General features: G+C 28.6%; 4 protein-coding genes across 7 annotated transcripts in view; 2 read left to right on the forward strand and 2 right to left on the reverse strand.

Annotated features, from left to right (window-relative positions):
- The first annotated feature begins 11,460 nt into the window (after positions 1 to 11,460).
- LOC129988575 (uncharacterized) lies at positions 11,461 to 14,268 on the forward strand. Its single transcript, XM_056096825.1, has one exon. It carries the CDS (start codon positions 11,600 to 11,602, stop codon positions 13,337 to 13,339), a length of 1,740 nt encoding a protein of 579 aa, XP_055952800.1. The 5' UTR covers positions 11,461 to 11,599; the 3' UTR covers positions 13,340 to 14,268.
- Positions 14,269 to 21,027: 6,759 nt separating this feature from the next.
- On the reverse strand, positions 21,028 to 39,602 carry LOC129988364 (SPRY domain-containing protein 3-like). Of its 2 annotated transcripts, XM_056096572.1 has the most exons (11): positions 39,366 to 39,599; positions 37,303 to 37,332; positions 36,809 to 36,930; positions 33,773 to 33,976; positions 32,517 to 32,667; positions 30,742 to 30,927; positions 29,986 to 30,135; positions 28,262 to 28,319; positions 26,708 to 26,770; positions 25,302 to 25,492; positions 21,031 to 22,403 (listed from the first exon to the last, which is right to left on the reverse strand). In XM_056096572.1, the coding sequence occupies exons 3-11, from the start codon at positions 36,928 to 36,930 to the stop codon at positions 22,269 to 22,271; spliced, it is 1,260 nt and encodes a 419-aa protein (XP_055952547.1). In that variant the 5' UTR covers positions 37,303 to 37,332; positions 39,366 to 39,599; the 3' UTR covers positions 21,031 to 22,268. The 2 variants fall into 2 exon arrangements, with proteins under 2 accessions (XP_055952548.1, XP_055952547.1); XM_056096573.1 differs by lacking the exon at positions 29,986 to 30,135 and having other exon boundaries at positions 21,028 to 22,403; positions 39,366 to 39,602.
- A 466-nt stretch (positions 39,603 to 40,068) lies between these two features.
- Positions 40,069 to 48,262, forward strand: LOC129987427 (uncharacterized). The gene is made up of 5 exons (XM_056095405.1): positions 40,069 to 40,319; positions 41,984 to 42,181; positions 42,280 to 42,413; positions 44,305 to 44,571; positions 45,364 to 48,262. The coding sequence occupies exons 1-5, from the start codon at positions 40,203 to 40,205 to the stop codon at positions 47,528 to 47,530; spliced, it is 2,883 nt and encodes a 960-aa protein (XP_055951380.1). The 5' UTR covers positions 40,069 to 40,202; the 3' UTR covers positions 47,531 to 48,262.
- Positions 48,263 to 52,585: 4,323 nt separating this feature from the next.
- Positions 52,586 to 72,089, reverse strand: part of LOC129988868 (uncharacterized) — a 23,424-nt gene continuing 3,920 nt past the window's right edge. The window contains exons 2-3 of one of the 3 annotated variants that reach the window (XM_056097143.1): positions 59,064 to 59,101; positions 52,586 to 55,191 (exon numbers count right to left, since the gene is read on the reverse strand). In XM_056097143.1, the coding sequence (XP_055953118.1) occupies positions 53,666 to 55,114 (1,449 nt within the window). In that variant the 5' untranslated portion in view covers positions 55,115 to 55,191; positions 59,064 to 59,101 and the 3' untranslated portion in view covers positions 52,586 to 53,665. Of the gene's footprint in view, positions 55,192 to 59,058; positions 59,102 to 72,089 lie in introns of all 3 variants that reach the window. The other 2 variants (XM_056097144.1, XM_056097145.1) reach the window with 2 other exon arrangements.

The raw sequence follows: 72,089 nt of genomic DNA on the forward strand, positions 1-72,089 counted from the left end.
AGATTCCCATCTTAATTAGACTATGACGCTATATTCGGGGACCCCACATGTTATACATCAAAATATTCACTTTGACGTGTTCTATCCGAATCTGTAAATATTAGATGTTGCATACCTTGTGGGACACCCTGTATATTACAATGGTTGAGATGATCTCTCTAAAAGAAGGCCGTACCAGAAGACCCATTGATGATTCATAATGTAAGAAGACCTATTACACCTTAGACTGTCGTCACGAGCAAACGTTTTTAGACTTGAATGGCGTGGTAATGCGAAGAGTGGTCATGGTTCAAAATCGTAAGATTCATATTACAATACCCGTAAAGCGGCGGTCCAACGACCTGCCACCTCACGGATTTGGTCATAAATCTGACATCCAACCCACTGGGGAACAACACTCCCCCGTCGCCCGTGGTACGGTCTGTAGCTTCCCGCAAAATGTCGGTAGATGGATAAACATCAAAGAACCGGAAAATTTGTTTGGGCTATGGGGTGGGGGGAAGGGAGTCAAAGAAACTGAGGGTTTTGAGCGGTCGAAAGGGGAACGCGTGCCGTCTGAAGATTTCTCTGGTCGTGGGTCCGCTACCACAGGTGGGGGTGGAACCACGAAGGAAGGGTGACAGTTTTATGACCACATCTGTGAAGATCATCCGGCCGTTGGACCGCGTCTTAACAGGGCGAAGAAGCGTCTAGAAAAAACTTCTTAAAATATTCTGGGTAATTCATTTTTATCGACGAAACCGCCAAACTCGTCGCCAAGGCCGAAAGAACATTCGCTCAGAAGCGGATAGCGAGAGAACGATCATATAATGTCATCGAAGTTAGCAAAAAATTTTAGGGCAAAACATATACCGGGCCGCTCAAGTCGATGACTTCTTTGTGATCACTTTGGTTGATATAGAAGAAAGTATTAAGGACAGGATCATTGTTTATTCTAACCCTAACTAGAATGCTTATTTATAGCCCTAATCCTAACTAAAATGCTTATTTCCATTTTCCATTTCTTACTACAGAACAAGATGGATATTACTCGTTTTCTCCAGTTAAATGTGAGCATGCGCAAGAAAACTCATTCTAGACCAGATATTTTTTAAGTCATGCAATGTTAAGTTCGTTAATGTGTTAATGCAACGTTTAGTTTGTTAACATTGCATGATCGTTCTATCGCTATCCTCTTCTGAATGAGTTTTCTTGCGCATGCTCACATTTAACTGGAGAAAACGAGCAATATTCATCCTGTTGTGTAGTAAGAAATGGAAAATATAAATAAGCATTTTTGTAAGGGTATAGGGCAGGGGTGGCGAACTTTTATGGATCAAATTGCCCTTTTTTCTAAAGAAATGTTTAATGAGATACAGACGTGTCGTCAAATAATTTTGACTTGTCATTATTGAGAAAATAATAAAACTAAATACTAGCAACTTAAAACTCTTTATTTACGACGAAAAAATACATTTTACACTGTATAGTAGTAAAAGTTTTAGTTATACGTGTAATTCAAATTAAAGTAACATTAGTGTGACCTCTTTTGTTGCAAATTAGATGACAAATAACTTATATTAGGATTGCAAGTTGTTACTTTTGGCAGAATGCATGCTGAATTGGAGTCATCTGCCAAGCGGTTTCTAAGAGAGTCTTTAATGTTATTCATCTCTGAAAGTAATGACTCACAGGCATAGGTAAATGAAAATATGGTTAAAATAGCATGGATCAGATTCCCCAAACAGTTAAATGTGTTTTTAATCGAATTCCATATTTCCAAAATTTCGTTACTGGCATTTTTACGTATATTGCTTGTTAATTTTTCTGTTTCAATCAATTCCAACTTTTTCCTTATTTCAATAAATTTTTGAATACATATTGAAAGAGACTGGAAATCAATCAAATGCATTTCAAATTCTCCAATTTAAAATTAATCGAATTGGGACAAGTTTAGTTTATGAAATGAAATCCCATCAGAGTACATAATAAACTTGAGCGTTTCCGATAATTCTTTGAACTGAGACAAACTGGCTGAAAATTCCTTGATCGACGAATCAATTATGGAAATAAATTCTCCAATAACTTTTTCTTCGTCTGGTTTCTCATGTACATATAAATCATTGATATATATATATATATATATTTCAAATTTAGGAAATACTTGTAGTTTTTTTTAATAATATCATTCCTAAAACATGTAATCCAGCGTTAAAAGCACGAATGAGATTCATCATGATGATAATTGCGTTATTTGTGTCTTCAAGCTTTACGTTCAATTCATTGAAATGTTGACACATGTCTTAAAAAAACATCAATTTTGGGAGTCACATAACATCCAACAACTTTGGATATTGCTCCTTCCCCCCCCACACACACACATTTTGCAGAAATAGTCTGATTTCTTCCAAGCAATCAATAAATTTTTAAAGTACGTTCCCGCGGCTCAACCAGCGAACATTATTATACACTAGCCACCTTTGGCGACCAGCCGGCTCACCAATCTTAATTCTCGTTAAAATTTTAATAATTAAATATTTTATGTAACGCCTATTTTAATAGCTTCTTCATCAAAATATTTTAAAGCTACAAATTTTAATCGTCATATAATTCATACATAATATTATAAATGCCTTCAGCTATAACGTTATATGTATCTCTCTAATTTTCTGTTAGCTCCCGTAAAATTTATGCTTTAAACTAAAGTGGAAATGGTTAAATTGCAATTAATATAAGAACATTTTTTACTGAAACAAAGCTTTTTTTTTTTTTAGTAATATGATTACTGATAATAGAGTCACTGAGCGTTTAAACTTTATGGGCACTAAAGAATATCTTTCTTAATTTATGTAATATCTCAAGAATTTGTCAACAAAATTTTCTCATATTCATCATGAACAGATCAATTAATTAACGATGTTTAGTTTTAAATACATGAAACTCTAAGACAATAAACAGAATCGTTTGAAAAAATCGGTCGGAAACATGTTAAGCCTTCAAAACCAAGTCCGTATCCGTTGAAAATAGAGTTGTCAACAATCAAAACACAATGCGCATGCGTGAATTTTCAACGCCAATTATGGTAATGCAAATGAAATAATCGGCCGAAAGTATGTTAAGCCTATCCCCTTTCACGGGGGGAGGGGGACTGAAGCCTTACTCATTTGGCAGTGGGAAAATGAAAAGATTTTTTTTGGCGGGAAAATTAGTTTTTAATTAATAATTAAAATTCTAATTAAAAATTCAAAAAAAGGGACCCCAGGTGCACATTCCCGACCTCCAAGGTATGCATGTGCCAAATTTGGTAGCTTAGGTCCGACGATCTGGCTTATAGAGTGCCAACAGACCAAACACACACATTGAGCTTTATGTAAGTATAGATTAGTAAGCCATACACCGAGTTGACTTCTATCAACAAAGCCTCAAACTTTCGCTTATTTAAAGCCTGCAACGATATGAGGTTGAATATTTTTGTGACTAACGCCATTACATTATCAAGAGATAATGTAATGGACAACTTAACAGAAAATCATAAATAAAATCAATAAATACAAAAAAAAAGGGACTAAATCCATAAAATTTGGCATGCAGTTTTAACTTTTAAAGTGGAAATTCGTAGCAAATTTGTAAACAAATTCGCCAAGGGATTGACAATTTGTTAATGCATAATTTCACTTGCATGTGAACGCAATAATCATGCATGTGAACAAAACAGTTTAGATAAATAAAATTTGGTACGCACTTTTAAGATACAAAGTATCTTATATGTATCTAATATGAAAGTTTGAAGTATCTCTTAAAGTATCTAGGTATGAAAGTTTGAATAAAATCCACTAAATGGTTGAGCGTCTGTATGTACATTCGCATGCTCATAAACGCGATGCGTGAAAAACGCAAAGACTATGTGATCTTGAAACTAATATTATCATATAATAAATAATGAATATAGTATAGTATACAATATAATATATACTGAAAATAAAAATCTGAGCACTTAAAGTATCTGGGTATGAAAGTTTGAATAAGACCCACTAAATGGTTGAGCGTCTGTATGTACATTCGCATGCTCATAAACGCGATGCGTGAAAAACGCAAAGACTATGTGATCTTGAAACTAATATTTTCATATAATAAATAATGAATATAGTATAGTATACAATATAATATATACTGAAAATAAAAATCTGAGCACTTAAAGTATCTGGGTATGAAAGTTTGAATAAGACCCACTAAATGGTTGAGCGTCTGTATGTACATTCGCATGCTCATAAACGCGATGCGTGAAAAACGCAAATACTATGTGATCTTGAAACTAATATTATCATATAATAAATAATGAATATAGTATAGTATACAATATAATATATACTGAAAATAAAAATCTGAGCACTTAAAGTATCTGGGTATGAAAGTTTGAATAAGACCCACTAAATGGTTGAGCGTCTGTATGTACATTCGCATGCTCATAAACGCGATGCGTGAAAAACGCAAAGACTATGTGATCTAGAAACTAATATTATCATATAATAAATAATGAATATAGTATAGTATACAATATAATATATACTGAAAATAAAAATCTGAGCACTTAAAGTATCTGGGTATGAAAGTTTGAATAAGACCCACTAAATGGTTGAGCGTCTGTATGTACATTCGCATGCTCATAAACGCGATGCGTGAAAAACGCAAAGACTATGTGATCTTGAAACTAATATTATCATATAATAAATAATGAATATAGTATAGTATACAATATAATATATACTGAAAATAAAAATCTGAGCACTTAAAGTATCTGGGTATGAAAGTTTGAATAAGACCCACTAAATGGTTGAGCGTCTGTATGTACATTCGCATGCTCATAAACGCGATGCGTGAAAAACGCAAATACTATGTGATCTTGAAACTAATATTATCATATAATAAATAATGAATATAGTATAGTATACAATATAATATATACTGAAAATAAAAATCTGAGCACTTAAAGTATCTGGGTATGAAAGTTTGAATAAGACCCACTAAATGGTTGAGCGTCTGTATGTACATTCGCATGCTCATAAACACGATGCATGAAAAAAGCAAAGACTATGTGATCTTGAAACTAATATTATCATATAATAAATAATGAATATAGTATGGTATACAATATAATATATATTGAAAATAAAAATCTGAGCACTCATAACGTTCATAACCTTGCCCAAGATTCACACTTTTATCCAGGCATGGGAGAATAATAGTTTTATTACAAATTATGCCAAAAAATTTCAGGTGACCCGTTAATTTACAACTCATAACATAGTACGGAAACTTCTTTTTATATTCGAATAGCGCGATAAAAGATATATCTGCTGATGTTAAATGCATAACATTGTAATAAAAAATAGTATACACTAAATCCACCGGATAAATACTACTTAATGCAACAGTTTACATTTATATAAAAGAATAAATCATATTCCCCTACAGCAGTCAGAGAGTCATCTTTATCTCAGGGAGATATCTCTACGTTTAAAAGATACTCATCTATATTTAAAAAAAACAAAAAGAAGCATTAGCATTTCCCTCTTTCTTAAATGTTAGCTGAAGCGGCCGAGAATTATTTTCTCATTTTGAAGAACAATGCAGACACATTTTGAACACCATTCTTTATCGCATGTTTTGAAAACTCTTTTCTCTTCTACTAACTGCTCTATCTGTATATTATGTATATTGGTCATGGATGAAGGAACACAACAGACAAGGAGCATGCACACGCACGAACAGAAAGGGAAAAAAAGAAAGAAAAAGAATGAGGCGGAGTCAATCTATGAAAAGGAAGGAGGTGAGGGGGGGGAGAGTATATCTTTCATTTGTGGTGTTCTTAGTTCACAAATGCAAAATAAGTTTCACTCATGATAATGAAAATTAATGCATACTTATTTATCTATTCATCCATTTAATGTAGTAAAAACTGAAAGGTATGTTTTTGAACTAGTCGCTTTTGACGACCAGTTAGTTCAATGGGAGTATTGGTTGTGTTTAATCTTCAATTAAATTAATTTTGTTTAATTTCAGTAAAATTTAATGTTCATGATTCTCTCAACAAATTATTTTTAAATGCCAAATTGAGACAGATATTAATGCCGTGTTATTTTAATAGTATACTTGTTTAGTTTATTCTATACAAGAATCTTTCTTAATGGAGTGAAGTCCCATGACATCATAGTGCAATTAAAAAGTAACCAAGCTGCTCATCTATTCTCAAATTACATGATTTATCTTTCGTAATAATGTAATTTCACTTCCTAATTCCTCATGTAAACTGTGCGTATAATAAACAGAATTTTCCTTTCTTAGCTTTTAACAATGGAAAGAAATCACTCACTTTAATACTTGAAGAAACATTGGTTTGAATTTCAAATACAATAATGCACTGTTGTGAAAACGTATCAGAGAAAGTTTATAAAGAAATTTCTGAAAAAATTTGCATGATAATTAAAATGCCATTATTAAATGCTAAGACAATTTAAAAGACAATTTTTCAAAATAGTGTATAAATGATTTATGTGAAATAATATTTTCGGGAGTTATTGTGGCAATGATCAAAATCTTATTTAATATTTAAGTCATAAAATTTCAAAAAAAAAAAAAAAAAAAAAATCAAATAATAAAATTTCAAAAAAATTAAATATTTCTGGCTTCCAAAATTTACCAATGCCGAATTTAGCTCTAAGTCAAATATCTGTTCTATAGAACGTGTAGTGAATAGCTTATAAGCCAGTTAACAACTACGTTGCACGAGCAATTGCTTTTGTAGTGTGGTCATGTTACTGGGCTGCGAACCACAAGATCCCAGGTTCTGTCCTCGCGCATCACAATCCACCACAAACGAAAATATACATACAGATACACAATCTCCTTTATTATTAGTAGAGATTAAACATAAAGATTTATTAAATTGAATTACTTATTACGCATTTTTATTTAGTTTGACTTATTTAATATTTACTAAAATAGAAATTTGGGTTCAATTTTTCACTTATTTCTATAATATTCAAGAATATGGGTATGAAAAACACGGCCCATAACAAGTATCCTAGAAGACCGACAAACAAAACAATATGCTGCAAAGATATTAATATAATTTATGTAATTTAATTATTAGAAATGCCTACTTATACAAAAATGTTTTGTTATTAATTCTGTTAAAATTCTTATATTAATAAAAATTATATATCAACGCTGTGACTTTAATCACTCAATTAATAATACGGGACAGAATTTTGCCATTTCCCGCCAAATCAGATAAAAATAAAATTCGCCAAATACGAACAAAGGCACATAGTTAAGTTATCGTATTTGACGATTTATAGCTTTTAAAAATTACAGTTTGGGCTTATGCCGCATTCTTTACTGGTAAGGTGATACTATATAATTTGTTTCACTTTGATTTTCATTTTAGAAAACATAATATTTTAACAGATTACAGAATTTTCAAATTTGTGATTTAGGTAGTGACTTCTATATACTGTATAAGAGCCGCGAATCTGTAAAATAATGAAAATTCTATGGATTATAAAATCGTTGTTGTTGTTTCTTATGGCATTCGCCACGGACAAGCCCGCTGTTACGAAGACAGCGATTTAAGCCGGAGGGGGAGCGTCTCTTCTTTTAATGGTAGCGCCAACTAGTACCAAGAGTACAACTTTGCTACTCACGCATCACTCATTCGCTTGCAGAACCCCTTTTTACAGGAGGGCACATTCACACACCTAACAGATAGAATAACGGAAGAACAACCATGCCCAAACCGGACTCGAACCCGGGCCGCCCAGATCACGGGGAAGACCCGCTACCCCTATGCCAGAACGCCGGCTTGGATTATAAAATACTAAGTTATAAACACTTGCATTAAAAATTTTTAATGAAAACATTGTTATAAAGAAACTAATTTTTGAAATAAATTTTAGCAATTTAAAAAAATCTTACCTTTTATAAGATGAAATTGTGGGATCACTAGTTTTTCATATAATGCTTCATTAGTCCTGAAGAAATAATTTTTTAGACATACCAAAGAAAGTTTGATAAATATTACAGCGATCTTAATTCACAAATTCACCTTACTCATTTCCAAGAATTCTTTACAACGTATACGAAACCTATTCACCTATCAGATTTGATTAGTGGTGTTCTTACAGTGTGTATGCAGTTCTAGGGATCATTTCTAGGGATAGTGATATTAATCCATAAAATGTATCCATTTGATAATAAATCATTTCGATTCCCGCCACACTTAAGAATGCGAGAAATATTGTTTATTTATGCATTTTCCACGAGCATTATTTTCGCGCCATATGCAACGATTGATTGATGTGGTGTTAATGCGTTTGAGATGTGGTTATGAATTTGATTCTCAACTTGAGGGTTACGAAAAAAAGAAAAAGAAACAAAATCCCGCCGAAATTTTTTTTAGCTAAAACCGAAAGTTCTACCCTGATTTGCTGATCATTTTTCCGAAGACTACTTCTAAATATTTGCAATGAGAGATTTCAGATTTGACAGCTTCCTATGGCCACTGCGCTGTCAAGAATGTTAGCACTGTCTGTCTGATGTTACAGAAAGAAATACTTGAAGTGTACAGAAAGAAAATAGCCGAAATAATTTTTTAAAATTTTTAATTTTTTACAATTTTGATATTATCACTTTCAATGCACTCATCTGCATCTAGATTTACGAATGAATCTATTAGAGTCGATCTTTGGCGATTTTTTTATTTGGCGATAAATAGACATGGGCAATGGCAAAAGACATGTTGACAACAAATGGGTTAGCTGGATCGAATCCTCAATCCATGATCATGTTTCGATGAAATATCTATATTATGGATAAAAGGGATTTAGATCTGCACCTTTTATAAATTTTGACTCACGTGAAAAGCATAGCCTTTTAGATTTAGAAATTGGTATTGAAGATACCGTAGATAGATTTGATAATCTTTGGAAATCCACACATGTCAAGATAGAATAATTGCTAATCGTGTATCGTTTATTTACTTGACAACCTTAGGGTGTTGCTAATTAATTTTAATCACTGTCGCACCACACTTGCGGAAGAACGCGATGCAGATATTATTTTAATTCAATATTCTTATAAACAATCGGTTGTTTTATCTACGAATTACAAAAATTGGCTCTTCCAACTCTTAAAAGTTTCTTGAGGATATTTTGTAGACAACCGTAAAAGCATTGTAGCTATTTCGAGTATCTGTGGCATTTAAGATTCAAAGAACAGACAATGTTTTTATTTATCTCTATTTCTACTAATAATATAGATGAAAGTGCGTATAGCATGCGTGGTACTCTACAGGCCAGACTGTTTAACATGCAGCTAACAAATATTGCACATACATCTTGTAGTGTGGGAATGTGCACTTCATATAGATTCTTTGAAAATTTAATTAAAAGTTCAATTAATTAAGCCGTTTTTTGTCGTTTTTCGCTATAATATCCGAAAATATTATTAAAAGAAAATAAATTTTACACCGTTGTATTTTTAATTACACCAATTTAACAGTCGTGTAAAATTTTCCAGAATTTCGTAATTTTTATAAAAATATGTTTTTTTTTTTGTATAATTCGCAACAGTAGATTTTACTGTTGCTCTGAAAATCAAACCGTTTTCATCGTTTCATTACATATGTTATCGCATAATTTTCTTCCATTATTGAAAGCTAAAGAAGAAAGATTCTGTTTTAAAATCTGTGTAATCTGTTAAAAGACGATTAAAAAAAGTGAAGTTATAATATTGTTACGAATCTGTGATGCTGCTTCCCAGCATAGTTAGTTCCATAATCAGAAAGACTGTTTTACAATGAGGTATGTATTGGACAGAGTCCGGGTATCGCGTTGGAGGTCCCAGAGCTTGGCGACTTGGCGACGAATTTGGAGACTTTGACGCCAAAATAGATTATACCCGAAACGTCGAGAATTTTCCCGATCCGTCCATTAGGAACTGAGATACGCCTCGAAAGTTCCTGATTGGCTGAGAGGCTTCTAGCCCCGCCTCCTGAGACCTATAAAAGGAGACAGTCTGCAGCTGCCGGGGATAGTCGGAATCGACGGTGAAGAACGAGCCTTCCAGAGATTAGCAGAGCAGCGACGGAGTCAAGCTAGTGCTGAACTAAGCTGTGCGCTACTGTCTTTAGTAGAGTCTTGTTGTGTGCACGTCTCGGCTGAAGATAATTGTCTTCTCTATGCTGTATATAGTTGTCGTCTTTGTGCTGTCCTGTCCTGTCTTCGTGTAAATAAACGTCGTTGTTTTATTTTCTACTGCCGCCTGCTGATTGAGCGTTCTCCACACCATATAACTCCCACTATCCAAACGAACCCGGAAAATTTCGTAACAATATCATGAAATTCAGATGATAGATGATCTGTACATTTATGTTTCTATTAGTAATATGATGTTATGAAACTGGTTTCCACAAAAAAAGTTTATACACAAAAACGAACACAGTATGTCCAATTAAAATAACACGGTTTCAATATCTGACATTTTGACAAAATCTTGAATATGAAGCTATATTTAAACGATTTAACTTAAATACAATCAGTATCCTCTGCAAAGTAGTTGGTCACCAAAGGCGGTTAGTAGGAATTTAATTAGTATGGTAATAAAATCATTTTATCATTGGGGACTTTAAGGACAAATCACCGATTCAGAGCTGTGACCAAGATTATTAAGGAAAATAACTTTTAAATTTCATCACACAACACAATTTAATTGTATGTAACAATGTAGATGTGAGAACTACTTTCGATTCTGTAGATAATTCAAAACTTAATATCTTGATTTAATATTAATTTCATATTCATTTTTTTTTTCAATACACTAGCAAGATTGAGCCATTGCAGATACTGATTTCCCGACAGTCCATGAATATGAATCTTTGCAACTCGACCGAGTCATTTTTGTTCCTCTAAAATTAAATACTGTGAGTAAAAATGTTTTTAAAAATATACGAAAAATCCCGCAATTTCACATACTCTAATAATTATGAAATTTACAAACTGGCCATTTTATCGCTTTCGTTATTGAAATTCTACAATCCTTTTTTCCTCTTTTGTTGATTCATTTTATTCTAAGGAATTATACAAAATAATTAAACAAAAAGGAAAATGGTTACAGTTAAAATATTACGTTGCAATTTGATATCGTTTTAATATTATAAAAAAACTGGCATCTATCCGACTCTGATGCATATTTTAAAATATTGTCTTTCATTCTTAATTTTGATTAAATTTGCTTTGATATACAATTATAAATATTTTTTGACTCGCAACCAATACAGTTAAAATGAATTCAAAACTTAAACCATGTATCTTCAGTAGTCAAAATTTTTCCTTACGTTGCTACTTCAGTTTTTGCTAACTGCTGATTCATTATCGTCTGGAAGTATTCCAAAATTACTGTTATCTATCAGATATGAGAAAGAAACATAAATAAGAATTGTTATCTTGTGTTTATATTGCATCTTCTGTTTATCCAGTAAAAAAGAATCGCAAAAGAATCATTTTACCATTAGGAAGTGATGAAGGTAGTTAAGAATAAAGGACTGTTTCCCCAGAATTAAAGAATGACGTCATGCATATCAAAACGACATGAAAAGAATGTTTTCACGATCACATGGAAAATCGAGAATTTTAGCTTCTATGATGTAAAAGAAGGGAGTGTGCTTCGAACTCCAGAATTTTCAGTGGATATTTTACAGGAAACTAAATGGGAACTATGGTTATTTCCAGTATCTACCGCATTTAAGGATCACATGGCATGTTATCTCAGATGGGATGGACTTGCAGTTCTGGATTTCGAAGGTGAGCTTTCGTTTATAGATAATAATGGATCTTGCATTAAATCTGAGATATTTTCTGGATGTGTTTTCAAAAAAGGAAAGTGCAGTCATCCTCCTCTCACTGCAAAGCGAGATGAAGTTTTTACGCGCAAAAAAGACGAGTTTTTATCGCAAGACATTCTAACTGTACGATTCGTCATTCGCAGTGATAAAAAATTTTGGTATAAAATAAAAGAATGCTTTATTAGGACCCGGATACGAGTCGAATGCACAGCTTTCATAGGAGTTGTGGAGAAATTCAACGATCCCTTTGTTAGGAAAGCTGTTTGCATAAAACCCTTATCAACTAAAGATTTACCCATTTCTGTTTGCATGCACATAACTGAAAACGAAATAATTTACATTGAATTGATACTATTAGAATATATGAACCTAAAAGTCTGTAAATGCAAATTATTTTTATTAGATGCCTTTGGAAAAGAGGTCGCTTTCGGGCAAAATGAATTTTCATATTTTAATAGAAATCCACAAATAGGTTGGAAAATTCCTTTCCCACTTTCCAAAATGAACTTAATAAATCTCAGAGAAAAATATTTACCTAATAACACATTAACATTTCAGTGCCATATTGCTTTCTCTACAGGCATAGAATACAATAAAATAGAGGAAACTCGATTTTTCTCTGGAAATGACCAGGGTGCGGTTTCAAACGAGCTTGTTGAAACTGATAAGTGTAGATCAGATGTTTGTTTTCTTTGGAAGGATAACTTGAATTCCTTGCAAAACGATGGCATATTACATGGAGTGTCAGTTTCATCGAATACTAAAGAATATATGGAACACACGCAAATAGATACATCTAAATATATTATAAATTTATCGAAAACTTCCCAAGGTGCAATGATTCAAAACACCATCAACTCTAGTCCTGGTAATAAGTTATCCGACTGCTCACTTTCTTGGAAGAATGATCTGATGTCGTTATACAAAAATCAGATTTTATGTGACGTGGAACTTCTGACTAAGACTAAAGCAATTCCTGCACACAGTTTGATTTTAAGCATAAGATCTCCAGTTTTTAGCGACATAATTGCTACAATTGTAAGGATGAATGGGAATAATTGCGCAAGTTCAACACCTCTAAAGATCAATCTTCAAGACTTGGACGAAGACACTGTGGAACAAATGCTCATGTTTTTATATACAGATAGCATTGATGGTATGGGATGGAGAAGAGTAAAGAAATTATACTTGGCAGCTGACAAATATGAAATTGTTGCAATGAAAGAAAAGTGCTCATTTCTCTTATTGCAGAATATCCAGCCAATTAACTGCTGCGAGATATTGCTGCTAGCAGATAAGCATCAAGATAAACACATGAAGAAAGAAGTGCAGCTTTATATTGCTCAACACAACGAAGAAATCGTTGATGGCGACCAGTGGAGAAACTTAGAAAAAACTAATCCTTTTCTAGCTCTAGAAACCTTGCACACTATAATCTTGCATTACCGGAAAGCATCATGATTTTTCGCTTAAAAAACTTACTGTATCATGTAGGTTGTAGCGTAGAGAAGGTAAGTGGGCCGGGACAGAATATTATAATTTAGTCCCCAGTGATAAAAGAAAACTAAATGGTGACCATTAGTTTTTTTTCCCAATCATCGCATTTGATTTTAAAAACTGGAACAAACATGTTGTTTTTTCTTCAGTGAACCACCAAGATTGTCTCTGGAAACTTTTATAACTCTCTGACCTCTCCTAGTTCTTGACCAAGTTCATTCTGACAGAATGAGAACAAAATGAATGAAGAGATGTAAATGTAAATTCGCTGAAGGCTCAGCATTACGAAGTACGCATAATACATTTTGAGATCTGCTCGATTTGAGCTCTTGTATGAGAAAATGCCACTGCCTTTGTCCCATTCTTTACGCTACTGCATGCAGCTGTTAGAAAGTGGCTAGATTTTTCTAACACTATAGAAACCGTCTGTCTCGTGTAGCCAGTGTATGGGGAAGGGAAATGATGATTGAGACATAATGTAATTATTTCGCTTAAAGTGATTTAGCAAATGTCAATGATGCTCGGGTCATGGTATCAGCTTTTTGTATTCTTATCGTATCTTACTATACAAACTAGCATACACACAAAGACATTGAAATCCGTCTAGTCATCCAACCGCTACATCACTGCATGAATCCGCACTGTCAGAAAACTAAGATTTTTTAAATAGAAATTTACCGCTTCATTTACCTATACGATAAAAGGAAAATTTGATTATGGTTTTATTTTGTGAGACATAATATTTAACTTTCAGATAAGGAAGTCTGAATACGGCGATAGGATGAAAAAAAAATTGGAAAAATAGCTACCCACTTAATCTGTTCCAAATATTTTTGATAATGTTTAATTTTAACCAACCATTGTTGATCATGCAATTTTAGTAACATTTTTTAAATGTTTCATTTCGCATGTGTTTTGTTAAAAAATTGATACTAAAGTGTCATGATTCCTTATGTCTTTCTTCATTTAAAAATTGTTATGGAGTTTTTGCACTGCATCTAAGAAAAGACATATTTTTAAGCGATCAGTACAAAATATGTGATTAGTTAAATTTCTAATTTTAAATAACATGATAGAAAAAATAGAGTTCTAACTGAGGAATATAAAATATCCAGCATCCCTGTCTCTTTCTTATTCTATTTGATTGAACCAAGTTATCAAAAAATAATAACAAAAGTAATGAATTAAAAAATTGATTCAGATATCAAATAATAAAAGCATACATTTCTAAAAAGTATTTAGAAAAAAAGAAATTTTTCTTCATACATAATCTGTATTTCAAACATTCATACTGATTACGTCCGATTTACAATCTCTAATGCATACAAATAACCCTATTCAAAACACTTCTTGTGCACAGCCGAAGCAGTAACAACGATCCCCACCCCATTCAGAACACGGTTAGGAAAAAAAACTTTAATGCTCAGTGGAATGCATTTCACACACAACGGAGGAAAAGATGGCGATAGAGAAAAAGTTCCCAAAGCGAATTTTAGGGGGAAATTGGCAAGCAATAGTGATTAATACAAACTTAACTCCTTCACAGTCGAAATGTATATTAATTAAAAGTAATATATTAATAATTGTAGGTTGTAAAAAATAATGTCCCCAAAACCTCAATATTAAATAAATTAATGCACAGAACGATCATTATTATAAAATGCTTTTTATTTAAAAAGGTTCATATTTTAGAAGCTTACAAAAGTTCTTTGTTTAATCCATGATCAAACAGTATCGCAGCAGCACACGTTGCAAAACTAGAAAGAAAGGGCGGGAGAAGGAAGTTGTGAAAAACCATTTAGAATTTATATAGCTTCAAACGAGGATTATCCTTCAATCCAGATGAGTAAACATTTATTTTAGGAGAGTGTGTTTCACGATACTGCAGCTTATTTATTTATGAGACAGAAGTAAACTGTGAGAATCAAAGAAATGAAAAGTTACATATTTGAATTCAAGAAGTTAGCAAATAACTTCAGGCATGTAATAAACTGAATTGATTATATGTGGGTGGCACTTAATCAATACCTGAACCTGATAACCAATTTCGAACCTGAAACCCTCCGGTCCCATAGCCAAGACCCTACCACCAGGCCACCGTAGCCCTCAATATATCATTCAGAATTGTGAAAGTATTAAATAACAAATATGCATTAACTATGTAAGTTAAAATTATGGGGCAGTATTGCATCAAAGCTGGTAAATCGTAACTTACAGGCAGATAATTTTGCTTATTTGCAAAATAATTTGTTCTGATAATTAAATTATACTCTTGCTTAAAACCTAATATAAGTGAAATAATGAAGTTCTTATTTATGTGAATTAGAACTGCAATATGATACACCAGTAAAAAAATTCCAAAGCATTGTATCTGAAAAACAGATCAAAGACAATATATGTATATATAATATAACATAATATATATATGTTTTATAATTATAATATCATTACAAATTTATAGACTTATTATTACTATTATTGTGATTTTTCTCTAAACTTATGGCTAATTTGTTTAATTTGACACTTGATGAAAGTAAATTTTTATAACTACATTTGTAAACAGTGACTATTCCAGTTTATAATACAAGAAAGACAGTATGTTGTTTCATTATGCCCAGTTAAATACCCTTTATATATTTAAAAATAATAAAAATATATTTGAGCAGAATTCTATTTTACCCATTAATAACCAATATTTGTGTTGAACTTTATATTTAAAATTAAAAATGTTTAATTTCAAAGAGCTATGTCTATAGTTTTCAAACATGCAGAAATACTCAAGACATATGCTCACACAGTTACTTATAGCATTTTTCATACTGTTCACTTAATTGCTTATAATTTAGATGACAGCATTGAAAAAAAAAAAAAAAAACCATGATGAGAATTCCATATTGTTCAGATCTTTGCTAACTATAAATTACTTCAAAAAAATTGAGACACAAAACTCTGCAAACAATATATTTATTTATCAATCATTTTCAATTCAAAGAATGTTTACTGATAAGACAATATATCACAATAAAGAAATCAAAAATTAAAGAATGAGTAATAAATTGACAACAAATGAATAACTTTCAAATTAATAGAAAGTATCTGAAGATTTGCAGAAGGGAAGGGAGGGAAAAAAATAATAAGACTGAATTAATCAAAAAAGATAAAATTTAAAAATTATGTTTTACGAAAATCGCTGAAAACCTGAGAAAAAAATATGTTGCACAGAATGCCCATTAACTTAAATGCTTAACTAAGCCAAGAGGTATCCCAAACTATCGATCATGACCCACTGATAGTTCTTGAGTCAATTTTTGGTGAGCTGCAACAAAATTTCAAATGTACAGGTATCCTTCTACAAAAAATGTAATTAGGCTTGAACTGTTTATCAAGTCATACACTAGAAATATTTTTTTAAAAAAGAATTTAATAATTCTTTTCTTTACAAAAGTTTTTTAAAGAACATATATTGTTTGGCTCTGAAAAAACTTCATGTGCCAAGAATGAAATAAGTTGCATGAATCAGTTTCTAATAAGCAGGTCACAATGTTTAAAAGTTCAGGAACACCCCCTGACTATGTATCATGTGTTAAATTAAAAAACAGATTTCACTCAAAGAATTAATTTTTTTAGAAGAAACTTTGTCAATAGTTATATTTAATGTAGAAAATATATGACAGTGTAGAAGTGAAATGTAATAAATTCATCTTTTAAAATTTTTTTAGAAAATATTTTCAGCATGTAAAAACATATTTTTATCATAAAAATTAGGATGATTAATAGAATGTTATTCAAATATTAAATTTACACTTAAAAAGAATTTAGCATGTAATATTTTTTTTCAGAAATTATAAACAGAATATTACATAAAATATATAATTAAGATTTTCTTTATATAAATAAGTAATAACTATCTGTATTTTAAAATTCATATACAAGAATTTAAAATATATTTTGAAGATGGACTTCAAATTTTTTGAATCTTACTCTCTGGTGAGTAAAGAATAGAATGAAATGATAAAATGAATTTTTAAATTTTGTATTTACGCAAAAAAAAGCTCTTAACGATGAAGTTGTAATAGTCATCTAATAAAACATCTTATGCAAAGTTTCTTTTAAAAAAACACAAAAATTTATTTCATCCAAAATTTTAAAATATCAGAAGTCTAGCAAAATCATATTGGATAAATTCCCGACATAGTATACATTTTTATTTCTTAGAACAAAAGAATATTTTTCTCTAAAAGTGACAAAAGTCACTTAATATTAACGTTTAGTATGACAGAAAACCAAAGTAAATATTATTCATAAATTTTAAAGTTTTGAAAATGTACATATTAATATTATGTCATATACAGCTGAGATCAAAGGCATAACTTTACAATAAAATATCTACTTCCTAAAAATAATTTTAAAATAGTTCTTGACAAATAAAAATATGTTACTGACCATTAAGAGAATATCACAGGGTATTTTATTGCTTTTCATTTCTTAAATTGTCTGTTATCAAAAATTAATCGATAAATTAGGATTTAAAAACAAATGAAGATTATTATTTGCTTTACAAAATGGCGAAACCACAATAAGAACTTACTGTATAGCATGATCTTATTGCAAAGGATTATAAAAAAAACTAATAACTGTTTTAAGGGGGGAAAAAAAAACCTCAAGAGAAATATTTTAAAAATATATAACTGGGGAGAATGGTATTCCACTATGATTGTACCAAGGCATTTGTAGCAAATCCTTCACACAAAAATATAAATCAAAGAAAAGTACATACATCCAATTAACACAGGCATAATTTCAAGATCAAAAAACAATTATTTTCTTTCATTAATTTTCTAAAAACTCTCATTAAGTTATATAATTGTATATATTTAAATATAAAGCAGCTAAGATTTTAATAAAAAAAATATTAGGTATTAAAAATAAGGAAGAACTATTCTTCATTTCATAACATAACAAATTGAAATTTTTCAAATGAGTTTTTTTAAAACTTCAATTTTGTTTTTCACTTTTTATTAACAACCTTTTTACAAAATTTAATTTTAAAAAACTGTAATCTATTAAATTTTGATGAAATGTATCCATATACATACACAAAAAACCTTTTAGTTTTTAATTTTATTTAAAAACCTAAAACACAGAGCATTATGTAAACCGGAAAATGTTATTTTTAAATATTAATTTGAGTATTTTTAAAAGAAATTTAGAGTTATATTCATTCATATAGCTAAAATGCAAAATATCTTCCAAATCAGTAAACTACTTGTCATAGAACTCTCTCCAGTTAAAAAAAAAATGTAAAGTTTTCAGAAAATTACAATATAGATATAACTTTTCTCTAAGTAACTAAAAATAAAAATTTTAAGGGAAAAAAAAAAAAAAATAGAAAATCTGTGCTACACACTACATTACTTTTTCAAAAACATATTGCTGGAGCACATTGTGAGACAATGTGCTATTTACAGGAACAAAATCTCTCCACAAAACATGTGAAAGTGGCAATCTTAAAACAGAAAACCACACCAATTCTACGATATCACAAAAAACACGGAGAAAATGCGACAGATTAAGGTTACAGACACAAAAATAATTATTATTAAAACTTTATTACAATTTAATGGCAAGTAATGCTTAGACAAATAAGATATTTTCCTTCCAAGCATATTCATGAAATACAATCCTTTAATATTTTTCACAATATAACATACATGAAATGAATGAATATAATATTATTATATTAAACCTTTCAAAAAATATTAATGATTCCTTTTTAAATGAAATTTCTTTATTTGTAATTGATTTTTTTAAAGAAATTATCTGATTCAAACTTTAATTATTTTCAGTATGCTTTTAAATGAGTAAACATTTTATGTATTTTTTTTAACCCAATGCTAACCACTGCAAGTCCCAAAAATTACAAAAATGTGACATTTTTTTTCAAATTGCAAAATGAGTAAATCACCAGATAAACTATAATGGTAAAACACACCAACATTGAATATTAGAAACGAATTTACTATTCTTTCTCTTCTAAAAATATTTTTTACAAAATCCTGTAAAATATTTTATTTATGACATATTTTAAGAAAACTCAAGACATATTTCCACCTATTTTAAAATGCATATTAAAAAGTCACAGATATTTCAAACAAATATCATAGTTTAGGAAATAAATTTTAGCAGTCATGTTACATTAAATGGCAACAAAATCCTGATAAAAGTAATAAAATTCGCTGACCACTGTCTAGGCATATCTGCACATTGGAAAGAAGACAGGCCAAACTGATTAAAAATCAAAATTAATCTATGAAAAATGAGAATTAACATTATTTATAAAAATAAAAATGTTGAACTCACAATATCATTTATATTTTGATTATATTTTATATGTACAAAAAATCCAGGAAGAATTTTTTCAGACATCTTTTTTTAATTCAGACATCTTTTTTAATTACAGCTAAATAATCTTTCAGAAAAATATTTAAATATGAATGATTTATTAATAAATAAAGGAACAACTTTCAGAACAAAAAATAAAAGAACCAGGATTATTCTGAATCTAAATATCTTTTAACTTTGTACAGGAATTTTTGTAGATTTTAGATAAAAATAGCATTTTTCATGAATTTCTATGACGTTTCTATATCATTTCAATTTAAATAAATTGGTTACAATTGCTGATTTCCATCTAACCATCATTTAAAAAAAAAAAAAAAACTGGTAAAATTTGAGCCAGTTTCTTGTAGTAAATATTTAATAGCCATTTTTTTTTCTTCTGAAATTCAAATTTATTTGCATGAAATTCTATATATATGTGTTCTCTTTTTTTTTAAATTTACTGAAGAAACCTGTTTATACTGCTTATTTGTACTTTCTTATACAATTTTGCATTAATCCCCCCTCTCCTTTGCTAGTTTTAACAATGCAATTATGCGTCTGTAACCTTAGAATATGAATAACAATAACAATTCAAAAAACTTAATATTTAACCATAACAAGATCAAACAGTGCATAGAGAGAAAGTCATTATTATCTAGAACTGCATTATTGCATGAACACACAGCTGCTTCAACACCTAAACTTTCCGAGTATATAAATAAACCAAAATATTGTTTACAATACAAGTTTACACTTTGGTTTGCATTTTCTTTAAATAAAGCATAAATTTTTAAAAAAAAGCATCTTGTAACAAATAAATACATAAATTCCTTAATTTAGGTCAAAATTATTATTTAAATCTGAATAGCATAAGTTTGAAAATGAAAGCAGACATATAGGACAAACCAAGTAATAAAATATAATGCATAGTCAAACAAAGAACACAATATCTAGATTGCTACAGTTTATAATATTTATGACTAGAGGCATAAGTCAAAAGTGAAAAGGAAATAAGGCATATTTATTGTCATGTAAGTTTCATAAAAACAGGCGTGGAGCAACTTTTAAATAAAATTTAAAAAACAATACACTTGCTAAATTTTGAAATTTGTAGGAAAATTTCTTTTTATACTTACAACAGAACCTCCATAATCAAATATTTTAGAAATTATTTTTAATAAATTTTGTTAATTTCTTTCTGTTAAAATTTTGTTAATTTCTTTCTGTTAAAATTTTGTTAATTTCTTTCTGTTAAAATTTTGTTAATTTTCAATTCTAAAAAATATGAATTCATTCTCTAACTGGAAAGAATATGAAACAATCATTTTTTCTGCAAATTAAAGCTAAAAATCTATTGCTTTTATAAACAGAAAAAAAAATCTTTGATCAAAAAGACAAGATGTTTAAATTGTTTCATTTCAACTGGGGCCTTTATTATTATTACCATTTTAACTTTGGTTTTTATTTGACACACATGTAATCGTAATTTTTCAAGGGAATGCATTAACAAACAACATACTTTGAATAGTAGTAACTGTAACTGGAATCAAAACTTTAAAAATTTAAAGTATTAATACTAAACACAGCATCAACTGATGAAAGTCTGTTGCCTCTTTTTTTACATATGTATTTTGAAGTCGTTATTTATGTATTTTTAATCAAATATAGATATATTTTATAATCTCCATAAACAGTAACAATCAGTAGTAAATAGGGAAATAAAATAAAAAATTATCAGTATAAATGATGATGAAGAAACTAGCAATGAAATCTTTGGCAAAGACAATATATATTGCTTTTTCAAAAGTAGTAGAATAAAATACGGAAATATAAGCAAATTTCTAATTCTTGTGTAAATAAATTACTGAAATAATTTCTCCCACCCAACAGCAAATCATAATTGGATGAAAAAATATAACTGTATATCATAAATATTGTAAAATTTCAAAGCTTATACAACTCAAAGCTAAGGATGGTTCATATCTTTTTTTTTCAGTTTGTTCAAATGTAAAGTTCATATATTCTGTCTAAAAAAATATTAAAATTCTTCTCAGATTAAAAAAAAATATGATAAACAATGTTTCTGCAAATTATTAAATCAAAGAAATCAATAGAAATAAAATTTCAATCTCATTAATTTTTTAAGAATTTAAGAATTTTGTCATGTGTTGAACTATAATATAATTTTAGAGAAAAAATATATTCATAAAGCAAAACATTTAAAATATTTTATAATAAAAGGATCTTTTTTTTTCTTCTGAGAAATATATGAACTTGACAACTTGACCTATGAAAATTACTGAAATAATCACAAACCATATTGGGAAAAACTAAATAGTGCAGCAAATTTTTTATTGCATCAGATGAGTTTTAACTTCACTTCCAAAGAAGTGTATTTATGATTGAAAAAAAAAAAAAATCAGTTGCAGTTTCAGTTAAATTAAAGCACCAGCTGAGATGTGACTTAGAAGCACCTGTACACAAAAATATGGAGAGCGAGAAGAGAAAGTGATTAACCAGTCAAAGGATGCAAGTCTACTTTCACCCTCTCATCACTGCTTAGCATTCCAACAGTAGGATAAAAGCCACCTTTAGGGATGCAAACTTCCTTTTGACCAACTGTTTTTCCATTGCGAGTAAAAAATACCTAAACAAATTCATAAAAACAAAATTACAGTGTTGTATTCATTATTTCATTATTCATGAAATTCTAAAAATATTTTATAGTTTACTATGAATATAGTATTATTTAAAAAAAAAATCCTCTTGGCAAGCTGAAAGACAAAGATAGATTCTTCCTCATCTAAATATTTTTGAATTCCTTTAAATTCTTAGATAAAAACATTAAAATATTACATATTGAAGGGATCATAGATAATAACTTTATTGGTATAGCCCAATTCAGCACTTATAGCAAAATAAGTATTTAACATGATCTGTGTGTTGTCACATTTAAATGAATAATTATAATAAAATATATTTAAAAGAACTAAAGCATGTACAGCTTCGGATATTTTCTAAAACTGACCGTTTTTACAGAATGTTGCCAAGAAAATATTTGTCAAGCTATTAAATTTTAGTCCATGTGCATTTAAACAATTTCAAGTTAAGGTAAGAAAACAAGCAATGAATGTTTTTATTCATTTAAATGTGATGAATACAGATCATGTTAAAAATAGTAGAAGCCTTGTATAACTAAGCAATCGCAATTATAAAAAAACTTTGTCTTAACGAGATTATAACTTGCATAATTTGATTCATTTTTCTTCATTTTCAACCATAAAGAAGCTATAAGAAAATGAAATACCCTCACTATTTCCATATCTTTTAAATCAGATATCCCATCTATTAACAAGATTTTTATTCTCTTTGCAAATATATCTCGAGGAGGTTGAAAATTATTCATGTTCTGGTGTTAATAAGATAAAATGGACAAAGCGTTATATGCATATGCAGAGAAATTTTTGAATGATGGTGGTTTGGGTTCAAGGGACCAGATCAGTAAAGATTTGGAGGAAAAAAAAAAGTGAGAATTATTATAATAGGTATTCTTCTTATAAGATATCTACCTAATATTTAAATATACAGTCCAAAACATTCCGTCACAATAATAATCCATGATTGATTAATCTTTATTTATTTTTAAAATTTGATTTTAATTATATAGCAGAAATATTTTGTTTTGTTGAATGCAAATAAGCATAAATCTAATAACTAAAACAATGAAAAGTATTGCTGTAAAATATATTTAAAAATATTTTTTTATTTTATTAAATTAAAAGAAAAAAATCAAGCAGATATAAAATTAATAATACTGAAAAGCTTAATTTTCTGAATCTTGAAGAGGTGTAAGCTATAATTTTTGTGCAAAGACATGCTTTGAAGAGAGAGAGAGAGAATCTAAAATTCGACAGATTTTTAATTAAAAATCTAAATTTTGGAAAATCCTTCATTATTGAGCACTTATTACCAAAAAGAAAATAAACCAATCCTGCTGCATCTGCAAGTGGTACATAAAATGATATATCTCACCAATAAACTGCTTTTCATGACACAATTTTTGCTACAGAATTTAGATAACAATCCAAATTTCCTAGGGAAATAAAATAAGCTACTAGTTTATTAGTTAACATTGGCTCTCTAATCCCCTAAAATAATAACCAGAAATTCTGCAATGTAAAACTACTTGACAAAACAGTAAGATGATCTTTTTCCCGAACAATGACATCAAAAAAGATTTACAATTCATAACTAAAACAAATTTCCTCAAAAAACTGTGAAAGACTGATAATGAAGCACTGTGAGCCATACAACATGGACTTTCTTCAGATAGATTGGTAGCAGTCAATTTGACTTTTTGACTTAAGAAATTCATAATTTCTACCATTCATTTTTTATTCAAATTTACTTAAATGTATTTTTTTAAAAAAAGATTTGAATGCATGTATTACTAGCAAAGCATGAAACGTTGGCATTCTATACAATACCAGATGTTTTCAGGCAAAGTAGGAAATATGAGAATTATCACATACTTTCCCTAGGCATTCTAAAGATTGATAAATGCTATTTAGGCAAAGTATAGAAAAGGTTCTGATAAGGCTATTATATAAATGATGTGCATGCAGAAATACAAATGTTATTCTGAAAAAAAAAAAAAAAATGAGAGTGCCATTAAAAAAAATTATTCAAAATACATTAATAAAAATGAAAGTTGTACAAAACAAGATTTATGCCTTTCTTATTAAGGGAAACAAAATTTTTATATAAAAAAATAAGAAATTAAAATTATACTTGTTACAACATAGTAGTCTTGACATTTAGAATTACATATCATAACATTTTTTACGCAAAGATATTTCATATTTTTGCACTTTGTTTTACAAATACATTTGACAAATTCTTGGCTGTTTCCACTGATCTGAACAATTGCAACTGACTGGAGAGGAATTTCATAGTCAGGAATATTTTATATTCTAGGGGATAATGTGAATTGTGATCATGTAGATACTTGTTTTAAAATTCCTTCAGAAGTTCCAAAATGGTAAAAAATCATCCTTTATCACACTCAATACAATCAACAATATATTCATGATATCTGAAACAAATCGGCAATGTATTTCATGATTCACCAGTTTCTCACTTGGCATTCTAAAGAATGCCTAGAAAAAGTGTGAAACATGAATCATTTTATAATTGCTGGCAAGTTTTAGGCATTATATACAATGCCTAGGCATTCCACAAAATGTCGGATTTCATATTTTGCTGATTTCATATTTTTTTCAAATATAACCTTTGCACTTTACAAATAAATGTTTTGAATTTGCAATGTCATCTTCTTTTCAACAACAATGAACTTTGAAAGTAAAGAACAATTAAGTTCATATACTTTATTTAAATCCCAAACTAAATGTATTAACTGAAGTATACAACCACTGGAAGACAAGACATGCTTTAAAAGCCTGGCACTTATTATAATTTTTATCATTATTATGTCAAAATGGCTTCTTTTGATAATTTGTTAGAAATGAAAATAAACAGCTCTTACCTGTATAGTTAATCCAGTTTCAATATTCTCTTTCTCCTTCCACCACTCCTCATCCTCCGATTCGCTGTATGATCCTGAGAAATCCTCCTCTAAATCAAGATTTACAGAAGAAGGAGCATTGCTGTCTAAGTCGCAATCATAGAAGCTCACAAAGTCTCTTGGGAATATGATGCCACAGCCCATAATGTCCCCTGAAGTCAAAAGATAAACATTTTACTCTTGTAGATGCTTACTACAAGAGTTACTGTTGATTACTGTTGAAGTATAGTAGCTTAATAATTTAAGAATGCAACTCCAGTAGATCTCAATAAAGTATTCAGCAGCAATTATATAGAATGTAATAGAAATAAGTATGCATTGTTAAACATATCTTTTTAGGAGTTGGTTTTACATAAGATTAGCAGCAGAATCCCAGCTTTCACTTTAATACAAAGTCTCCCAGAATGTGGCATAGAGCATGTTCTTAATTTATTACTATGAGCCATATTTTATATTAGCATGACATTATGCATGTAACTATCGGTATCTTATCATAATTCAAATTCTGAAAGTTTGCTGTAAACAGCTTTTACATGCTTCAAAATAAAAGGACAATTTCATACAAACCGATGAGATTTTAACTGATCAGACTCATTTGGGATCTAAAGTTAAAAGAATTGTCACAAAACATTTAGCACCAATTTAAAAACATAAAAGGAAATAATATAACTTTCATTTAACGACTCAATTCTCTCAAATTCTGAAGTGGAACCAAAGACAAATGTCTAAACAATTTTCTAGTAAGAAAATAATGAATTATAATAAATATGAGTATTTTTTTTTTTTTTTTTCAGTATGAAACACATTTTGCCATTTTACACAGAATCTTATGTGAAGTAATTGTTTCACTTAACCAATATTTTACATTATGAATAAGATTTGGGAACAAATTATGCTAATTAAGAAATGCTTATTTCAAAAAACTGAGTTTATTGTGCTGTGAAACTCCATATCCAAATAAAGTTTAATATTCAAAAAATTTTTTTCCCATAACTTTGTGATCAAATTTTTTCCCATTGTTAACTTTGCACATTTAACTTTGAACATTGACTCTACTGACTAATCTTTAATCATCCTGATATGTGAAATATGGTGATTAATTAGTCAAATTAGGCATACTTTTAGGCATTTATTTGCAACTTTTTAAAAATTAAATGTTAACAATTAGACAACAATATGCTGCATTTATAAAATCTTACAAGACTAGGTAAATAGGAGATTACCTTTTGGAATATTTTTCACATATGTTGCATCATCAATCGACAGTGTGGCATATTGTCGATTTGAGTTGATACAGACAAAAATTATTAGAAGCTAACTTCTTCTAATTGATAAAGAATGATTAACTTACTAAATGACTAACTTACCTTTATGACAACGAGGACCAAATGGATCACCTACACCACTACCAACAAAAATTTTGCCATCATCTTAAAAAGAAAAAAAAGACAGCTGTAGAATTCATTATCACAAAAAGAAATTAAACTAATTTTAAAGACATTCAAAAAATAAAAATCCTTAAAAGTAAAATTTTATATTAGAATTGTATTCATTATGGGGCAATAAAATAATCACGATGCAACAATAAAAAAATTAATAATTAATACACAAAATAAAAAGATCAATTGTTCAAATAGACACTCCTTGACTATATATTTAGATGAATTATTAATGTGTAGATTAAACTACCCAAATTTATTCACGAAAATAAAAAACTACCCATGGGTTTGAAGATTTTTTTCCTTTCTGAATCCAAACTTTTACATAGAAGTGCGAAATTCTCAAAAATGACCCCTTCTGTAGAATGGTCCATACATATTGAAGCCACATTTAAGTTACAATTCCTCATTCTTGCTTTTAATCCAAATGTGAATATATAAATTCATTTGCAAAAATTTGTTGAAAGATTCAGTAAATATTAGATTATACATATTAAGAACAGCCACCAATCGCCCTTATATATAAAACAATGCTAAATAAAATAAAATAAGCTTTTTTTTTTTTTTTTTTTTTTTTTTTGGCCACAACAGAACTTTTAGGTAATCTTTCTGTCTGAAAATTTCTGGGAAATGTTTGAAATTGCCTTGGAAGAGTTAGAATAATAATTTTACATATACAAGAAAGCATTAAAAGTTCAGTATTCTAATTATTGTGAATACAAAATGACTACCAAAAGGCATAAGTACACCAAATGCTGTAGCTGTTGAAGATTTCTAGGTACATTTAGCGATAGCTACTACAGATAGATACTTTTTTCTACCTTTTATTCCAAACTTTATAAGGAAAAATTGACAATTGATAGCATTTCCAAACTAATACCCTTTTTCCATTCATAAAATTCTCAAGGCAAATTCTAATCAAAAAATATTTTGCCATGTCTTTCTCAAAATATGATGTTCATTTCATTCCTTTTTCAAACAAATTTCAAGGGAAAACGGCCCAACAAAAAATATAAACAAATGTATTATTAACTTCTATTATTTTACCTTATAAAAAACAACAATTGGCCTTTATCTTAACTAATAATTAAATTTAAAAAATTCAAAGAAATCTAAACCAATAGAAAATTATAAAAATGTAGAAGAAACAGCTTTCATTTAAAATAATTAAAACTTTTGCCATGTAATACATAGTAATTTGACAACTTAAAAAATAAAACACAATAACTTGGTACTATTTTGCTTCTCAAACTTACCATATGTATATAAAATAGGTATTTGTGTAGCATTAAAATTACTTTTACGACTGTTTTCCCCTCATAGAATTAGCTATATAATGAAATTAATTTTGGCAAATTACACATATAGCTTGGTGCATGGTTGTTATAACATACAGGCAACAAAAATTTTGAAAACATATGATGATTATAAAAATACTTATTTCTCAAAAAACATTGCAAAATCTTTTATGGCCTGGCTTACCTGCATGATATGCTATGGAACCTTTATTCCAACCTGGATGCCTGTATTTGGGATAATCCTATAGAAAAAAAATTACTAAATTAGAATCAATACATTTATTTTGTGCACTACAATTTATTCAGAGTGTACAAATTGATAATCAATAACAAGGGTAATGCTTAAAAAATTCGCCAGTCACAATATAATAAATTTTCCTCAAAACATCACAATGGAGGAGGGGGAAGTATGCTAAGAAAATCCTTCTCATTTAAAAACTCATTCAAATGAAAGCTTAAGTAAAATCTTTTGTACTTATCATGGAAATAAGTGAGAATACTGTAACCTGAATAGTTTAAAATACCTGATTTTTTTAATATTAAAGACAATTCTTAAAGATTAAGCTATATTAAATCTCCCTAAGACTATGGGCAGTATACTTTACACAAGGTTAATCAATAATTAAACATTCATGATAAAATAACAACAATCTCTGAGATTAATGCTACCGTCTTTTAATAACTTTGTTATTTTTTTTTTGTTTTGTATTTTCTAAACAATATGATCACCTACAATGCTTTTAACAATTAAATTATTAATTTTTCTAGAGAGTAAATTGCCAACAACTAATACAGAAAAGAGTGTTGGTTTAAGTTTTCATTTAAATTTTTGATGAATCAAAAACCTACAAAAATTATAATTACTATTATCATTAAAAAACCACTTTTTTTTTTTACATTATTGGATTAAAATAGAAACAAAATATCATTCCAAATTTAAGGAATTAGATGGAACCATATGTAAAATCAGAATAGTTATTAATCTGATTGTACAAAGGTTACTACTCAAAAATTTGAAGTTTGTTTCCACACAGATCTCGTAAAGAAATTTGAACAAGATATTAATATTTTTTTTTGTTTCTATTCTTTTTAATACACTAATAATCATGATACTTGTAATCTAATTAAATTTAATAGAGACAGAAAAAAATTCTAATAAATAAGAAAGCCTGCTCGAATTTTTTTTACTAAGAATAACTATAGTCATTGAAGTAGTAATTAACTACCAGTTGTATAAAAATTAAATTTAAACTATGATTCAATTATCATATAAGCAAGCAGCTATTTTATGTATAAGTATTATTAATATTTTAATAAAAAAATATTTATAAATTATTAATTAAAAATCCCATGCAGGATAGAGTCCTGACTAACAACTTATTGACAGGCAGTTATATTAACACTGATCTGCTGCAGGCCAACTCGTAAGTATATAGGCAATGTTGAAATCTTGTAGATTATTTTCTAGAATTGGCTGGTTATTGCACTTTGATATTTTAAGGAAAGAGTACCATAAAGTAAATTATTAATATACAAGTCTCATACCAAACTGAATTTCCCAACGAGTACCTCTTAATAATTTAGTAATGCAGAACACTTTTGCATCTTAATCATATCTAAAAGATTTTGCAATTAATAATACTTAATCAAAATCCATATGCTCTAGTACTTTAATAATATGCAATTTCAAACAATTATACTATAATATCTTGAAATAAAAACTGAATAAAATATTTATTATGTTTCTTTTTCAGTGTGAGAATAATTTGCAAATACCATTTCCCAAATATAGAATTCTATTATTGCTTTTAGTAAAACAAATATTATTAACTCCTCATACTTTGATAGTTCTTACAATGCAGAAATCATGGATAAAAAATTAACTAAATATTTTAAATTATTTCTTACTTTTCTAGCTAATCCTATAGCTATATAACAATTTTCTCCAGGGTCTAAAATTTCAATTTCAAAATAATGATGCGTTGTATCTAATGGATATTTGGCTTGAGCTAATCCAACATCAATGATGCTTTTTCCTCGTCCCGAGTATTCTAAAATCTGGGGGGAAAAATATTTATATTAAAATAGTTTATATATTTTTCTTTTTTTAATGTTATTATAAATTTTAATACAAGTACAATAGTTATTCTAATTTTACTGATTCTCTCCCCCTCCCCAATATTTAACTTGTGTTCCTTACAACTTTGGGCAATAATATGGCACATTTTTTCTTTTCTTTTTGCAATTAGGATTTTTTAAAAATATTCTTTCTTTTTATCATAACAATGAATTAAACATATTTAAGTATATCATATTTTTAAAATCTTTTGAGGTACAATTAAATTATCTGTAGATCTTACAATCTGATTGAAGAATAGTATTGAACCAAAAACATTTTTAATATTCCCCAGATTCTTAAATTAGCATTTTCAAAGTTGTAAATATATTTAATTACATAAAACTGAAATTAATTAGCAGGTCCTGTTTTAAGAGGCACAAAAATATGATCTGAAATGTCAAAATCCATTTTTCAGTTGTGTGTGTTGTTTTTAACACTCAGAAGTACAGCTTTTATATGTAACTTGTATGAATTCTATATTCACATACTTTTCATAAGAAAAAGAAATTAGCAAAATTACTTCATTAACCAGAATTGAGATTTACCGTTCCATTGAGTTTTATGTCATGTAACCTGGACCATTCTTCTTCATTACTGTCTATGCACATTGACATATCTTCTTCTGGCATCCACCGCATGTCTAATGAGAGTCGTACTTCTTCCCCAGTGGAATGAAAACCAACAGCAGGGTATAGAGCACCCGTAGTATTTGAACAAATGGTAGAACCAAACTGAAAAAACAAAAACAAAAAGCAAACATTATTTAAATGTATACAAAAACGGATCTACATAAGAGTCCATCGCATGAAAACACAATGTATCTTTACATTAAATTAGATTACATTAGCATATTATATTAAATTAGATTGTTTAGTGCGATTGCCAAGTCAATCTATTTATTTAAACCATAAAAGAGTTTTAATATTGATATGACCATTATAAGAGGCTGTTAGGTTAGCTAATTATGTAATAACTTAAGACAGAAGGACCCTTAAGTAGGGACTGAATAAATTGACCGACTTGGTATTACATGGATCTCACAACTTTTTACGATAGAAGGATTGAGTTGCGAGACTTGGCTTTTTTTACAAGTTATGTTTTTGATGGCATCTCATTTCTTTTTGTAGATAGTCCTTTTCTTATTTTTGTATGTAGTCTTCCTCTTTTTCTTTTCCGGTACTACTTCTTGAGCTTCAGCTACAATTTTTCTCAAAACCCCTGTCTCTATGGGTTTTTCTCGTAAGCTTTGATGTTACAATTTTTGACAAGTCTGGACGGTAAATGCTTCTTAGTCTGTTGTATTCACAAATTGAGGATTCCTGCACTTTAAAACTTCCAAAGTCGACATTAATTAGATGCAAGCCCTCCAGACTTGTAACTCTCAAAAGTGCCACGTAAGCGTCACCGGATGTGAACACTGCGGAACCGATATCCATCAGTGCATTATTTAGACCTAGGCCCTGACTTTTGTATATAGTTATAGCATAGGCTATACGTATCATACTTTGAAGATCAGTTTGCTTTTCTTCTACCAGATTGATTCTCTGAAAAAACACCCATTGCGTTTGCAGCTTCCACAACTTCAAATTGAATTATTTCAAATTAGATATTCAAAATCCCAGTGCGAATTATTTCAAATTCCAAGTGCGAATAGTGTCAACATACGAAAGACCGTTTTACAGTAATCTGTATTGGATACTGTTGGAAGCCGAGCCAGTGATTCCAGAGCTTGGTGATAAACTTGGCGGCCATTTGGCAACTTGGCGACGCATTTGCCAACAAAATGGATAATGCTCAAAACTTCGAGAAATTTATCGATCCGCCCATTATTACACGCATATTTTAGTTTTTCCTTGATTTATATACTAAACACTAATTGCATTCTAAATTTGAAGCTTCTATGTCTGCTAGAAGTGCCTTAGAGTTCTGATGATCGATCAGTCAGTCAGTCAGTCAGTCAGTGACAAAATTCACAAACTTTGACTAGTTATAATTCTTAAACTAATGGTTCAAATTTAATGAAATTTGAAATATGCCGTGTTTATATAATGACTGTTTGGTTACTGAAAATTCAGGCTTCTAGTTTTATCCACAACGAAGTTATAGGGGGTCGAAAATGGTCTGAACTGCTTCGAGAAAAGGATGGTACGGCCGTGCTGCTTGTTTTTGCTCGACTTGGCGGGGGCACTGCCGTGCAACCAGATAAATTAATAAAAATATTACATTTTTATCACAATTTTTTTTATGACAGAAAAACAATTTACAGCTCAATCTGATATAAGATAGGAAATACATTAAAGAATCAATAATTATTTCATACCTCTTTTCCGTTATTTGTGAAGAAAACCACACAGTAATTCTGTTTATTGTTTTGTGAAGCAGAAGAATCCAATTTAATACCAACTCCTATGTGGTCACCAGCTTCACACATAGGACCAAATGCTACACCTTTAGGAGCGTCCCTGTACAGACTGTGAATAAAAAAGATAAAAATAGAAATATTTACTAAATTAGTGAATTTAGTTTTAAAATCAATATACATATGAAATTATAAAAATACCACATTAATATTTGATTCATTAGTGTAAAGGAATTAATACATTCAGTAATGTTTCCTGTAAGAAAATAAACAGTTACCTCATCATCAAAACTTGCAATTAAAATTATAAAAAGTACTATACATAAAATTCAAGATATTTAAAATGCTTTTGATAAGTGCAAAATTAGCATATATTTAACAAGAAATGTAATGTAAGAAATTAGCATTAAAAGCTATTTTCTAAGGATATAATTGTTTTTTAGCTGCTGAAGTAGCTTTTTTGAATCCAGCATCTTAAAGATTTTCCTCGTCTCTGAAGAGAATTCTTTGAAATTAAACAACTTTCATTATAAATACAGTGCTTTATTATACAAAATACAGATAGATTTTATTAATTCATCAATTATTTCTAAATACAAAATAACAATACTCATAATTATTTAATAGTAAGGTGAAAACTTTTACTATATAATTAAACTTGGATTTTCTTTGACTGCTGTTAATTGTGATTATTTAAGCTCTCTTAGTAACTAGAAAACTAAATATTGAACTACTTTACTAAATGACTAACTATTTAATCATACTAAATTATATAAGCAGTGACAGGAAATTAGGTCCTCTAAGCTTGCATAGCTTAAAATTTCTTACAGGGTTTTGTAAAGATTAAAATTTGCACTAACTATAAAATCGCAACATTTACTATGGTTACAAAATGCTGACTTAAAACAATATGGATACATCAAATATTTATATAAATTACACAAAATTTGTCAAAATAAAAGTGAAGATGACTCCTCTCATTGTAAAGTTACATTGCATTTCTCTAAATATAATTGATGATTTAATCAAAATTAGATGTTTCGATTAATAATTTTGAATATATTACAAAATGCATTCAACCTCTTAAGAACTTTTGATTCATATATTTTTATAAGAAGGTATTTCATTTTAGATGCACTTTTGCAAACACTAATAAATAATGTCTGAAAAATGCTTAGTTATCATAGTGTAAAATTTAAAAATAAATATTAATTCACCTTCCGTCTCCTACGTGATACCCAACAGAATCTGGAATCCAACCAGGATACTGATCAAGAGGATGTTTAGCAGATACAAGACCAACGACAATGTTGTTTTCCACACCAGGATCAACAATTTCTATTTCAAAATAATTGCGTTCTGGAGTTAATGGTTCTGCAGCTACATACATTCCAACATTTCCAAACTCATCAGGAGCATAGCTACAAAAAATAATAGTTATGAAATTAATAATAAAAATTTTAAAATGCATTTTAATTAATGTTCTAAAATACAAACCTATATATATATATATACACACACAGAGGTGCAGCAAAAAAACTTGGACAAAGTTATTACATCATAGAATCTGCCACTTCAATTATAACATATTTTATAATGTATCTTTTAGTTTATGTACCAATTTTGGCTTTTTTACAATGCCAAGCAAAAGATATGCTATTTTATTGGAAAACGAACAGTATGAAGTTGTTCATTTGCTTAATGTGCCTTGGCAAACAGTGTCTGATGCAGTATATCATTTCTAAGAGCTTGGCAATTATGATCAACATCCAGGAAGTGAACGAAAACATATGGCAAGTACTTTCAGTAGCCGTAATGTTATAAAAAAGCATGTTCAAAGAAATTCGAGGGTTTCCAATGAGAAAGATTGCTCATTAACTGGGAATAAGGGACCAATCAGTGGAACGAATGACAAAAACAGAGCTTGGACTAAAGCCTTACAAGGTCCAAAAAATTCGTGCAGATCCAAGGACGCCAAAAAGTTTTGAAACAGGCGGCAAATCAACACTGAACAAGATTCCTTTTCACTAATGAGAAGATCTTTACCATTTAAAAGATTGTAACTCTTAGATCTAGCCTGTAGATGTTCCAAGCACTTCAGCAAGTGTTGAACATGGCAAAAATTCAAAGTCAATCATGATCTGGGGTGTAATTTGTGCAAGCGGTAAAATATCTCTGGTTTTTGTGGATGAGAGCATTAAAATAAATAAAAAAGTCTACCAGTCAGACATTCTAAAAGCTGTTGTATTTCCGTAGGCCAAAATGCATTTCGGAAATGTAAACTAGACGTTTCAACAAGACTCTACACCATCTCACAAGGCTGTAAAGATAAAAGAGTGGTACAAGGTGCATTTTCCAGATATGATATCATTTGAAAAGTGGGCATAATGCTCGCCAAATATCAATCCCATGAATAAAGTGTATGATCCATTTTGGTGTCTACAGCTTGCACTAAAACATAAGAAGTTTGGACTCTCTAAATCAATGGCTTCAGTGAGAATGAGATAGACTAAAAGTAGAAGATTTGCGGCCCATTGCTGAAAATTTCAATAAACATTTGCACCCCTGCATCATTGCAAAGGGTGCCCACTTTGAAACATTAAATTTATTAGTAAAAATCTACTCTTACTATTATTTGTTATATTTTGTTAATTTATTTTTAATCAAGCTGTATTAAAAAAATTTTGTCCAGGAATTCCGCCGCACCCTGTATATATATATATATATATACAGATTTCTTATTAAGCATAGGTAAAATGTACATTATGTATTTTCTGGATTTTTTTATGAATATGCAAAATCAGGCTGAATTTGTTTATCATTATATGGTAACAGCTCGCATGTACGGATTGCTCACATGCAAATGGAAGTGTTAAAGAATCATCCATAAAGAAATCCAGGCTGTATGAATGAAACAGAGGTAAAAATGTTTTTATGTACAGAGCAAAGTATCCAAATTACTACAACATTATCAATTTTTGTCTTCAATTAATTTTACCACTTTTAACTAAAGCCAACCACTCAGAAGGCTCTGTAATTATTACTCTAATATACTTTTTTAAAAACACGATAAAAATAATAATGGTATCTTTTTTCTAATAAGATGTAATTGATCAAAGTTAAAACCATGGCTGAATAAATTTCATTAATACACGTCATCTTTCGCAATTATTTCAATGTTATTAACATTATATCAGTCAACACTGATGAAATCAAAACAAGGAGAAAATAGTAATAAATTCAATTTTAAATATCTCTTATTTTTCCTTCTTAACATTTACATATATTTCTCTCTGTCCAGAAAATTTTAATTTTAGAAATTGACAATTTTTTAGTAATTGATGAAAAATAACATTTGCAATTTAAATTTATTAGTAGTAATAAAGGCATTTATAATTTCTTACTGCCAGAAATGCATTACTACAAAGCAAGTAAGCAAAGTGACATGGTATCATATGATGACCCCAAAAGAATTACAGTATGATTGTTGGGGGTAAGAAAGAAAAACGAAAAGTGATATAAACTCCACAATATATATATATATATATATATATATATATATATATATATATATATATATATATATATATACACACACACACATGTGTATAAAAGGTGTACTTACAAGCAAAATTGTAAAAAATGTGATGAAATGATAAAAACATTCTAATCAGATTTAAATTCCAATCAAGTTTATAATATATTTAAAATCCTAATAAATGTCTAAATAGTTTTTCTTCCAATTCTTACCTAAATTATTGCAGTGATTAAGTTTTAAAAATGCAATTTTACATTGCTTTCAGCAAATCCAGTTTTAAAGTTTTGGCATCCATATTTTCCTGAGTTAAATTTCCTTTTTAGAATAATAATAAAATTGTGTTTTTTAAAGTCAGTTATTTGCCATTTTCTATTTTATTTGAAACATATATTTTCAAATACATTGCTAAAAATATCACAATCTTAGGATAATATTTTCTGTAATTCATAATTATGTTTCTCACTCAAATAAAATTGAAATTTAATTAAAATCAATTAATTAACAATTAAGTTCGAAAATTCTGAAATATCACATTCATTACAAGGGACATATAACTTTACAAAATTTCAGAACCTTAGTATATTATTGAGTATAAAAAAATTTATTAAAAAATTTCATGTTTAAAAATATGAAATAAGGCAAGTCAGATACAAATTTGTTAAAAAAGTTGTCATAATACAAACGTAACGTTTCTAAAGTTGTATCAAAAGATTACCTTATGAGATCTCCATCGATAGCTACCCGTTCCTGACGCACTTGTTTCATATGTTCACATAATCTTTCAAATAGAGCTCTTCCATATAAGCGGGAAGTGTGACGCTGAAGAACACCGTCCATCTGTCGTACCAAAAAGCAGCACATTTAATCAAATAAAATTTTAAAGGAAACATCTATAAATCTGCATAATATTTGAACCACGTAATCCCAAACATTTATATCTGATCTTCAAGACATGAGGAAAAAGATAAAATTTACCCACATAATTTTTGGAAATAGGAGAAAGCAAAAACATATTTAGCAAGTTTGCAAACATTCCATAAGTTTTCCTTTCAGAAATTTCAATTTAACATTTAGCTAAAGAGCTGTTATTTTAGGAAGATTCACATGCTAGATAATCACAAGTCAATAGTATAAATTAAAAAAAAAACTGAATTAAAAATTCATATAAAAATTAAATTTACAGTAAATAATCATAAAGAGTAAACTTACCAATTTTAGATAACTCTTCAAGTTTGAATCCTAAAAATTTATTTAGGCAGAATTAGGAATGAAAGCAATCAATACAAATACATTAATAATACACATTAACATATATATATATATATATATATATATATATATATATATATATATATATATATATATATATATATATATATGGGACTTGCAAAATAAAGAAATCGGCACTTTTTTTGTTACTTCAAAACTATTTTTACAATACCTGGCATCCATAAATAATATATAAGTAAAAAAATAAAGTATACATAATAGTCAAGGTACATACTTGAGATCTTTATATTGTGTAATAATTGTACACTAACATAAGAATCTCAACTCTTGTTGCAAAATTAGAGGAAAAAAGATTTTAATATTGGTTAAAATTATTTCCAAAGTCGAACCATTTTTTAAGAACAATAACTTACAGCCGATAAGGGAGTTCATTTATCTCGTTGGTAACTGCCCTCCAATCCAAACAATAATAAGCTTTCAGTTACTAGCATAACTAATAATTATAACTTCCCAGCAAACAATTACCCTCCCTAGAGTATGACAGATATGTTCAGTTAGATTTAGAATACAAGATTTAATTTTGCCAATCTATCAGAGAAATATTCTTTTTCACTTTTCAGATAATCTTAAAGTAGACAAACTTTTCATGGGTGAGAGTTATCTGCACTAATGAAGAAAGCCTTAAAATTTAATACAGAGTTTTAAACACAGATTACCACATGATATATAGTTTATATTCCTCTTCTTAATTAAATAGACAATAGATAAAGAAAAAGATCAACAAAGCATCAGCATTGGATTAGTTTTCAGTGAAACCAGTTAATGATCCTTTAAAAAAAATACTGTAACAATTTGTACAGGAAAGAAAAAATAACTTTTTAAAAAACATAATACAAATGGAATTTATTATCTGAAAATGCAAAAAAAAAAAAAAAAAAAAAAAAATTGCAGGCCTTAGCCAAATGGAAAAAGTCATTAAAGAAACAAAATGCATTTGTTTTCATAACAGAAAATTCTACAAAGTTCTTTGTTAACCCTATATTTTGTATGTTCTTTTAAAGGATACATAAAATATGTTATGAATATACAAAAATTTTTTAAAAAAATGTTGATAAAGATGAATAAAAAGTATTAAATATACAGTTCATTCTTGAATTCAGAAACCCTCTGCACTTTTGCACATGTTAGAAGATTTAATTTGGTTAAAAAAGGAATGAGAGTGAAGAAGAAAATGTTCACATTAAGCAATGGAGTAAATAATTTGTTGAAGTCACAGACATAATAACCACTCATCTACTGCATACCATCCCTTAGAAAAGTATAATCATTGAAAGGTAGGAAAGAAAATCATTCAGAATCCATAAAAGAACAATATCTATGCATATTTGAATTTTTAAATGGAGGTAAAAAAGGCAATAAAATTTTTTTTTATCTTAATATTTATAGTATATGTAGTATTCATCCCAAATCAATCCAATGTATATTGCACCAATAATGAAACAATTCATAAAATTAAATAATTGATGCATTGAAGAATTTCTTCATTTTAAAAGTAACAAATACATATTTTTAAATAGGCCTGGATTTGCCTTTTAATTACTGTCACATTTATGGAGGGGGGAAAAAAATACCATTTGATTTGTTAATAAAGGTGGCAATAGATTTTTTTTAAAAATTTCTCATATGTAAAAGTAAATGACAACATGTGGAATACAAATACAATAATAATGTTAAGCTATTTCATAGGCTCTATGAAAAAATCTTTTAAAAATTATATAAGACTGTTGATTTTGTAAACATTATCTTCAAAAAACAGAAAGAATAAACGATATAAACAAAACCGAAACGGCTTTTTTTTTTTATTGCACAGCATCTATAATGTAAACAGAAGCTCAGGCTTGTAAACCCGGCATTTGAAGAATAGCGTACAATTTTACATTTTATCTACTTTAGTCGAATCTTAGCAAAAATAAAACACTCCGTAGAATTTTAATACATTCTCTGCTAAAGGAAATTATATTAAACATGACTTTTATACTTACGTTTAACAGTGATATAATCAATATAACATCTTACGAAAAATATAATGTTATTAGAATATTATTGTTGACAACGTGATGGCAATTTTATCACGTTCGACTATCACTAATCTGCTATAGTAAACTACTGATTAAATAGCATCAGCTTAGTAGCTATATTTTAAATCTTAACCTGATAAACATTTTCGATTACACTTGCGCAAGCAGAATCCCTCACGAGGAAAAAGAATGTGTTTTGCAATTTAATATCAATATATTTTTTTTTATTTGAATGTCATCGTAAAACGATTACGATTATACAGCTCCAGAGCAAAAATTGCATTTTTTTCATCAGCAGACAAAATTCATCTCAACTCCATTGGTAAACTAGCATGTATAGACAGAATCAGCATAACATGTAGAATTTTAAAAAAAAGAAGAAAAAAACGGAGTTTATAATTTACTTAGTAAAACAGAATGTTAACATTTTTCCTTTTTAATATCCTGTTATAAAATTATTACGAAATTTTATCAACTTTCCGAAATATTTTTCCTATGCTTTTTTTTTCTTGTTTTCTTATATTTCTGTGTGGTTTTAGGTTTGAAGGGAAGCCAATGAAAAGATTCCTTTCCAAAAAGGCGGGGCTATTGGTCAATTTTGTATGAGAAGCACAATACTGTCTATAGCGTTATTTCTTTACTTGTTTACAGAAAGTTATATGTTGGTGATACTGTAAGAGCGTCTTATGTTAATTTTCATCATAAAAATGCCTCCTTATAGGAAAATGAAGTTAATAAAATTAAGAAACCAGGTCTCTCTGACATAACAGGGAAACTTTTGTACACCAAAACTTATAATTTATGATTTCAGCCGAATATAATGTTTCGGAAAAACTTATGAATAATGAAATAATTATGTCCAAAATAAACTCTTGCAAATTTTGTAATCCAGAGATCGACAACTTTAATATTCTGAGGGTAATTTTCTAACATTTTACTGTAGATCACTTTTTATAAACATGTTTGATAAATAATGTGAAATACATTTTGGGAAGCAATTCTTATATTTTAAATTTTGCCGTATTCCATATATTTAACATAATAATTGTTAACTATAATGTTAAATATATATTTTTTTCTAATCCGTACAAAAGTTTAGAAGTAATTTCCTGATTAATATGAATATAAGAATAAAAACGATATCAAATCATCATTATAAGAATTTTGTTGAATTTTAATTTTGCTTAAGATATATTTTGTTAAGATAGCTGCATCTATTTTAAATTCTTTGAATTTAATATGAAATTATATTGATTTAGAACAATTTTGTAATCATCTTTAAAATTGTTATACTGTATGAAATTTCTAAATTTAAAAGATTAGTAGCATATGATATATTTTTGATGTAAAGTAATCATTTAACATTTCATTTTTACTTAATTCAATGTCCTTTTCTCTCAATGTAATTATTGATATGGAAGTATTGTCATTAAATTGGGAAAATGTTAATGAAAATGTAATTTAAGATCCTGAATAATAAAAGGAATAAATATTAGAAAATTAGGTTTTATGATGACACTGTAATCCAATTATTAGATAAAAATCATATTTTCTGTGTTTGAACCCATTATCAGTGAATTAATTAGTCAGATTTGACAATTTTGAGCTGATCGTAACGTTGTTTAATATAGTATTGCGGAAATTCAATTTATGGTAAAACAGAATCCCTTAATTTAATGAATGCAATTTGTATATCCATTCATTGTAGCTAATATGAATATATAATTAACTAAGCCAATACAACTAGCCTTGAAGCTTTTGCAGTTTCTGCACTTAATAAACAAATATACTTCTTTTTATACCAAATATATATTATCATTAAATATTCTATTAAACTTTGACTAGCTTGATAATTTCAGATATTCTTACTCATATGATCCAAGTTTATACATTGTAAATCATGGAATGCTTCATTTTATATGTATAAACAAATTTTATTAAAAATTAATTATTTAAAAGTAATTTTAATTCAAATATTGCATTTGCATAAATTGAAAACTTGACCTTTTGACAATTTAATAGTAGAGAAATATGATTTGATTTCCAGAGGGAAGTTTGGCATCTATATATGTAGGCATTCTAAAATGAATAAAAATTGTTCGAATGCAATTTGGTACCTCTGTGTTTCATTTCTATCTACGAAATTTATTTATTCACATTTGTTGCTTTATTTTGCTAAATTTCACTGACAATCTAGAGTTAACTGTAATTGCTATTATCTTGTATGCAGCATAGAAAATAATATCTTATATTGTACTTAAAAATCACTTAATTTCTTCTCTTAACTTTTCATTTTGGATGTATTGTTTGAAGTTGCCAAATAAAAAAATAATAAGAAGACAGAGAGAGAAAATTATATTTGTTTGTTTGAAAGAAAATTTTATTAGAATGATCAACAAAATTTTCATTTAAGGTTACATCATAGGTTAAGTAATCTAGTGCATCAAGAAGTTATAATTTTACTTTACTAATGATAAATGTGAATTAATTTTATGTGATATACTTCTGTTAGAATGTATTAATCCTGTGTCTATTAATATTTATGAAATCTAATCTATTGAATGCTAAATTTTATTTTTCAGTCTTACTTACCAGAGGAATATGAATACTTGGTCTGCAATTTTAGTGGAGACAGTTCCCATTTTAAAACAAGGCTTAGAACTAGTGGCAAAAATCAGAATTATGCTCACAAATGGTTGGAAGATTTTCAAATGTATTCAAAGTGTACGATGAGAGTTGAGAGGACATACCCTCATAGTGGAACAAAAAATGTTTTCAAAGTATGAATATATTGATTTTAAAATATATGAAAATTAATTAATGAACTTTTTTATTCAATATTGTTTGTTATTTAATTAAAATTTGAACTATTTAACAGGTAGATTTGCGATGTCAACATAATACCCGACCTCGTAGTGATAAAGTTAGAGAAAAAGAATCATGTAAGAATACCGACTGTCCTGCCAAAATGGGAATCACAATAAAAAGAGTTGTAACTGAAAGAAAAAGCAGGTTTGTAACTTCATCTATTGTATTTCTTATTTAAAAAACATTTATTCTCTTTTTTTTCTTCTGATATACTACTAAATGTTATAACAGCAGTAACAATGAAAACATTTTTTTTTGATAATCTTTCAATGGTCTCATATGATTATTTCATAATTTATGGCTTCTAAATTATTACTTTTTTAGATATCAGAATTGGCCACTATTTCAATTTTTTTTTTTTTTTTTACCATTTTTTATCTTAATTATGCCCTAATTTGATTATTATTTCTTGTATTCATGTCATAATTAATTTTCTAAACTATAGATTATGATAGTTTTTTTTTATTGTTTTTAAGTTTTTTTCTATTGTTTTTAAATAACAATTTAATAGTTAAGGAAATTTAATCAATATCTAATTTAATCTATTTCTATAATTAAACCAATCAAAAACTTTTTTTCTTAAATACCATGTTTTTTCATACGAGAACCAGAAAAATGGAATAGTACTGGTTCTCTTGAGTTGTTAGCTTTTTTTTTTTAAATTTTGATATGTGTTGATTTGGAATCAGTTCTATGCTTCTTGAAATTCTTAAAACATGTAATGAAAATATTTAAAAATATTTATCTATGGCTTTTTAAGCAGTAATAATAATAAAAATGTGTAGTAATAAAATAATTAGTTCTGTATATTTTTATACCACATTTTTGTGTGTTCTATTATTGTGTTCGAACAAGCATTTCATAATCATAACTTATATGAATAAAAATAACAAATCAAACAGCTATTTTAACATTAATGTCACATCTTAAAAACAATGGTGCTAAATTATACATTCTTTAATGCTAAAAGGATACTATTAAAAAGCATATTTTTATAGATATTCAAAATAAAGATTTATATATTTTTATGTTCTTAATGACATCTATTCCAATTGTACTAAAATTATTTTTATTACCAACTGATTTTTTGTGAGGGAGTATTTTGTAAAAGTAATTTGTTCATTATATTCAGTTAGTTTTTGTATGTATTAGTCACCTTTGGCTACCAGCTGGTTTACTTGGAATATTGGTTATATTTAATTTAATTATACCATTTAAATATAATTTCATATCTTTGATTCCATCAAATTGCCAAATACTAAACCCTGTTATTTTAATTGATTTATAGATGTTCATTGTATACATAAACTTTTCTAATAGAGACCAGTTCCAATGCGTCATGGTACTAGTAAAATATAAACATCTGGTTCATCTATCTTCTAAATTTCTTGTAACTTTGCTTTTTTATTCATCATATAAATTACACTATATTAAAAAAAATCCTTTTCTATCTCTCATTTACGGAAAAAAAATTTGCAATAAAATGATTAAACAATAGAAATAGTTTAAATTTAAGGATAATAATGTATTCTATTGTTGAAAATTAAGAAAACTGTTTAAATTCAGGGAAAATTTATACTATTATTAAATTGATATCATTGAAAGAAGAATTTTTTGTATTTTTAAATGATGTAAAACTCATTTTTGTGCAGTAATATTTTTGGAAGTTATCTTCGGGGAAATACCAAAATTTTGCTTAATTTTTAATTAAAGTTTCAAAAAAATTATTCTAAATTCAAGTGATTGAAAAATTGATTCCTCTTTCTAAGATATGTACATTTTAAATTTTGTAACTGTAGGTCAAATTGCCTCATCTGTAGAGCACTAACACTTATACACACTTTTTAATTAGCAATAGAGATTATTTCACAAATGGATCATATAATTTTTTTTTTTATTTTTGATATTGTTAGTTTTAACAAACATATGCTAAGTTTCTTAATTTTTTTTTTTTTTACTGTAATGATTAGTAAAAAATTTTTCTTGTTTTGACATTTAAATATTGACATTAAAATTTGACTTAAATATTTTGTAGATCTAAAGATCCTCATTTACCTGACTATCCTACTGTCATCCAAATGGATTTTGGACATAATCATGCCATCTTAACACCAGAAATTTTGAAGCATCGCAGTGTCCTCCCAGATGTGAAAGAAAAGATTCTTACTTTATTTAAATTAGGGCATAATCCAGCTACTGCTCTTGATATGCATAAATATGATTTGCTTCTAGAACATGGAGAGAATTTTGAAAATATTTGCCATGATCGAGCCTTACTTCCTGATCATCAATTCTGTTACAGGTAGTTTGCTGTTTCATAATATGTAAATAAAAAGTCATGTAGTTTAAATTATTAAAATGGTTTTTTTTAATTTATTTTTTTATTCAATCAAACAACTTTTTGCAACTGTTGAGATATTATGAAAAGTAATTAGATTTTTGTTGGAGAGATAATTGTTTTAAAATTAAATAATCTATAATTCCCACATTATATCCAAACTGTTCTTCTGAGCTTTGAAAATTATATTATATTTGCTATATTTTTATCTGGTTTTTCACTGATACATTTCTAGAAGAAAAACCAAATTATTCATTTTGAATATCTGCTTCACTTTAAATAATAATAATATATATATATTTTATATCAGCAAGTTTTAAAGCTGCTCTGCTGATTGTTTTTCATTAATAGGTATTGTAGAAAATTTCTTTAAAAAATATTATTTTATTAATGCAGTATTTTACATACGCAAAATATTTTTAATAATTGTGTACATTTCTGATGGCATTAATCATTTCTTCTGTTGCATATATGCATCATATCGGTCAATATACAGCAGTCAATGATAATGGCATATAAAAGTTAATTCATTAAGGGTTGTAATTGTATTTTATCTCTTTAATGATATCCCTGTGAATTGTTAAAAAAAATTTGCAAATTCTGTCCATAAATTTACAGTGAACTTTTCACAACTATTAGAAATTTATGATAATTAATTGATCTGATATATTTAGCTTAAATTTCTTCATGATAAATTTTGTTTGAGCACACAATGATTTTATCCACGCATTTATGTATTTTTAATCTATTTTTTAGGTTGTTTTACAAAATTGTTAGAAAACACAATGGACTCAATGATGACACTTGCCCATCATTGAGTCCAGACAAGAAGCCTCCTGTTCCATTGTCTAGTTGTGAAAATTCTTCATTGCTTAATTTAAATCCTAATGACCCAATGCAAGAAAGTCAAGATTCTGCAGCTAATGACAAGCGAAGTAAGAAAAAACGAAAGCTGGACAGCATTGCTGTAAGTTTCAAAGAAATGTCCACTCAGCTTGAAGATGTACTCTGCAAGTTTTGTGAAAGTGGTGGATTTGCTGGAATGCAAATAATTGACAACCAAACTGTTATGGCACTTTGCACACCTTTGATGCACCGAGTACATAAGCTTGTCAAACATAGTGGTGATATGGTTTTTGTCGATTCTTATGGCGAAATGGATGAGCCTAACTGCTGTCGAGTCCTTATGTTAGTCACTTATAGTTGCATTGGAGCTATACCTCTAGGTTGTCTAGTTACCACATCAGAATCAGCTTCTAGTATAAAAGCTGCCTTAGAGCTTTGGAAAAAGATCCTCCCTGTGGGTTGTTTTTATAACAAAACTGAAGGACCTGATGTATTCTTTACCAATGACAATGAAGCAGAAAGGCAGAGTCTAAAATCTGTATTTCCTAAATCTCATCTACTTATTTGTTTGTCACACATACTTCAAGCATCTTGGACTTTCATATGGGATAGAAAAAATGCCATCAAAAAAGATCATAGGTCATTGCTGTTTTCAAAAATCAGAATGCTACTGTTCTCGCAGACAGTTGATGAACTGGAGATGAACTTTGCTTTTGTGATTAGTGATAACCTTGTAAAATCATATGCATTATTTATAGATTATTTGAAACATATTTATAATCATAAGCATGATTGGTCTCTTGCATACCGAAGACACTTATTGCCACAAGCAGCTCTTTCTTCTTTTTTCTGGGAGTCAGCCATGATTGTACTGAAAGATCCAATTCTTAGTCGGACACGGAATTACAACCCATTACAAATTGTTGACTTTTTGTCAAGATTGGATACTTACTATGAAAGAAAACTCATTGACCTTGCAAATAGTCGATTTGATTCAGTTAGACTTTCAAGATTTTTGTTTATTGAATTACCTCGAGAAGCATATACTATCACACAGAATTCTGAAAATGAGTATGAGGTTCATAATGATACGAAAGATACAACTTATCAAATAGATATAGCTTTAGGAATGTGTGAATGTAGAACTGGCAAATCTGGTGCCCCTTGTAAACATCAATTATTAGTTTATAGAAACTTTGCTATCCCTGTATATGATTGCATTCCACCAAATACTTTAGCTGAGAAAAATCTTCTGCTTCATTTGGCCACTGGTCATGAGATTGAAAATGAGCCATCTCCAGACACTATTACCAAAGCTGTTCAATCTGCAATGCATGATCCATGCCAAGCTGAAATAATTATTCATGAACTAGATTCATGTGGTGATAATAATTTTTTCCTAGATGATAATGATGCCTGTGAAACTTTGAATGGCAATGGTGGCATTAACCATTCAAGTGTATTAACTCAAGCAAATTCCTCTTTAGCTTTGCAGACAAACTCTCTTATCCAGCCAAGTCATGTTTTGGAGCAGCATCCAAATGCCTCTTTAGGTGCTCAAGATGTGGTGCTTTCTCAGCATAGTCTTCTTACTCAGCTAGAACACAATGATCATTCATCATTATCATTAAATCATCAAATAAATTCACAGCTAAATCAGCATCTGCCTGACCTAAATCCCCCATCAATTGTACCTAATTCTATTAATCAACAGACATCACAGCCTCCTCCATCTCCACCATCGTGCCAAACTCTAAGTGACCCCAATCCTGATGTCCAGTCAGTCCTAGATTTACTGAATCAAATTTGTGCTAAATTAAAAGAAAGAACTTCAATAGCACCTCAAATCTTCAAACCAGCTCTTGGAACTTTTTTAAAGAACTTAGACAATTTATCTGCAGACTCATCTCTAGAATATGCTCTTTATTCATTTGGTAAATTTTCAAAATCAGCTACACCTCTTTTTAAAAGAAAGATTGTGGATAATAAACTCATTGGTTTGCAATCTACAGGAACTTCAGGGGATCTCAGGAGAAGACGTTCTCCTCTTAAATGTTCTAAAATGTTCAAGAGGTAGCTTTGGAGTTAAAAATATTTGTGTCATGAGGCAGCATTTCTTTCTTTTTCACTAATATATTTACTATATTATAATATTTATTTACCTTGCAACATCAATATCTTGCTATATCGTACTTTATTTTAATCCTTTGCTTTATTTAGTTTAATTTAAAACAACTTTGCCTTTCAGTCCTTGAGCAGCATGAATTTAACACAGTTCAAGACTGCTTATGCATGTAATAATTTATTTTGCTGTGCTGATAACAAATTTTCATGTATTATTTGGTATATTATTTGATTTTAAATGTTTGCATAATTTGTTTTAAACATATATTAACAGATTATATTATTGAAATTAAATTATAATTACTTTTGGGAACATTTCTATATAATGGGAAATCTGTACTAACTATTCCATTATGTATATAATGTGCAGTATTGTTTACTTATTGAAGTTATAAAAAGACATTATAATAATCTTAAGAAAAGATAATACATCTTCTGTTCCTATCAATTATTGAAAACTTCTTGTAAAAGGTAATGCAAATCTGACTTTCTGAAACTTTCATCACATCCAATCTTTTTATGGCTGGAGGAAATTTTTTAACCCTAGAACTGGAAAATAATTTAGAAAAGTAATTAATTATAAATATAAGGAAATTCCTTCGTAAAAATTATTTAACAAATTTTAGTGAAATTTTGTAAAGTGTGACACTTTTTTTAAGTACTTTATCTTTAAAATGTTAATGAATATGGAAAAAAGACTTTGCTTGATATTTCACTGTCATAATTTTTTTCCCTTGATCTTACTCTAGATTTTAATTCTTAATTTATTTGTTGTAAAGTATTTGAGAAGAGAGTTTTTTTTAGTAAAGTTTTGATCAACTGGTATTTTATAAAAGTTTTTTTTTTTTTAAATATGAATTCAATTTTTAAAAAAAAACATTGTTGACTGAAATTAAATTTTTCCTTCTCCTTTCATCCATATTTTCCTTTTAACTTGTTTTCGAAATGAAAAATGTAGTATGTGAACTATAAGATATTAAAATTGATTTCAAAACTGCTGGAATTTTAGAAAATTGCATTCTGAAAGATTGATTTATTCTATAAATGCTATTCAATACATTTTATAAAATAATAGATTTGAAAAATCTGCAGAAAAAAGTCACAGTATTAGATGAAAATTGCAAAACACACTAATTTATTTACTGCTCTGTTTCAGATTTCTTTAAAAGTTATAGGTATAGTAGATTATATAAATTTGCAGTATATAATTACTGCTATATACATTATATACTTTTAGAATTTTTTCTAAAGTATATAATGTATTTATATACTTTATTTTTTCTGTAAGATCTTTGAGTTTAAACATTGGTTTTAAATATTTACTAACTTTTAGATACAAGTTATTATGTTATGTGCATTAATTGGAATTTTTTTTTTTGTTTGTTTAAGCATTCATCATTAAAACTAGTAAATAATTTTTTCCCCTAATAATGCTTTTTTTTTTTTTTTTTTTTTTTTTTGCACTCACGTATTGTACTTTGCATACAGTGGACTTATTGAACTTAGATAATATAATTGAATTTTCTTATATTTACATTCATGCTGTGTAATTCCATAAAGACTTTTCTTTAATTACCATTTCTTGAAGCTTCCCTTGTTACAGCAATTATATTAATTTTAAAAATATTATATTAATATTTTTTTCCAAATGAACATTATAAATGCTTCTTTTTATTTTTATTCATTGAAGAGTCAGAAAATGTTTTTATATGGATTTGTTATATATATAATTTGATAATTTGTCAACTTTATTCTTAATGATTCTGAATTTAAATAAACTGAAATAAAAATTTTCTTACAAACTTATATTTCTCTTTTTAAAGAAAAACGATGCGAATATGTAATGAATTTAATATTTCTCCATGTATTAGAAACAAATATAAGGATAAATAGATATTTTCCTGTAAATTGAACATTCCACTCTAAGTTCCCTATGGTGTGATAGAATTTAGTCTGAATTTAAGAATATATATATGTATATACTTAAATATTTACATTTTTTTCTATATCCATTGTTATTGAAGAATGTATTGACATTGCAAAATTGTTATATTTATTTTTCTATTACTTTCAGTTTTTCTCTATGAGAAATGGTTTTTTAATCAGATTTACCATGAAAACAAGGTTATACTCCCGCTCCCCATCTGGTGTAATTGAAAGAAATTCACTGGAGTTTGTTGTTACACCATTTAATCCTCCAAATAATCTTTTTTCAAAATGAGTAAATCTGTTTTATTTGTTGTTGCTGATCTTCAAACAGGCATATGTAATATTCTCATTGGAAACTCCTGAAAATGTGTAATTTTTTAATTATATTTTCAAGTATGTGCAACTATCAGTGTGGAGCTGAATAAAAGAAAAGGATACTTCAATTTTTTTTTAAATTAGTCTGTTATCAATTTGTGTTCAAAACATATTTTCAAAGCATTATTTTTATACAGTTTTGGTATTTAAAAAAAGTGAAAATCTTTGAATCAAAAGAAAGTTGGATATGTGCATGTTTCTCAATAAATAACAATTTATATTTATTTCTTATACAGCTTATTTCATTTTCTGTTTTATGAAATTGGTTATAAATAATTTTTATAGAACTGCAAATTTTTATTTGTAATGCTGCCTAATACTGAAATTACTCCTACCTCAAGGATTGGGTTAATTTGGTTCCTATTTAACACCATTAAAGTGCCTCTTTAGAATGTGCCATGTTATTTATGATAATATTTTTTGTTTGCTTGATTTGTTCTTAAATTTCTGTATAATTATATATTTCCAAGCAAAAGGAATAGAATATGTAATGTATAATATTTTGTATTATATTTTTGTCAATTTCAATGTATTAAACTTCAGTAAGTTGTATTAATACTCTTCATGTTTCAAGAAAAATGCTTGAAATATTGAATATATTTAAATATTGAAATATATAAATAGTATTTTCATATATTTCAATATCTTTTTATTTCTTAAAATGCATTTTCATTGCATTAAATAAAAGTTAAAAATTTTTTTAATGCAATTAATTGCTACAATAACTTTGTTATCATATGTGTAAATGAAGAATAAAATGTATTTGACATTCTATTGATTTTATTTCCAATTTTCAATAGTTTTAATTAAGTATTGACTGATTTTAGAGTTTAGTTACCTAATTTTGTATTCCAATCAATCCTTCATATATTTTAACCTTAATTTTTTATTTATTGCATTATCATTTCCTTGATTCTGAGTGATATTTTATATGTTCATCATATTAACCCCTTAAACTGAAATTTCTTGAGCAGTCTGATGATGTTGAGCTACACTTGCCAGAAATTGTTGAGAATTGATGCCTTTTATAGGAAAAAAGCTATATGTTTCTATATAAGTCTTTCCTCTTAAAACTATTATTTGCCTGAAAATAAATTGCAGTGCAAGGGGTTAATAATGTAATTTATAAAATATTTGCTGAACATGAATGTAATGTCTAAGTGATATATTTCTAAAATTTTAGGTTGAATTTCTTTTTAAATGAATTCAAATTTGTACTTATACAAATCTTGTATATTTTATTAGTCTAGGTGTGATTCTTAGTACTAATGAGTTCAAAATGCATTTTCTTTCTTTCTTTTAACTTATAAAACAAGACTGCAGTATTTCCTATTCACTCGCCAAGTATTTTGTTCTCTGTGAGGACTTTATTTTAAAAGAATTGCATTGTATTATACTGTTTTGGAATGTAACTAGTTTTTCATAGTTCATATTATAATTTTTCACTTAATTCTAATCAAAATGAAATTATTCAAAACTAGTAAATATTTTTATACACTCACGTTTCATAAATTATGCAATAAAACTTATTTGAATAATAATCTTCACATTGTTGTATAGTTGGATTTTCTTTGAAATAGCATGTTTACTTAAAGGTATTAATTTTTTTTAAAAAGCATTTTAGATTTTTGGCATTAAGAACCAGAGTAGACAAATCCATATTTTTTGTTAAATTGAAGTAAGCACCATATTAAAATGGAAAATAGGTTTGCTTTCAAAAATAGAATAAACCAAAATAATTTTATCTGCAGCCCATTCAAATGATTCTTACCAGTAATTTTGATATTCAATCTTAGCTCAGTTCCACAAAAACTCTTATTTGGTCCACTCTGGTTTTCAGTGGTTTTTTTTTTTTTTTTTGCTGGAAATAAATTTAATAAATTATCATTATGTTCCTTGATATGTTATAATAGTATATTATGCATTTTTTTTTAAGTCGCAAAAGATTCAGTCAACTTGATTTGCAACATGTCAAAATTTCATAAATTTAATTCTAGTTAAATTAGTAATAAAAATATTTAATTATTTTATTAAGTTTGAGATAAATGTTAATTTTTTAATGTATGTTAAAATGTTATATTACAATATTTTTCTGAGCTATTACTGTAAAATAGGTTGTCAGAATTTTGTATATTTACACTTATTTAAACATTGCCTTCATATGGTCTGTTTTTAAATCAGTGTGTGTATAATAGAACAATTATGAAGTATTGTAGTTACCTAAAAAAAATTACTAGTGTTTTGCAGTGTGATTACATTTATTGTCTGTGTATTTTATTGAATGATATGGAATAACAAAACAGCTATTTCTTCTTGTGAATGAAGTCTGATATGTCAATCCGAAAGAGACATTTCGTATATGAATGTCTGTCTGAGCAATAATGGTATTTTCCAAGTATATTTTTATATGAAAGTTTTGTTAGAGTCATTTACTGATATACTGAATAAATTGAATTATATTGCTTGACAGTCCCATTTTTTTTTATATTTAAAAAACACTCTAGTTCTGCTATTCTCACATAAAACCCGCCCAGAGGATTTTGATTTCAACTAAACAGAAACTGAAATGTTTATTTTTTACTAAGTTGCACACAAAACATTGCAGAAGTTTCAAATTTAAATAATACGATTCAAAAAAAAAAAAGCTGATCTTACTCATTTCTTTATCTTTATTGAGTAAAATCATCCAAATGTGATACAGCGGAATTCTGAAACAAACTGTGCTTAATTTTGAAATAGGATGATTATCTTGATCAAAAGTCATAAATTTTATTTTAGAATCAAAGGATACCAACTTTTTTTACTTAAAAAAGATGACGTTATTAGAAATTATTGACATCATCAGTCCAATCAGTGTTGCACTCGTCATTTTATCTTGATTTACAATTGGAGAAGTTCGTCCCAAAATATCTCGTGTTGCGTCGAATTGGACCGTAAAGACAACAGAACTAAATTGATTGACATTTGGTGCTTATATGTTTTTTCTGTTCTTTTCCGTTTTGGGCCAATTATCAAATAGGTAACTTCCTAGGGGCATCGCAAAATCAGGGGTTCCCAAATGTTGATAGATTTTTTTTTTTATTTTTTTGCAATAGTTTTAAAGCATATTAATCTTACGCTTTCATTTAATTTATAACGACTGTGCACTAGAACTCATTCAAATTAAAATAAAGTATCATTTAAAAGTTAGAACATAATCTATTAGTCTTACTTATTTTGAATTTTATTATCTAAAACTTTTAAACAATATATTGCTTTATAATTAAAAGTATTATATTCTATAATTAAATAGCATTTAGATTATATTCAAAAGTTTTTTTTCCCCCACTAGTTCTTTTAAAAATGCTTTTAAATTAAAATCTTGAATTTATTTTTATATGCGAAATACTAAAATCAAATTTTTCTAAAGAGACTGTAATTAATCAATTTATTAGAATTCGCTACATAAAACTATTTATATAAAAATCAATAAAAAAAATATCTGGTATACGTAGTGAGGCGAAAAGGAGGTCCTATAACTCGTACTGCCTTGAGGATCCCAAAAAGCTTAATCCGTTTCAGTGATTGCCATTGAAAACGCCATTTTTCTTGTAGAAGAGTTTAGACAAGTTTACGTTAGTACAAATACTGTATTGGCGTGTTCCATGGAAACAGAAAAATGACATTTTGACCCTACACTTATGTTCCACAAATTCTGTTGTTGAAGTGAGAGAAAAAATAATTGTGAATTATTATAGATGTTTCATTTAATTGCTTTTTTCTTGTGAAATCGATTTTTTAAAGATTACAATATGGCATCGCCAGACACAATAGTAAAATTTAGCTCCTTAATTCGTTTAATTACACTTTTGATTAATTTGTCTTTAAATCTTAAGATGGCTGGATCTCTTTTTTGGAATTTCATGTAATTCTCTTTACATTCTTTTTCCATCTTTGGTGGACAGCTGGCACGATAATGATGCATCTGTGCTACGTCTTCACTTATTAATGTGCTTGTTCGCATTCCAGGGTACAATGACTTCAGGGCATAATGGTTAGAAACACTCATAGCATGTTGGGTTTGAAAGAAACTTTTTTGTGCGAAACCTGGAGGTGTGAAATTGACTGACCTTCTCAAATGTCTTAACATGTGGAAATACTTCGGCAATGATGAATTGGATTCGTCGCCAAATTTTTCGAAGAAATAAACATTACGCACTGAGATAGATGCTGAGTGAAAAACTTTTGGATGTTTATTCTTTATGAATTCCAGAAGCTCTTTCCATGAATTATGTTTCAGTGGAATAATCGCTTCGTCTAAATCTAAGTTGATTACAAATTTGTGAGATTGAATGTGTCTATAAAAGCAATCATTGTAAATCAACATCTCATGGCGGCGTTTCTGCCAAATTGCTTTATCCAAGGAACTTTCTGATTCTGACAAATTTTTTGAGTTGTTTTCTGGCAAAGTGTGATTTATAATAGCGATACGTCCCGATGATTCGTAAATCCGAAGCATTTCGAACGTCCTTTGATTCAGATGATACATGTAAATCGTTATATTGCTTGCTCCAAGAAGGAACTGCAGTTCTAACCATTCTAAAAGTCGTGAGGAAATATCATTTTGAAAATTTAACGGTTTTAGACAAATTGCAAAATCTCTGGTTTGATTGGTATCAGAGTGCGTTGAGTTAAACCAAAAAACATTGGTTGGCTCAACACATGGCTTTGTAATTACTGACACAGCTATTGGCGTAGAATGTTCGTTTACTGCACAAGATATCAGAAGTGGCCTGTAATATTCACGAGGATTTGCATAATCCCAATATGCAACCCATAATTCATCTACTTCTGCTTCGATTACGGAAGTTTTGTAATCTTGAAACCAGAACATGCAGAAAATTCTTTTCTCAAGTTTGCCTTTGGACATTGCAAGTATTCGAATATAATAATTATTTGGTAATCTATTGTCTTTGTAGGCTGAATACAGAAAAAGAGAATATTGCTCAAGTTTTTGCCATTTGTTATTTCTTTGAATAGAAATTTTCCAGCTAGCAAAAATTTTCGCACATTTTTCGCTTCGATTTTTTGTTGAATGTACTACGATGCTTGGAATTTTTATTAACTTCCGTGCATTGTTATGGTAAGAAAAATATAGAGCACCATTTTCTGATTTTATATAGTGATTACTCAGATACAACAGAGAGCATACAACTAATAGAATAATTATAAAACATATTTTTTTGCTTCTCATTTTGTTTCATTTTCAGAATATGATTTTCTCTTTCAGGGATATGAATGGTTTGTTTAGCTGGTTATGATCAACTTTGTCTGAAAAAGAGATGGAAAATAGTATAGTATTTAAAAAAGAACGAAGAACTGCACAAATTAATACTACAAGATATTAAATACAGGATTGATAAAATATTTTATAGAGTTTTCTACGTTTCCATTAGAAAACGAGTTTATAAATAAATAAGGGTGAGAGAAAATAAGAAATAAGTTTCCATATGAAAACTCCAAATTTTTCCATGGAGAATACGTTATAGAGTTTTCTTATGGAGAATATGAAAATAATTAATTAATTCTTTTATTATATTAGTTTTATAATAATCTTTCATAAATGTACTCTTAGATTAGAGGAAAACATTTCAAGCAATTTTATTTTTAAACTGTAAGAAATTCATTGGTGAAAATGATCGTTTGCATTACATTTTTAAACAAGACCTGTAAATACATTGATTAAATCGTTTGCATTTAAATAATTTCGTTTTTTCTTAATCATTAAATTATAAAAAGATAATTACAACGGTTTCTTAAATTATAAAGTGGCATTTGTAAATAAATAATAAGCTGATGATTATTTATTTTCATTTTTTGAGATGAAAAAGTAGTCCCATTGTTTAGTAAACTATAAAAGTCCTGAAAGCAATATATCTGAGGGCTGAATAAGTATCATTGTATCAGCGTAAGGTATTAATCCGTAATAAAGAAAAAAGTAGGTAGAAATTTGAAACAGACTGAAAAAAAAGAGTTTGAAAAACACATCTAAAAAAGGGAAGCGAAATTTTGCGTATATACCTACAATAAAATTTTTCTCAAAATCAGTAAAAAAAATTAAACATTTTTACGAAATCAGAAAATTGTTCAGTTTTAACTTCAAATAAAATAATGGAAGGTATATTGAATCTTTTGAAAAAAAATAGTTTCTATAAAATAATATAGTTTTCAGCAACTTTTCTTTAAACAAGAACTTAAATGAAAAGTTCGAAACAGAATGCTTAATGAGAATATTTTATCTATGAAAATGACAAAATTTTGCAAAAGGAGTTTGGAAATATCTAGCCAATTACAGTACGAAAGATAACATTTGTAACTACAAAGATAAAGAAGACAAATTTATAAATTTAGCTCAAAGGAGCTAAAGAAATTTCTAATAAGGTATTTATGTAGTTACCGGTTTTGCTAATGAAAAAAAAAAAAAAAAATAATAAATAGAAATGGAAAAAATATAAAAGTAAATTATTTTTATCATTTCATTGCCCCTATTTAACGAAGAGATATCACCTCTTTATCTAAACATTTACAAACCAAACAGAGAAAAAAAAGAAAAAGAAAAGAAAAGAATTCCATTAATCGGAACTGTCAAATAATAAATACTTGTATATTTTGAACCGTATGCCAATGGAGAACAATAGTTACGAAAGTGTCAACTAGTGATCTTGGGTATTAATCATTGACATACGGTTAATCAAACTACCAGAAAACTGAAAATATATGTTGGGTGATTTTTTTCCCCCGATTGATTTAAACTAAACTTCTGTAATAGAATTACAATCGTAATCCCAAAATCTTACACCAAATGTATATATTTAATTTATTGAGTTTTTGAGTTATCTCATTTAAGTGCAGAACGACAAATGATCAGTGTCCTGACGATTTGCTTCCAAATTTGATACATGTGTACATTTTAAATGCTGAATCTGTGCACCAAATGTTATTCATTTAGCACTGCTCGTTTTTTAATTATCTTGTTTTCTGACATTTGGATGAATAGATTTGTTTTGAAAGATTTTGTTTCAAATTTGAAAGAAATCTACAAATTTGGAGTACAGACCATATATATGTCAAATTTCTCTAATTGATTTTTAACTTTTCAGTTATTGTGTTCAGAGATAGACAGACATAATTCAAAAATTGGTTTTTCGAACTCGGAGAGCTCTAAAATGTTCATTAAAATCACGATAATGATATGATTTAATAATATAAATTATATAGGTTTTAAAAAGAATTTATATTTTGGCATTCAAGCTTACAATTTTAGAGAACATCTTTTTTTTAGAAATAATATAGCCAGTGAAGGTAATTCCTACTTTTTCAAAAAAAATCCACTTTCTGCTAAATTTTATTTTAGGTAAGCAGGGAAAACAATGAAAAAAAAGGATATATTTTAATTATTTTTATGAACAGAATATATTAATTTTTATATAAAATAATTGGAATATAAAAAAATCTTTTAAGAATAACTTTTTAGAATGCCGTAGAAAATCCAAGCAGTTAAAAAACTTAAAACTATGAGGGGAAAAAACCCTGGAGATAGGATTAAATGTTCTTGAATTTCGATAGAATAATAACATGCATGTACTTCAGTAACTAGTGGTCTTAATATTTCTCTACAGCTAGGCTTATTAAAATAATAGCCAAAAAATATTTCGTTAAAATTCATCATACTTTACTTAAAATCATTAATAATCCTTTTATGTTCAATAGTATATTATATTTCTTCAAATAAATAAAGAAAAGTGTTTAACCAATAAGCTTTGGGAAGCAAGCAAACATTGATGTTCTTCATTCACAGGACATTTTTTAAAATTAAATATATACAATTTAAATTTTTTTTCAAGACAATAATTTTTTTTATATTTATTTTTGCATGTATGAACCTAGAATTTGACGAATCTCCATGTTTCGAAGCTTCTAAAGTCCGAAAAATACATTTATTAAATTATGTCAGTCTATCTGTGAAATTATATCCCGAAAATGCTTTGAGCTAGATATATGAAATTAGGTATATGAACTGTGCACCAAATTTGCATTATCAAATTTTGGGCGAAATCCACTTTGAGGATATCTATCTGTCCGTTGTCTAAGTGCAAGTGAGCACGATAATCAGAAAACATAAAAAGCTAGATAGATAAATTTTGGTATACAGATTTAACATCTGAATGTAATGTAGATTCTTATCAAATTTTGAACCAAATCCGTCAAAAGATTGACCGTCTATCTGTCTGTACTTCCGCGTGCATATAAGCACAATAATTCAAAACGTAATGAAAAAAGCTTTCAAAATGTATATTCGATTTTCGAATACATGAATATAAACCACATGCAAGGGATTAATCGCCAAAGATCAAATGCTGGATTTAGTAAAAATGCCAGATTCAAGACAGAGATTATATTTCGTAATTAATATTCACCAATGCCATGCAAGGCTTTGGCCAAGATTCACGATTTTATGCGGGAAGTGGGGGTGATAACACCGTTATATCAGATAGTTTTGGGGAAACTGCATCGACCGATTTGGTAAAAGTTTAAAATATATTGAGATCGTCAAGTGACTGTATTAACTGAATTGATCCTATTGTTCTTGGAATATTTATATGAATTAATTCTTCGCTTGCTGTGTTTTAAAGCTTTTTTTCCTGATTATTTTCAACAAGCATTAATTAAATAATTTAAATTAAAAATATTCCAAATTGTTGAATTTAAAATATTTAGTTTAGAATAAATAAAATAATACAATTATTATGTGTAGAATCGATGTTTAAAAAACTTATAAAAAGCATATCATATATCATAAAAAAGCGTATGGAACAAAGATAAATAATACTGAGATAATTCAGATAAATTTATCGTAAAGGTAAAGCTAATGTAATTGCGTTTCCGTCTTATGTTTTTCCCAAAAATTATGATTTTTGACGGAAGTATGTTCTTTTGTATGCTAAAAATTATTCGATCTTAGTGTTAATGTAAAATGTCATGCAAAAAGTAAGGATTAACACATTTATGTTAGAAAACGAGTACTTCTGTTAAATATCGTTAAAATAGGAACTAAAAGAAAGACTAAAATAATAAAATCTTTAATTTAAATTATCATACATTATTTAGCAAAAATAAATTTTTAGGAAATAACCTTACCTTACCTCATTTTTAATTCGTGGAAAAATCACCAAGAACAATTCTGAAAAAATGTATGAAAAGATTTTAATAACTTCACATTCCTATATCTAGAACAAACATCAAAAATATCATTTGATAAGTAATCTTAAGTAAGTAATACACTAAGAATGGTAGGTCAGGAACATACAAAATATTTTATGCCGTAATTTTTTAAAGAAACTTTTTATTATATTTTTATAATAGTAAAGTATATATAAAGTCTTTTCAATATTATTTTGAAAGCAAGATATTTTTAAAAGTTAGATACGGATTCGATCGAATGCAAATATTCAATCTGAATGCGATTCTCGAGTTATAATACAGACATTGCCATAATTCCTGTATTTTCTAAAACTTTCTTTTTGTCGCCAAATGGTCGCCAAGTACGGAATTATTGACATGGCATTCATTCGGCATCCGTTAGATATAACTGCAAAACTCTTTCTTATTTTGAAATTAATTACGCAGGGAAACAATATTACAGGTTCGTTACAAAATGTCAGTCTGTCTGTCTATGACAAAGATAATTCATAAACGCTATAAGTTAGATGGTTGAAATTCAGTATACGATTTTTGCACCTAATTTATAGATTATCAATTTTTGTGTAAAATCTATTCAGAGGAAGTCCATCTGTCTGGCTGTTCGAATATAAGTTAACATGATAGTTCAAAAAGAAGACAGCTAGATAGATAAAATTCGGTACAGATATTTCCCATTTATAGTGTAGATATTTGTCAAATTTTGAGCCAATCCAACAATGGTTGACTGTCTGTCGGTCTATACTTTTAGAAAATGTAAGCACAATGATTTAAAAACGCAATGTCTTAAATATATCAAATATGGTATGCAATTTTGTGATTACAAGTGCAGTTTTGCGTTAAATTTTTGTTTTAGTCGATTGAAAAAAATGGAACCTAAAATACAAATTCGATTTTTGGATACGTTTAATGCATGCTATGGATAAATCGTCAAATAACTCCCCAAGAATGACACGATAGATTCAAAAAAAAAAAAATGTTAATTCACACCAAAAGTTAATATTTTGTAACTATTGTACGACGATTCTATGTAAGGCTTTCTATGGCATGATAAGTCTATTAGAGAATATGCAAAAACGTTTTGAAGTAACCACTCCTGCTGGTTTAAATAAATGTTCTAATATTGAAGTTGTGGAAACTTTCGTTTCTCTGAAAACGGCTATGAGTAACCCATCTATACTTATAATAAAGCTCAATGTGTGTGTGTGTGTGTTGGCGCTCTACAGGCCAGACCGTTTGACATACAGCTACCAAATTTGGTACATGTATACCTTGGAGGTTGGGAATGTGCACCTGGGGTTTCTTTTTTCGAATTTTTAATTAGAATTTTAATTATTAATTAAAAACTAACTTTCCCGCCAAAAAAATCTTACATTTTCCCCACCGCCAACTTTTCCGCCAAAAAAATCTTCCATTATCCCCAGCGCCAAACGAGAAAGGCTTCAGTTTTTTTTTCCTCCCAACAGTAATGAGGCTAGGGTTAAAATTTTTCGGCGGATTATTTCAATCGGTTCTGTTTATTTTCTTAATGTTTGATGCATTTAAAATTAAACATTGTTAATGAATCATTCTTTCAGATTCATTCTGAAGTACTTTTGAATTAAAATAAAACAGAATAAAGGAAATTAAAAATTTCTAATCCGCATAGCGTTACCCCAACTGGCTTAGAAAAAATCACGTATTTGCGTTACGTAACCGGCGAAGAAAATTCACGCATGCGCATTCTGTTCTGATTGTTGCCATGACAACCTGTATATGCTTATAGTTTTAAGTACAACGTTTTTTAAGTAGTTTTTTTAAAACCTGTTTTCAACCGTTTATTTTAAACGATTCGTTTTATTTTCTTAGTGTTTGATGCATTTAAATTTAAACATTGTTAATAAATCGATCTGCTCATAATGAATCTAAGAAAATTTTGTTGACCAACTCTTGAGATATTACATAAATTAAAAAAGATATTCTTTAGTGCCCATAAAGTTTAAACGCTGAGTGACTCTATTTTCAGTAATCAGATTATAAAAAAATGCTTTGTTTCAGTAAAAAATATTATTATATTAATTGAAGATAAATTCTTTCCACTTTAATTTAAAGCATAAATTCTACCGTTTTCAACCGTTTATTTTAAACGATTCGTTTTATTTTCTTAGTGTTTGATGCATTTAAATTTAAACATTGTTAATTAATCTATCTGCTCATAATGAATCTAAGAAAATTTTGTTGACCAACTCTTGAGATATTACATAAATTTAAAAAAGATATTCTTTAGTGCCCATAAAGTTTAAACGCTGAGTGACTCTATTTTCAGTAATCAGATTATAAAAAAATGCTTTGTTTCAGTAAAAAATATTATTATATTAATTGAAGATAAATTCTTTCCACTTTAATTTAAAGCATAAATTCTACGGGTGCTAACAGAAAATGAGAGAGATACATATTACGTTATGACTGAAGGCCTTTATAATATTATAAATGAATTATATGATAATCAAAATTTGAAGTTTTAAAATATTTTGATGAAGAAGCTATTAAAGTAGAAATTGCATAAAATATTTAATTATTAAAATTTTAACGAACATTAAGATTGGCGAACCGGCTGGTCGCCAAAGGCGGCTAGTTTAAAATAAATCATATTTCAAATGATCTGCAAGGTTCGTTCTACTGTTATAATCCTTAAAAAATTGCCAACTTATTGCTCAAAAATATTTATTGGGAAATAATACAAATGAAATATAAAAAGCTTTATTAATAATTTTTAATTTTTAATGAAGAAGAATTAAGAAGTAGAAAGTAGTATTAATATTTAAAATTTGTAATAAAGTTTCCACGGAAAAGGAAATAATTCATAAATAGCAGATTCTTTTCTATATTTAATTTTATTTCTTTTATTCAACTTTGTAAATTTTCTACAGATGATATTCATGTGTTAAAACCGTCTTCTAGTTTCATAAGATTGCTGCTGACATCTGGCGGGAATAGCGGCGATTGTTTCTTTCTGCACCAACATTTTCATCAAAATTTGTGAAGTTAAATTATTGGATTTGAAATAAGTAAAGTATGAAAAAAAAACCATCATACAAAAAAAAAAAAAAAAACAATATCTGAGGAAAAATTTCTATACATTTATAATTAACGAAAAAAACATTCATTAAAACTGGAACGTACCAGACGATTTTATAATAAAAAGCCACTTTCGACGACAAACCGTTCGCGCATTATATTAATGGTATTAATTTAATCATGTCAACCATTTTCGTCGAACTACACCTCATCACAGCAAATGAAAGTACCGTTTAAAATTATATTTGCTTAATAAGCATAAAGCATTATAATTAGTTTTGCACCCGAATTGACGAGATTAATTGTCGAAATCAAAAACAGCTATTGAGATTGGAGATGATGTCAAGGTTTTATTTTGCGATATATCTTGAAAATGGAGAATTTTGGGGGACCGGTGACAGATGATGTCATATTGAGGGGGGGGGGGTATAAGATCCGTATGAAAATTTGGCAAAATTGGTACAATTCACCGTGTTTATTTCCCTATAAAAATACTATGAAATAGTATTTTAGAATTTTTATTGAAAATGGAATGCATGTGAAGAATCATAACAATATGTCTAGAAGTCATGAACTTTAATATAAAATACAATATTGCCGAAATTCGACAATGATGGTGGTTGGGGGCTATAGCACGATTTTTGGGGTTGGGGTTGGGGGTGGAGGAGATTGGTATAAAGACTTTCTCGAAAATTGGAAGGATGACAATTGATAACATATCTAAAAGTTATAAATTTTCATATGAAAAAAAAATGGTAAAATTGAATTCATTGTTGGACTGGATGACTGATTCTTTGGTTTTATCAGTTATTTAATAACAGAAATATATCTACTAAAATGTGCTTTTGTTTTGTCTACAAACACATTGAATGCTTTTAATACATTAAATGAGTAGTTGAAATCATTATGCTTCTACTGAATGTTAACTCCCTCACAATCTCTAATAATTGCACAATTTTCTTAGAGCCTTTCAATGATTTCAATTTCTAATAAAATAATAACAATTATGAATGTTTGTGCGCGTGTGTGTTAGCGATTTTCAGGCCAGATCGTTTCACTTCATTGACCAAATTTGGCGCACCCTTGGAGATCGAGAATGTGCACTTCGAAACAATATATATATTTGAATTTTTACTTAGAATTTTAATCCATTAAAAATTAAGCGAAATTTTGGCATTTTTTTCGCGATAACTTCTGAAAATATTATTGCATAACATGGGTCAAAAGTTCAAAAAATTATCTTTTTAATGATACCAATGTTTTAACCTATAAATTTATTTCTACTTTCAATGAATTTAAAAAATAATATTTTAGCTATATTTTTCAAGAATTTATTTTCGTTCAAAATAAAATGTAACCGGCATGAGCATGTTACACGTGCATGGGAAGAAATTACCATTTATCAATGTTTTGCCTTAACATTGATAAAGGCTCAAATTAAAAAATAAATTAACTATTAAAGAGGGTTTACACTCAGCCAGTTATAAGATTCCAGTAAGTCACGCACGTGCACCGATAGAATGTGCAACCTGAAAAACCCAGTTTATCTAGAAAAGTGTAATTTTTAGCATCTGTCTGCATGAAAGAAATAAATATAAAACAGCATATTTTCTAAAAAAAAATAAATCCAAGAAAAGGTTTTCTATAATATTTTATAATATTTATATTATTAATTCAATAAATCAGGTTTATTTAAGTCAAACATGGTTTAATATATAAAGGCTATCCACTCTAATCAGTGCCCAAAAGCTAATTTCTAAACTTTTATTGATTGGCGTATGTATTTAATAAAAAATGGTATAAGTGAAAAAATATTTATATTTTATGTATTTTGAATCAATAAACATTTTATGAATTACGAATTTTAAATTTTTATAGAGATCCTCTGTTCTACGAGTCATATTTAATAAAAAATTTCTAAGACACTAATATTTTTTTTTAAAAAAAAGTTACACTTTTTTTGCAATTAAATCTGATTGAGTTAATTAAAATATTCTATTCCATAACTGGAATTTGAATGTTTCTATTCTATAAAAGCATACGATTTTATACCTCTTTATCAACCGTCTGGAAGAAAATTTCACCAATCAGCTCTTGGACTTCTCCCAAAACTGATTGTTTAAGAAAATTGTTGATTGTCCGAAAATAATGATATTCATGATATTCAAAGTTTTATTGCCTTTGAATATCATGAACATCAGCCATAGTTAGATAGCCAAGATAATTTTACTGAATATGGTTTATAGGATCAAAGGACTGGGTCAAATTTAAACTTCATAATTATTTTCAGAAGTACATTTATTAATTGAAATAAAATAAAACATTATTTACCTCTTTTAAATCTTGTTATAGATAAAACTAAATTTTATAATGAATCTGTGAAATTTTTTTTGAATATTCCTTTAAAATATTGCATAAATTATTTTTTTTTAAATATTCTCTGGTACACCTAAGATTACAATTATATATGCGATTTTTTGTAGTCATATTTCAGTAAAAAAAAGTTTTCATATTTATTGAAGTTTTATCTCTTTCATTTCAAATTTAAATTTAAATCCTAAGGCAGCTAGCTGACAGCAAATTAAAGAGAAATTTAGTACAATGAAAAAAAAATATCTTAAGGTTTCTATAACACTATAAATTATGTGGTTATCGAAATTTGAAGCTTAAAAATATTTTTCTGAAGAAGCTATTAAGAGATCAAAGTACATAAATATTTAAATGAAAATTTTAAAGAGCATTACTCCTTTCTGACCATCTGGTCGCTAAAGATTGTTAATTAGTAATAAATTTATAATAATATAATATATAAAACACTAACGTAGGTAGCACAGAAATAGCTCTTATTACTTATTATTGAATGGCTATAGTCAAAGCATTATACAAACATTTCAGATTGCTTTATTGAATGTTTTTGCAGCTGCTTCGCTTAACTAATTAATGGAGCTGCAAAATGTTATTAGAAATTTTCTGGAGGAATTCTTTGAGGGTATATGGTAAAAGGAGAACTCAATCCAGTTCCATTTAGAAAATATCAGCTGGTCAAGAAGTATATATCATTTTCTGGTATAGATCAAAGAAAATATAGAAGAAATTAAGAAACAGAGAGTTTGATCGAGCGCAAAAAAGGCCTAACCGTCGCTAGATAAGTAATTGCTGTAACTTGTCTTTGGAAATTGAGGTTTTGGATATATTTCAAAACAATAATTTTTTTCCAAGACTCAAAACATTTTTTTTAATGATATTACTTTGAATTCCGCATAATTTTCCTCCTTGATTTTAATAATATTTTTCAATTTAATTTGGCACACAAACTTTTTTGAAATGTTACGAGGGAATTCAAACTCATCCATCAAAAAAAAAAAAAAATCAGTCGTGTTTTTTTGCCGATTTCTAACTCTGTAATAAAAATTTCACTTCTGTTTTTATTTTATATATATATATATATATATATATATATATATATATTTGAATTTGCAGTAAACTGATTCAATTAAATTCATGTTTCCAGTCACACCAAATAACATTCCATATTAATCCTTTAACAATCTAAAAAATCAGCCTAGAAAATTAGTAAACTAGGCCACACAAGCTGGTCGCCAAAGGCGGCAATATTATATAATATCATCATATTTGGCTGTACAGTCCAGGGTGGTCCAGTGCCTTCCTCTGAATTCTGTTCCACCACATTCTATTTTTAAGCCGCGCCAGTTTCTTTCTTATAATGTGTAATTAAAAAACTACGTAGATGACGAATAATCAGCTCGAAATTTAAAAAAGGCATAAGTAAGCTTAAGACAAGACTCTTTTGCGAACTATCTTCAAGAAGAAAACAAACAAACAAATTCTCTCTCGTGAATAATTTTAGTTCTTTTTTTAAAAGCTATAACTTAATACTCATTCTAAAATTCCCACTCCCCGCGCTTCCAAAAAATATCTTATATTTTACAAATGATCAAGTAAATAAAAACTATATTAAGCCTGCAGTATCCGGAGAAAGCTTTTAAATACTCGCAGGCCTCAAAATTAAGCTTAATACCGTAGCTTTACGTTTAATTCTCAACCAATCTCCTAAGTCGTCGACCGAAAAGCTGATAGTCCTGCCGTTCTGACTTCGCACCAAACCGGAAGGAAATAGCAAAAGAATGAAGATCAAGGATAGGAAAAATAATGATTATGAACCGTCAAGATCATCACTCCTATTGTTATCTTTTCATTGTTATCCATCATTTTCATACAGCTTAAATTTAAATACTTCTGAGTCATTGATAATCGGATTCTAATATACTCGAAAATGCACGTCGACTTATTCTTTAATATTTTCATTCAACAGTTATGCACAAGTAAGCAAATGCATTCATTTCTTAAATCGTCTGCCGAAAGTTTCGTTTGTTTTCCATGATATTTCTTTTTTTAAATCTAAAGAATCTATTTTCTCTCTCTCTCTCTTTCTTTTTCACTTTCAGGGATATTTTTTTTTAATTTTTTTCTTCTTTTCAGATAGTCCCAGTTTTAATATTTGTTTTAAAAATTTAAAGGGGATTAAAACCGATTAGAGAATTTATTAGTAATATTGAAGCATGGTAAGGTTCCCGTTTTGAATTGCCTTCTTTCATATTATTTTAAAAAATTTACTTTTATGACAGTGTTAATCTGCATGCAAAAAATGTGCTGAATCTTGTCGAAACAAGCATGTGTATAAATGAAAAAAATAAAGTAATGAAAAGTATTATTTGAAACTTTATTGTAAAATATTTTTATAAATTTATTGAAATTAAAATAAAAGATTTAACGAAAACCAGGTGAAGTAGTCTCGTATAAAATATGTAAAAGTAAATAAGAAATATGTTTGTATATTACTATTATGTGAATGCGATTTGTCAATAGTTACGAAAGAGCTTGTTAGCTTACGATAGTTAGCAATTTATCCCTGGAATGCGATTTATATACAAGTATCAGAAAACCGAATGTGTATTTTGAACGCCTTTTTTCTGAACCGACTAAAACAAAAATTTGATACAGAAATATAATTGTAGTCATAAAATTTCTTACCAAATTTCATATGTTTAAGTCATTGCACTATATTATATTTGTATTTATGTGAAAAACAGACTGACAGACGGCCAATCTCTTGAAGGATTTGATAGAGTTCTATACTTTAAATGCTGAATCTATGTACAAACTTCATCTACTTAGCTCTTTTTGTTTTGTAGGTTTTGTATTAATTTGTATTTGGATAACCGGACAGACAGATCTCCTTTAAATGAATTCGTTTCAAAATATGATAGAAATCTACAAATTTCGTGTAAAAACTGTAATTTTATCTGTTTAGTTCAAACCGTGTTTATTTTCTCTTATAAGTAGTTGTTGTGGAGGTCTATGATGGCTCCACAATTGAGATTGAGAACTAAATAATGCGGTGTAACTAATTTAAATAAACTAAGGAATTGCGGTGTAGCTATAAGGATGAAAACGATGCTTCTATAAAATGCGGTTTATTTCTATGAGAAGGGGCATGGAGTCAACCCCACTACCAACGGTAAGCATCGCGTTCCGAGTTCTTAACAGTTCTGGCGGGTCATGACCCCGCGCAGTTACAAAAAAGGAGCAACCCTAGAATGGGCGCTTGCCAACTTGGCGCGTTGGTAGCAAAGTACTGAACATGCCGCCCCCGTTGAAATATACATTTCAATAATTACATCAATTACATTTTTTGTAAAAACAAGGGAGGCAATTAATGCAGTAAATATATGAAAATAACAAAATGACATTAATAATTCTTAAGAAATACAAATAGTTGCACTAGCACTGAAAAGAAAATACAAATAAAGATAAATAACAATGAATATTGCAGTTTTTAGATATAATATTCGCTACAAATATTAAAGAGAATCTTACAGATTTCAAGGTACACATTTAGAAATGAATTATGTAAGGTGAAATTAGACTTCCAATGGCAAAAGTGCAATTTTAGAAATGGATCGTTTATAGATACCAGAATGAGTTTTAACATTTACTACTCTTACTACATTGTCTTTACCATAGAATACATTTACAATTCTACCTAAAATCCATTTACAACATGGAAGATTTTCTTCTTTGAGCAAAACCATGTCACCAATTTTTAAATTTTGGTTCTTAATTATCCATTTATGTCTTTGTTGCAAAGTACTTAAATAATTATTTTGCCATCTTTTCCATATGACTTGTACCATTTTTGAGGTTCTTTGCCATAAATTCAATCTATTATTTTCCGTGTTTGTTAAATTTGATTCAACAATGGATGTGATTGGCCTACCAATGAGAAAATGTCCAGGTGTCAGAATTTCCAGATCGTCCATGTCACTAGACAAAGGAGTAATAGGACGGGAATTCAAAATTCCTTCGATCTGATGCAGAATAGTAAAAAATTCCTCATATGTTAACTTTGAAACTCCAACAACACGTTTGAGATGGTATTTGAAGGATTTGACACCTGCCTCCCATAAGCCACCAAAGTTAGGTGCTCTGGGTGGAAGAAATTTCCATTGAATGCCCTCTTCAGATAAAAAATTTGATAAATATTCATCATGTTTAGTTACAATAAGAGCTAATCTCTTTAATTCAGAATTACCACTTACAAAATTCTTACCATTATCACTAAAAATAAATTGCGATTTACCTCGTCTTGAAAAGAACCTTTTGAGGCATGCAATGAATGCTTCAGAAGTTAGATCAGAAACAATATCTAAGTGAATACATTTAGTAACCATACAGATAAATATACAAACATAAATTTTATGATATAAACCTTTCCTTTGACCTTTATACTTTATGAAAAACGGTCCACAGAAGTCGATACCTGTACAGTTAAAAGGAGAATTTACATTCACACGTTCTTTTGGCAAATTGCCCATAATTTGTTCATTAGTCAAAGGTTTTGCTTTGAAACAGGTAATACAACTGTGGACAATTTTTCTACAAACATTCCTTCCATTTAAGGGCCAGAATTCTCTACGAACACAATACAATAAATTTTGTGGCCCAATATGCAAATTTTTCAAATGAAAATACATAACAATACTTTTTGTTAAATTACTTTTGTCAGGTAAGATAACTGGATGTCTCTGGTCAAAATTTACACTGCTGTGTTGAATACGACCTCCTACTCTCAAAAATCCATCTTCATCAAGAAAAGGATTTAGATTTTTAATCTTACCTGTGGGTTGTTTTCCATGAAGAAGTAAATTTATATCACTCTGAAATGCAATTTCTTGCACAGATTTTACCAAGAATGATTTACCCCTTTGTAATTCTACTGTAGAAAGAGGTCCATACAACCTATTCTTAGGATTTCTTAAATTGTTACAAAACCTAAAAAGAAAACTTACAATACGAATTAATTTAGAATATTTGTTAGTAATACATAAAAGTAAATCTAAAAATGTAGCATCCACACTTAAAGTTAGAGTCTTAGTAGTCTCTCCTTTCAGTTCATGAAAATATTCGTCATCAGTAGGAATGTTACTTTCATCACTAAGTTCAACAGTAACTTGTTGAAGAAACTGTGGACCATTCCACCACAAATGATTGTTCATAAGGTGATGAGGAGTCATACCACGGGAAATAATATCAGCAGGATTTTCACAAGTTTTTACATGGTGCCAGGAAAATTCTTTCGCCAGCTCTTGGATGCGGGAAATTCTATTTGACACAAACACCTTAAGCAGATGCAATGAAGTATTAATCCAGGCCAGCACTATAGTCGAATCTGAGTAGAGGCAAATTTTATCTATTTTCAGGTTAAGAGATGACACAGTTTTAGAAGCGAGCTTAGCAAGAAGCTCAGCAGCACATAGCTCAAGACGGGGTATTGTCATCACCTTAATAGGAGCAACTTTAGATTTGCTGCATAGTAGAGAAACCTTCACATGATTCAATATAGTAACACAACGAAGATAGATGACTGCACCATAAGCATCTTTCGATGCGTCAGCAAAACCATGTAGTTCAACTTCCTTGATGGAGTCAGTTAGAATGCAACGAGGAATCTGCATCTTTGTAATATCCCCTAAACAATATCTGAATATTTCCCATTCGTGCTTTTCCTGATGTGGTAACACTTGATCCCATTCAATTTTGCGTAGCCACAATCTCTGGAGGAAGATCTTTGCCTTTACTGTCACTGGTCCTAGAAGACCAAGTGGGTCAAAAAGTTTAGCTATATCAGTCAAAACAGTTCGCTTTGTGGGAATGCTAGTTGATGGAGTGACATTGAAACCAAAGCAGTCTTCTTTTGGGTTCCATTTCAAGCCAAGTGTTTTAATTGTATTTTTATCAGAATCACCAAACTGATAACCTTGATCTTCAGATGGAACAGATTCTAAAAGCATTTCATTGTTTGCACACCATTTGTGCAAATCCATGCCACCAGCTTTTAGAAGAGAAATCAATTCTTGCTGTAATTTTATTGCAGTAGAAACGTCATCTGCACCAGAGAGAACATCATCAACATAAAAATCTTTTAAGGTTACAGCAGATGCTAAAGGAAATTTGTGTTGCTCATCTATTGCTAATTGGTTTAGCACTCTCGTAGCTAAGTAGGGAGCAGATTTGGTGCCGTATGTAACTGTAAGAAGCTTATAAAATGAAGGTTCCTCAGAACTCCTAGTTTTCCAAAGAATGCATTGAAAATTACACTGCTCAGGATTAACCCAAATCTGTCTGTACATTTTCTTGACATCAGCAGTAAATGCAACCTTGTGCTTTCGGAATCTCAATAAGATTGAAAACAAGTCATCTTGAACAACACCTCCTTTTAGCAAACAGTTATTCAAAGATACACCTGAAGTAGATGCAGCTGAGGCATCGAAAACTACACGTAACTTTGTTGTAGTACTATCAGCCTTGTAAATGCCATGATGAGGCATGACATATTTTACATTGTCACTATTATCTAATTTTTGCATATGACCCAATTGTTCATATTCTTTCATAAAATTACAATAAAGATTAGAAAAATTCGGATCATTATTTAATCGCTTCCAGAGACTATCTAATCTTTGTTTTGCAGTTTGAATGGAATTGCCTAATTGCATATTCTTCTTAAGAGGAAGGTTAACAATATATTTACCTTGCTCATCCCTACGATAAGTTTGCACGAAATTTTCTTCACATTCTAATTCTTCTTTGTTTTTAGATGTAGGTGTATCTAAAATATTTTCAACTTCCCAAAATTTCTTTAACAAATTATCTAAGTTATCTATTTGAGAGATTAAACCACAATGATGTGATTCCTGTTTACCTTGAATTGTTCCACTTAGTATATGTCCAAATACAGTTTCTTGCAAAATTAAGGAATTATTTATATCAAATCTATTTTCTTTTAAGATACGAAAGAATATTTCTGCCCCTATTAATATATCCACTTTTTTGGGGGAAAAGAATTCCGAATCTGCTAATTGGACGTAAGGCGGAATTTCTATTCCTTCTAAATCAATAAATGTGGATGGCATTAGATCTGTGATTTTCGGAATGACCAAGAAATCTAGTGTTGCAGTAAAAGAACCATCCGAGTTCAAAATAGTGGAGGTACTTTTTCTTTTCACATTAAGAGTAGTATCGGAAATCCCTGATATTGGAACATTTATTTTTTCTTTCTTTAAACCAAGTGCATTGGCGAAATCAGATGTCATCAAATTACACATGCTTCCAGAATCTAATAAAGCCCTACCCTTTCTGACAGTTCCGAAACTATCCAAAACATAAACAACAGCCGTAGCTAGAATGACTCTTTTCTTCTGCGTAACGAAACAGGAAATCGGGGGGGAAGGGTTGCACGACGAACAGGGGTCAGCAACTGAGGGAGTCTGCCTTGAATTTATTGAGGATGAGTCATCGCTTACTGTGGACACCTGCATCCGGTGTAATAGAGT

The sequence above is a fragment of the Argiope bruennichi genome, chromosome 10 (genome assembly GCF_947563725.1).
Source record: "Argiope bruennichi chromosome 10, qqArgBrue1.1, whole genome shotgun sequence".
Classification (NCBI taxonomy): domain Eukaryota; kingdom Metazoa; phylum Arthropoda; class Arachnida; order Araneae; family Araneidae; genus Argiope; species Argiope bruennichi.

What these genes read in the sequence shown, in the direction of transcription:
- LOC129988575 (XM_056096825.1), top strand. Translation starts at nt 11,600, where the DNA reads ATGACGTCATGCATATCAAAACGACATGAAAAGAATGTTTTCACGATC.
- LOC129988364 (XM_056096572.1), bottom strand. Translation starts at nt 36,930, where the DNA reads ATGGACGGTGTTCTTCAGCGTCACACTTCCCGCTTATATGGAAGAGCT. An exon ending in CTATAGGATTAGCTAGAAAA is followed by an intron (nt 28,320 to 29,985) that starts GTAAGAAATAAT and finishes TTTTTTCTATAG; the next exon opens with GATTATCCCAAATACAGGCA. An exon ending in TGGTCCTCGTTGTCATAAAG is followed by an intron (nt 25,493 to 26,707) that starts GTAAGTTAGTCA and finishes TTTTGACTTCAG; the next exon opens with GGGACATTATGGGCTGTGGC.
- LOC129987427 (XM_056095405.1), top strand. Translation starts at nt 40,203, where the DNA reads ATGATTTCAGCCGAATATAATGTTTCGGAAAAACTTATGAATAATGAA. An exon ending in ACAACTTTAATATTCTGAGG is followed by an intron (nt 40,320 to 41,983) that starts GTAATTTTCTAA and finishes TTTATTTTTCAG; the next exon opens with TCTTACTTACCAGAGGAATA. An exon ending in GAACAAAAAATGTTTTCAAA is followed by an intron (nt 42,182 to 42,279) that starts GTATGAATATAT and finishes ACTATTTAACAG; the next exon opens with GTAGATTTGCGATGTCAACA.